This window comes from Orbicella faveolata, unplaced genomic scaffold, assembly GCF_042242905.1.
Source record: "Orbicella faveolata isolate gen_17 unplaced genomic scaffold, um_ofav_v1 contig_1, whole genome shotgun sequence".
Classification (NCBI taxonomy): Eukaryota; Metazoa; Cnidaria; class Anthozoa; order Scleractinia; family Merulinidae; genus Orbicella; species Orbicella faveolata.
Genome location: NW_028301536.1, coordinates 31,439,226 through 31,500,000, shown reverse-complemented (window position 1 = coordinate 31,500,000; position 60,775 = coordinate 31,439,226). Strand labels below are relative to the sequence as shown.

Below are 60,775 nucleotides of genomic sequence, written 5' to 3'. Positions count from 1 at the left end.
ATGATTGAATTCTGTCTGTTCTGGGGGGACATGACCTTATAAACAAATAAGAAAATAACTGATTTACACAGGAGTTGACTCGCGCCCTCTCTAACGGTCCACTGTCTCGTGGACATGCTTTTAAGAAAAAGAAGTCTTGCTATACCATATAATGCGAGAACTTACCTCAGCAAATTGCGAAATGCCAGGCGAGTATTTCCTGGCCAAATTGTTTTTCTGGGTTATTTCTGTGCGCACTGAAGCAAGTGCTGAGGCATCCACTGTGACATGAAAGAAAAACGTGAAAAAAACCCAACCGTTAGTCCAGTCCATACTCAACAATCTTATAATTGCGCAAAAATGGATTACCTGGCACAGAGCTCGCGATCTCAAAGCTTGCACAAGTGAGCACGACTACAAACAGTCCTCCGAAGTTATCCCGATGCATTTTAGCGGCTAAATGAGGATTCGAATTTGGTGTAACGGATTATAAATTTTGAAATTGATACGATCTGTGAAATGCAATATCTTTGCTGACAGCCCAGCCGGAAATGTTCAGAAAACGATCCAATCTCGAGCGAGCCCTTGTATGAACGGTCACGAATTCTTGATCTCTTGGAATTTACAGCTGTGGGAGCAGAGAAAATATGCGCACTTTCTTGTGCTGTTTCTCTTTTTATATGGGATTTAAAAAATCATTGTTCAAGGCGTCAAGTCCATTATTCAATTGTACTTGCAAATTTCTGGTTTCCACGGAAACATATAACACATGTTTTACCGAATCTGTTGTTCAGCGTCACGCTCGGGCAGTTTGAGAAATAACCCTGTCTCCTTCCCTCAGTATATTTGTTTATAAGAAGACGTTTCTCCAGCTCAGTTGGTTGTATAACTTTAAGTAAGTTTACTCCCCAAAAGGTTCAGGAATTTCTTTGTGAGTAGAGCACTTCTATGTTCACATTCTTTAGAGATACCGTCACTAACCAAAGAGTTTTCTTCTAAAAAGGCGCGTTAATTGGTTCGAGTAGATTCATGATGAACTAAACAATAACTGTTCAGACAAAAAAAGCTCTTTTCTGTTTTAATTAGTGGAAAATATAAACTGAGGTCCGAAGTAGTCGAGTATTGAACGACTCAGTCTAATTCTTCAACAGGCCAAAAAGATGTAATTAATTGGCGTCAACCGGCTTAAGGTACATAATCTAGAAATATTCCGAAAACAAAATTGCGAAAGAGTTGTTAAACTATATTTACACTGAACGTTTTTGATCATTGAGATCATCATTGGAGTGTCTCACAGGGTTTTCTTACAACTTAGCTTAGGCCTGAATAAAGATTACGTAATTCCCATAGGGAGCCATGTTTAATACTTGAACAGAATGAAATGATATTAAAAACTTAGACTGGATTGAATTTGTTTGTTAAGTTCGAGATGGAAGCGTGCGATCAATCATTTCAATTCACATTTTTCTCTCTAGGACGTTAGGTAATCTTTATTCAAGACTGATAATGATGTAAATGATCAAAAACGGTAAATGTACATACTTTCAACGGCTTTTTACCTAAAATTCTTTTACATATTTTTACTCAGCAAAATGTCCACATAAGCTAGAAAGTGTCACGTTCATAGCGACCATCAAAACAGCTAATTAAGTTTAATTTTTTTCCTCCAGTGAGAGCTCACTTAACTCACAGTTATACCGTCAGCTATGCGAGCTGACGGTATAACTCTGTGTATAACTTATACCAGTGACGGATCATGCCATCCTGGGACGAACTTGAGAAAAGGACGATAGCTCGTCTAATAATTCGTCAGTGTATAAATACGGCAAGCTCGTAGCTAGGGGAGGGGGGTCCTGGGGTGCCCTTGACCCCCCCCGCCTTTTGTAAGCCTTTTTTAAGCAAACAACCTACAAGAGGTGACATGATAATCTGGTGAGTACCCTCACTTTGACACAGTGTGACCCCCCCCCCCCCCCTTTGAAAAATCCTGGCAAGTTCGTCTTGACATACGAACTACGTGGATAATTCGCCTGCACGGATGATCCGCCGTTTGCTCGTTTACGCAGACTGAATCATCAGACGAACTACCGTTCTTTGTCCAAGTTCGTCCCAGATTGGCATTTAGTGTTTAACTGTGTTTATTTTCTGTTGACTCAATAAATTTAGATGTAGATGTATTTATATTTCACGGATGATTCGTCTGGACAGATTAGTGATCCGTCTCTAGTATACTATGGGTGCGTTCCTTTAGCATGATCTGGCTGATCAGGATCAGTGATCCAAGATCACTTGGATCATGGTTCATCAAAGGAACTGATGAATCCGTGACCAGAGTGGATTCATGGGTTCCTTTGATGCAGCATTATCCGAGTGATCTTGGATCACTGATCCGGCTGAATCACCCCAAAGGAACGCACCCATAGCACTTTTATCGAACCAACGTTTCCCGGGTGACCCGCAATCGGTTATGATAAGTAGCTGCGTGCGATATTTTGATCTTGAAGAATAATAAGACAGTATCAGAGAGGTTAAAACGTATTCTTAGGTTATGTTGCTTTTGGATTTGTAAAGCGGGGAAATTAAGTCACGACAAAACAATTTCATTTTGGCTCCGTCTGCGTCGATGCCGAATTCAAATGGAAAACGCTTCTTTTTTAAAAACTTGATTTTCTGTCGAGAACTCATCTGTAATGAAGAGCAGGGATAGGCAATCGGAAAAAGTGAAATGCAAAAACCAGCGGAAAGTAATTACTAAAGAAAACTTTTTTAAAGGTAGGATTTCAAGTTGCATTGTTAAGTAGGAACCAGAATGATGTCATCGAGTCAGTAATCTCGAACATTGTTAAAAATCTAATCCACCTAACCGCCAAATATGAACGAGCAAGTGCCGCTATGAAATAACCACTAATCACCAACCGTCTATTCTTCTGTAGACAAACCTTGTTTTGGTTTTTTTCAGGGTGTTCCGCGTGGATGATCTAAAGATGCCAATGACGACACGTGACTAGTATCATTGGTATTTTAAAAAAGACGTGAAGAACGTCATTGGTGTAGTGACGTCAACAGACTAATCTATTATTTTCCTTTATATGAAATTTCAAAACTCATAACGGTCGGCGCTGCCCAGTTTATGTTGGTATTTGAGTCAAAAATAACTTTTCCTTTACCTCGGGGATAGCCTGCAGAACAGGTGGATTAGCGGAAGAGAGCGAAACGCGATACACGAGCGCGGAGCGCGAGACGAAAAAAATCCGTCGAAAAAAATTCGTCTCGCGCTTCGCGCTCGTGGTCGCGCTCGTGGTCGCGCTCGTGGTTGCGCTCCGCGCTCGTGTATCGCGTTTCGCTCTCTGCCCCGCTAATGTAAGCTACCTCGGGAATGGTTCAATTTCGCCCCGGGGCTTTCACTAGCGACGGTTTATCTTTCAGGTCCAGTACCCTGCCGGTTCAAATTCCAAATACTCTCTAGGTCTCTCCACCCCGCCACGATCACCCACCTTTCCAACAATTATTCCAAATTTCAGAATTGAATTTTTGACTTCAACTTTATGGCTTCCATCACCCAATAACTTGTTTAATTTTTGAAATAAAAAGTGATTCTTGCAATATATTTAGAAGAGCAAAGTTGCCTTTGAAGCTTAGTCTTTCTGTACTTCTTTTGTACACAATCTTTCAGCCTCCGCCCTGGGCATTTAACTCCGATATACCAGTTCTCTTGAGATTTATTTTCGAAATGCCCGTTTTTCCTATACCTTAGGCCGCCCCGCTTATAAGCCCTCCCCTTTATAGGCCCATCTAACTGTATGTAAACTAAAAAATGCATCCGGATATAATTAAGCCCCCCTCTAGCTTTCCTTTAATAGTTTTGAATTTGTTTTGTTTATTTCGATCAAAATGTGAAACGTTTTTATAATTTTATAATGATATAATTTATAATTCGGTTATAAGCCTACTCGGACATAAGCTCTTCCGTTCATAAACCCATCTAAAAGCTCTGATGAAGTTGTATACGGCCCAGGTACCCAGGCAGTGGCGGATCCAGACTTTGAGCTAAGGGGGGGACGGTTATGTTTTACTTGCCTTGCCGGCTTTTCTTCTTTCCGTCATTTCTTCTGTTTTCACCCAAAATAAGGCGGGAGTGGAGGGGGCCCTATTTATTTTCTGCGTAAATTATATGTCACCATACATGATGTCATACATAAATAATCTTTTTAAAGTTGCTCTATAGCCGCTGACAACAATAAGTGGCGGCTCACACCACAGCGAGCACGCTTCCTGCTTTCTCTCAAAATGTCGGCTGAGTTTTATCTTCGCTACTACGTTGGACACAAAGGGAAATTCGGCCACGAGTTTCTGGAATTTGAGTTCCGACCCGATGGTAAGGAGATGATGCAACAGCTGATTAGACTATGAAAGCTATTATTGAAGATTTTTGCTTCTTTTAGGTAAACTTCGGTATGCAAACAACTCAAACTACAAGAATGATGTGATGATTCGAAAAGAGGTTAGTAAGCTTACTTAATGCTAATTTTTTTATCTTTCCCGTGAAATTTACTTTGTAATGGGGTCTGATTCAACTGTTACCAAGTTACTTTGTCTTTTGTATCACCAAAGAAGTGGCTAATCACAAGTAGCTTCTGTTGATGTTGAATCGAAAGAGCCATAACTTCAGCTTACATGTAGCAGCCATTCGTGAAGCTGAAGATTTATACTTTGACTCACATGCAATTGCGCATGTTTAGATGTCATTAATTTATAAAATTCTATCAGCTTGAAAATCCAAATCATACAAAAATTCGCACTGTATTCGCTCATAATAATTATGGTGCACGACCCATTTGAATGCTTGGTAATCATGTGCCAGTTTATGCAGAAGTTCTTTATTAATTTCAGTATTGAACTAAAAGGCTATCTGCACTAGGCTCTAAAAGAAATTCATGGCAAACGTTTTTCTCCACCAGTTTTGTTTTTATTTTAAGTGTATTTGCTCTTAAAGAATATCAGTAAATTATTTGCTGATCACAAAGAGTCAGTCACAAGAAATTGAACATCTGCTGTTCACACAAAACAACAACTTAACTAGGTTGTTTTTCTACAAACAGAAGGTGTTCAAATATTTTCCCTAAAATTAATGATTTGACAGATTTGTCAGATTTCACACTTTGCAAAAATTCCCCTAGCCAGATAGGACCTAAAGGTCGACTTCCACAGTAATGTAATTTTGTCGGTGAAAATGTACAGGTACATGTATAAATAAATTAAAAAAGCTTGGATGGTTAGCTTGTATTTGTGAAAAAAGTTCAACCTCATTCAACTTTTCTTATGGGTGTGAACTACACATACAAAATTTCCTCAATAATTATATTTACAGCGATCATCATAAACTTGCGCATATAAGCTTGCATCATAGTAGAAATCTCCCTTAAAGTACAAGGATTAACAATAACAACCTGCGGATAGAACTTGACTTAGCCTACGAGCAGTCCCTCTTTTGCTTAGTCCGTCATACGTAATGTGAAAGAAAACCACGAGAAAAAAATGGCCTTGTGAACTCCTAGGAGCGAGAAGCATGCGAAAGTTTCAAGTGGAAGTCCAGTTCAGTCTTTCAAATGAAGGGCAGAAAGGCCAACTGTAAACATATTCTAAGAATTTCACATAATTTCTTTGCGATGCTGTTGACCTCTTGGTAAGTGATGAAGTCACTGACACGCTCACATTCGGGTTCATGGTGAAAGCTTTGCCAAACAAAGCACTTGATAAATGTAACTCTTTCCATAGCCTGTTGGCAGAATCGCAACATCGAACATCATGGCCTGTCAGAAGCAACTCCAAAGCTTTGATTTGTTCCAGTTCCAAAGCTTTCACTAAAGCTTTTTATTTTAGAAAGTGAGATAAACATTCCCGTAAGATGTCACATGTATCTTGAATGTTGACAATGTATTGTCAATGCTCCCCACATAAGCCAATTTTTGCATTGTTAGAGCAATGCATAATTCAAACCCTCTGGCTTAGTTGGTAGTCCCTCCTTTTGGGTGTGTCTCACCCCCAGGATTTCACACAACATTTTTTTTCCTCCTGGTTTATTTACAATCTCGCTCAACGGACTAAGCGAAAGAGGGACTACTCTTAGTCTAAACTTGATTTCCAATATAAATCAAATATACAGCATGTAATACCATGCTTGATTGAGAGTGATACAAGTATTTACCTAATGGTAAAAGACTATGGCTGTTTGATTACTAAACTCAGTTGAACTCAATCATTATTATTACATGTATAAAAATAGTTCAGTTATGGGGAGCTAGGGTGATTAGTTTGGTGTTGGTTCTTCTCCTTGTGCCACTTGAGGATTTTCCCTTCGTATACAAAAACCAGTCTTCCAAATCCTAATGTGGTCTTGTTGTTCTTAATGAGTGTATGAGAGCTTTTCCATTTTGTCAAGGATGAATGATCAAAATTCAATTTACTTTAAAGCAAAAAATAATTATAGCTACATTAGTTGAACTTCGTTGAGTACAAATACAGATATTAGACAATACTTGATGCTTTACGAAGGCCTGGTGGCCTGACTGTGCGGGACTCCAAAAAAAAAGTTATCCAGGATTTACAGTAAGCACTGGTCGTGTTTTGTTGCATTTTTGGGCAAGATGTTTTGCTCTCATTTTGCCTTCATTGCCTCAGGACAATAAATGAGTACACCAGTGAGGTTTTAGTACTGTTTCTCTATATTTTTTGTTTATAGGCGTTTGTTCATAAGAGTGTTATGGATGAGCTTAAAAGAATAATTGAAGACAGTGAGGTTTGTGATGCATTTTTGTTTTTGCCAGAAGCTTTTCCATATTTTCTTTTGAAACTGATATTTAAGACTGTATGTAAGGATATTTACATGTACAGTGTATGTGACTTGTTCCTCTTGGGATAATGTTACTCCCTTCATTAGCTTGGGTCTCTGCACTCTGCACTCATTGGAGCCTGAACTTTTTTGGCTTTGTTAAGTGTTGTTACAGCATGTTCATATCACATATCATTATGGCTAGCGAGTCTTACTACTCAGCATTCTTGTATGTTCCCTAACTTTACCTGCTTCAACATCCCTTCGAAACATCAAACTTGCTTTGTGTTTGATATCATTTCCACATGGTAGTCATGTAGATGTACTTTGTACACATCCAGCATTTCAGATGCAACATCCCTTCATTTTATATACATGTAGGTGGAAAAAAATATTTTCAAAACGCAAAATACCATCTGGTAGTAATAAGGCTCTCCACTTTTGAAGAAATGTAAGCCCAAGACTTACATGTGTGGTCAGAATTTTACAGTTATGTAACTAAATGGCATTGTTTATTTGTAATTATGGCTACTGTTTGCCAGGCTTCATTGCATAATTTTCATTATTTGTACACAGATACTGAAAGAAGATGACACATTTTGGCCTCAGCCAGACAAAGTTGGTAGACAAGTAAGTGGGTTTAGTACTTTCCAAATGCATGCTAGGAATACTTTGTTACTTACTTACTTAGGCCTCTTTGCGCCATGTGGTGCATAAGGCCCCCACAAGGTCCCTCCAATATTCCCTGTCCTGGGTGGTCTTTGCAGCCTCACCAAGGTGAGGCTCACCCTTTCGCTCAGTTCTTTTTCGACTGACTGTTGCCATGTCAGTGTGGGCTGCCCGTGTTTGTGAGTTCCTGTTGTTGTCCAGTACATGGCTTCTTCAGTGATGTTGCTTGCAGGCTTCCTCAAGGCATGGCCTATCCAATTCCACCTTCTTCTAGCTAGGTCTACCATACATACCTTGGAACAAGGTATGTACCAATGATGCATATCTTGGAATAAGGTTCATGTAAAATCCATACAAGGAAGGAAGATGGAGTGGCCTAATGGGCATGGTTAGTTCATTGGATCTTCGATGGAATTTGCTTACTGTGAATAGGTGATTGTTACGTAGGGAAAAAAAAAAAACAACAACAACAACAAAAAAACGAAAGCAGCCCTTGTACATGTATGTGCCCTGGCTTGGACCATTCTTTTGTATAGTTGGGGAAGACACTTGTGCCTCTTGCCACACAGGAATATAATCGAATTCTGTTGAATTCTTAGAGCAACACAACAAATGCTGGCTGGAGGTAGAACTAGTGTCCTATCCAGGGTAGAAACATTTGTAACAGCTTTATGTTACAGAAACTGGAATTATTTCCAGTGGTGCAGACACCTTTTTCTCAGCACAGACCTTTTCCCTTACCTTGCAGGGAATCACGCACGTGGTCTAGTGAGTGTGACATCCTCCTATAAGCATACTCAAACATGGATTTTTTTCCAATTTACAGGAACTTGAAATTGTGATGGGTGATCAGCATATCTCATTCACAACATCTAAGATCGGTTCTCTCATTGATGTCAATCAATGCAAGTATGTGTTGACTTTTGCTTGCATAAAGTAGAGCCAGTAGCTTCTCAGTGTCTTTCATTTTTGTAGAGGTCTTGTTTATTCCAGAGTTGTGAATATTGCAATGTACATGTGTGCCATACGTGTTCAGTGTGGACATTACGTACTTTTTCAGTATAAATGAGAATATTCTTAATGATCTCAGGAGATGCCAAAACAGACAAAGAATTGTTAATATCTGTACTACATGACTATGACTCTGAAATAGAGCCAAAATATTGTAAAAACCTGGTTTTTAATAATGTTAACAATCCTCAGACTCGTCTTGTTTATGTTCAATTCAAAACTGTCGGATGGTGCTGGATTTTGGATTATCTGTCAAACCATCAGATACACATGTTAGGGGTTCATCATGCAGTTGCTTCATGTCCTTTTATTTTAGGATCTTTTGTTGTCCAAATTTGATCATTCTCTTAAACTGTTCCTACTGTTGTTGTGCACATGCCCACACTAATTTGAGCTCCACTTTTCAGATATTCTGTTTTGTGAACACCACACAATTTGTGGCCCGTGACAGTGTCAGTATGAAATAATGAGGATGGAATGTAGTTGGTACAGTTCAGTTACACTGTACATGCACGTTTTCTCACACACTGTACACCTAAAATGGTTTTGTGATTATGTGGATGTTTTGCTGTTATTTTGCAGAGATCCCGATGGCTTGAGAAGTTTTTATTATTTAGTTCAAGACCTCAAGTGTATGGTGTTCTCTCTTATTGGCCTTCACTTCAAGATCAAACCCATCTAAATGCTACTACGCACTGTTCTGTGAACACTGTTGGTTTCAATGTTTATGCACTGACTTCATCTTTATGTCTGAAACTTTCTTCCAACGTTCCTTGCCTTTTATAATTTTCTATTATATTGGTAAATGAAAAAAAATTAAGCACACTGCAAATAGGCCAATCTGAGTTACCTTGTGCCTCTGTTTCAAAACGAGTCTTCAAGCTAAACCTTTCATATGAAAATGAGTTTGATTTGCATGAAAATGAACCTGTAGGCGGAACACATTTTCATATGAATGGTTTCGCTTGAAGACTCGTTTTGACGCAGAGGCACAAGGTAACTCGGAAGTGCGCAATTATTCCTCCCTGTTTTGCTTATAAATGTGTTTCTGGTTTTTAATTCGAAAGCTACAATACTACAGTAGAAAGAAAATCTAAGTTAGTAACAAATCTTCAATTTATATGGTTGGGGTACATGTACCTCTGTTTGCCACTCAGTGTCCCACTCAGTGTGCTGTAGCTTTCAAGCTTTCTGATGTTAACAATATTTGTAAAGAGTTCTTGAGTTAGTACCACAACTTGCTGGTAAATGACATACTCGAATTTAAACATCTTGCTCTTATATCGTCTTTGATTGTGTACACAGATATTCAGCAATCCCTTTACAACAACTCACGCATGTAGATTTTGTCTTGAACTGATCTTAGCTCCAATAAAGTGATAGATCTTTGCAAATGCTTTATTTTGAAAAAGAGGTATACAGCTGTACGGGAATTTGTAATTCACTAAATGAGCAATAATTTTTTTACTCTATGGCTGATCACATATCGTCCGCAATTACCGCAACGCCTTGTTATTTTATTTTTGCAATTCATGTAAGGTTTGTTATTTTTTACAAATGGGCAGGAAACATCGAACGAATGAAAGGGCTTGAATCATCCTGTTTTCTCTTATGTTTGTCGAAAAATCCCTGGACACAAATAATAACAAAACAACCTTATCTCTCTACTCTTTTAATCACAGTGTAACTTGAACAGTGTTTACAAACTTTTCTTTGCAAACATTGAAAAGTGAAAAAAATCAGAGCTCTTAAAACATCACTGGTCTGATTTTCATCTCAGCTCTCTTCACGGAGTAGCTATATCCTTTCCAGGTTCCCCAATTGACACCGTGAAATCCCGAGTGTTTTCCGTGATGATAGTAACCGTTCAGGTTGGAGTTGTTACAGCCATCGTACCACCAGGCTCCCTTACGTAGCACAGCACAGTTACTGCTACTGCTGTCATTATCCTGATCTTTGGTTGTAAAGGGGTGACCACGATGATAAGAAAGAGAATCACCAGCAGTTCCTGAAAACAAAACATGAGAATTCGACCTCACAGACACTAATGGATAAAAGTTTGAGTATTTGTTTTTAAGAATAGATAACAGAACATCGTGAAGGACTCTTCTGAGAGTTCACTCATTGTCTATCAGACAATCGAATCAGAACACTCAACAAATTCGAAATATTTCAATTTACTGCATTTTTTTTTTTTTACTAAAACTGTTAAATTTACCTGAGTAAGTTCCAAGACTCAGCTGGTACTTAGTCTTCTCGCTGGTAACTGCAAACATGTCGTACTCGGCGTAAGCAGTTTTGCCTGTCGTGTCTTCCAGATCTACTCGAAGCCTGTTCTTTGTTTTCGTCAAGCGGTATATCTTGTCCAGTCCCAGCCAAAACTCGCCATTCAGGTTACCGAAGCCATTCTTGTAGTCGGCCCAGCCGCGGTAGAAATCAACGGAGCCATCCAGTCTCTTCTGGAACACTGTCCACCGGCCACCGGCTGTTGTTTGGTCACAGAACACATCAAAGGCACCTGAACCATCAGGGTCGATTGTATAAACACCACTGGTTCTTTGACCGGATTTGTACAGCTCAGCACAGTCTTTCCTAACTGTCGACAAAAAAACATAGGAGATTGATTTATCATTCAGTTAAAAGCGAGCAAACTTGCTTACTGACTTGGTTCATGACTGAAGTCTTAACCCGGGAACTGAAGCATTAAATTTTACAAATGAAAAACCTTTGTGATTGACAGATTTGCTAGTCATTGAGACCTCTGTATTTTTTTAAAGGAAATTAAAACAAAAGAAATCACAGCGAGGTTGACTCCAGATTTTCTTTTATTTCCCTCAGCCTTGGTACCATGTCAGAATTTTAAAATCAAAATCTCTACTTACTTTTAGACTTGGTTTTGTTTTTCTTTAGAACGTCTTTTACTTCAGAGAGTTGTTTGTTCATTTCTAAAAGGAGAGCTTCAATGTTCTTGTTTTGTTCTGTACAAAGAAATACAATCTAGTCAGAACAAATTGCACATTATACTATAGGACTGAATTTCCGATTTCCCATTGCAATCAATACAGAGGCGCAGGCCTGACGCAGTGATGGTCAGTGATGAGAGCGCTCGCTCCCTGCCAATGAAGTTTGGGTTGGAATCCCCGGTGCCCTGTGCTTTGAATTGGTTGTCGTTTCTTGATCTAGTTCCGAGAGTTTTCTCTGGGTTCTCCTGTTTTCCACTTTTCCACTGTTAAATTCCACGAAATCCGCGATCTGGCTAGTGCGGGAACGAATAGCCGCTCCGTGGATATGTCCGACTACTAATTCTCAATTGCATTTACATTCTACAATTACCTACAACAGGATCGGCAGATCTTAGGGCAATTTAAAGGAAATGCTCTCAAATGTTCTACCACACACAAAAAAGGAAAATTAAAACTTTCAATAGGGATAAACAGATCTGTACCTACCATTTAATAACGTGGTGTTTCCTTTGAGGATGCTGATGTCATCTTGCACTTGATTAAGTTGTTTCATCATTTTTTGAAGGATGGCTGCCACCGTCTTGTTTGACTCTGTAGGTAATGAAGTTTATAATCTAAGCAAAGGGTATTTAATATGTGGGAAATCGACCATAACTGAACGTTATTATCCTACCGAAGTCGGTGAAGAAATTGCTCCACACGCTTCCCCACTGAGGAGAATTTCTCAAAACATCATCCGATCTGTACTTACCTTTCTCCGAAGTCTTGTTGCCTTTGAGGATGTCGATGTCATCTTCAACGTGAGTAAGTTGTGTCTTCATTTCTTGAAGAAAAGTTTCAATCTTCTTGTTTGGCCCTGCATAGAAGCTGTTGTAGACGTTGTTACAACGCTTTGTGGCTGTAGAACTGACTGGGGTGCTGTTAGCGTTATTTCCTGGCTTAGCTAAAGATTGACCAGCCACAAACAACACCAAGAACAGCAAACTGTAACGAAAACCAGAGGAAACACAAGTCATTGTGCGAATTCAATGAAAGTCCAACTTAACCGTAGTTAACTGTGTTGCGGACTAGGGAAAAAAGCGCATGTGACTCACCTTTATTACAACAAGAGGTTTGCGTCACTGAATTCATTGTAAGACGTTTTTTCATGTTTTCCACGCTGGAGCTAATGGAAAATCGTTTGTGCAATATTTGACAGTTCCATAAAGATGATGATAGTTTCAACAAGCAAATAGCCTGTGAACAGGTTCCCAAAGTGGGCTAGGGCCGTGGCAAAAAAATGTAAAAGTACGTTTTAAATAACAAGAAAAAAAGCAAAAATAAAAAGCAAAGTAGGAAAAATTCGAGAGGCGAGCGAGCACTCCCGCAGACAAGAAGAGTGGGAATGAGGGCTGATAAACTTTATTACGCAGAGACAAGACGGCAAAGTTGAAGACGTTAAATAGTAGCTGACATTACTGGCTTTCAGCTAAACTTTGAAATGACTAGGTCACTACTTTACATATTAAGTTGGGTAAGCAAACATTTTGGAAATTTAGAGTCCATGTTTACATGCAGTTTTTTTTATCCGAATATTGTTCCTTTTTTTCCTGACGAGTTACAATTGGAATATTCAAGACTGTCTAGCAAAAGTTTTCACTTGAAAGTGATTTTGAATAACGTGAATCACCAAATCGATATTTTTTTTCAGTTTCAGGCGTCCTGCCTACTGTTAATATTCAATTCCGTTCATCACTATCAAGTTCTATAAACAAGAGCATCTAGTATTTACCATGTCAACCCAATTACTGACAGAAAAAAAATTGAAATAATTACTAGAATAAGTTACAAGAACAAGGAGCCGGAGCACTAATTTCAACCGACCTAAAATGATCATAAAGGAAGAAAAAAGTTAGTAAATTAAAGACACTGGGTTTGCTAAAAATTGTCACTTTAGTAAAGCAGATTAATGAAGAGCATTTTGTTGCGACTGATGTGTTTAGTCAATGAGTCGTTTGTAATAATTGCAAAAAATTATTTCTGTACTAAACCCATAAGATTATGTCACCTTGATGGCGTTCTATAATTTACAACCGAAATTTGTGTTTTTTCTGAAAAGATTAGTTCATTTTGCGGGGATAAAGATATAATAAAAAAAGACTAAACGAAAATAAATAAAAGATTTCAAAACGTAAACATCAAAGTGACAGTTTGGTGAGTCCGTCGCCTTTTCGTGTTCGGAATATTTAATCAAAACTACTGAGAATTAGCTAAATAAAATAGGCTTCGATTTAGTGGAAATTACCGTGATTTAAGCTACAGTGTCGAAGGCCAATCGATTCTTTCTGTCGATTCTGGGTATAAATTGAAGGAGAAAACGAGAATTAAAGCTTGAGTTTCATTTTACCTGCTCCTTGAGGAAATGATACAAAGAACACATCTGAAATGCTTTGGTAATCCCCATAAAACATTTCGTTTCCCATCGTCCTCTCTAATGTAAAAGTGAGTCAGCTGATCGGTTGAAAAAAAGTCAAATGAAAGCGGGCAAAGAAGTGTTAACAAATTATCGAATAAATAATTCCAGGCGAACCTTGGTTATTTTTCTCCTTCACTGCCATTTTGTGTAGAGCTATTATTACTCTAAAAGGCGTTCAAAGAAGTCGTCATTAGGGCTGATGTAGATGTCAGAGTCACTTGAAGATGTGCATGACGCGAATTAAAATTAGAATAACCCATAACAGAGGGAATAGGCAATGAATGAATCACATTTTTCTTACTTTTCAGAAAACGCTGGATCAGTAAGGTGCGATGGGAAACAAAACATGGGGATGGCTTTTTCAGCCAATCTCATTGAACATACCTTACATCCAACGATTGGCGGGCAGTATTCCTGCATTCCGGCATTCATTTTAGTGGCTAGTTTTCGTAAATTAACTATTTTTTTTTTTTCATATATATATATATATTTTTTTTTACAGTTCAACTACTTACATTACTTATGGGACAATTACGTACATCACTTACTGGATAATTACTATCAATACAATTACTTACATTACTTACACTACAATAAGTTACATTGTATTAATCAATTAATTAATTAATTAATTAATTAATTAAAAAGACTACTTACTACTTACATACAATACACGTTACTTACAATACTGACAAGTGCAACACTTGTTAAGGTTGACCTACAGTACAATAATATCCGTGCACAGTGTTAGCCTTAGGGTTTTCTTAATTTTTTTTTTTTTATACAGTTGCTTGTTGGTAAATACGTTTAAATATTATTATCACCCACTTAGATTTCTAAAGATTATCATTTGACGCTGCTCCAGTTTTGAGACTGTTGTAACATGCCAGAAAGACAGAGAAATGTTTCATTTCAGGGGGCAAGTTGCGTGTCCTACACGACCATATATAATATCTCGCCACAAGAAAATTAAAATTAAGTTTCTGTTTATTCTTTGATTTGTCTGGCCTTAGGCCTAAGACTATATTTAAAGAAAGGTTGTATGTTCTCAACGCAAGATTTTGGCTTACAAGAAGCTCCTTAAAGTTTTGCCAGAAGGTAGAGACAACTCTACAGGACCAGAAAAGATGAATTAGGCTTTCCTTCTCAGTTTTGCAGAAACTGCAGAGATCGTTATCTTTTATTCCTACTTTTTTAAGAAAATCATTAGTCGCCAGTCGTCTATGCAGCAATTTGAATTGAAATACAATTAGTTTTATAGATTTTGTACACTGAAAAGATAGCTGGTACGCCGCACTCCAGTCTATTGGTTCATGGGCTTCAAAGGCACAATCCGTAGCCCATTTTTCTTGACTCTTGGTTGGACACCTTTGTTTAAGACCAATTATTTTTTTATAGGCCTGTCTGCTTGGTTTACTTGCTTTCATAAATTTCGTATAAAAGCTTTCGTATTGTATATTTATATTATTGTGTAAAGGTATTTTGATTTTTTTTAAAGCGGATAACAGCCCATAAAAAGCAAGATAATTTGTTTCAGTGATACCATACCGATCTTTGAATTCAGAAAAGGATAGGAAGGTGTCTGAATCTTTCATCAAATGCGAAACCCTGTTGATCCCTTTTTGCTGCCATTTTTTGTAGAAGATTGGTCTGTTATCGATTCTTATAAGGGAGTTGTGCCAAAGGCTCTGAGAGCGAAAATGGTCTGTATTATTCTCGTAAGTGATTTCAGTCCAGATATTTAAGATTTCCACAATAAATGGATAGGATAAATTGACATACTTTGGCAGGTCTTTTTTGCTAAGGTTGCCGCTGAACAAGGCTCTGCCACCGTAGTTCCGGAGTTCTAAGTCAAAAAAAAGTTTCCATTTTCCGTGATTGTTTACATCAGTATATTTTTTGACCCAGGTAGTTTTCAATCCTTTATTGAAGGATTCAATATCAATCATTTTTAAGCCGCCTTTTTCATAGTCATTAATCATTACTTCCCTCTTAATTTTGTCGCCTTTGCCGTTCCATAAGAAATCATAGAAGAGCCTATTGATTTCCCTTAAGACACGGTGATTAGTCGTGAGGGGAGACAAAATGTATACAAGTTGGGACGCAATTAAACTTTTTAGAACAGTAATTTTGCCAAAAATGGTAAGTCGACGACACTCCCAACAGCTTAGGCTATTTTTTATTTTTATCAATTTTTCGTTGTAGTTCAGCTCTGCTGTTAGGTCAGGATTAGTCGAGAACCATACTCCAAGAGCTTTGGTCTTTCCTTTAACCCATTTTAGGTCTCTTTCTGGGCATAATTTGTCTTCTTTTTCGGCATTAGCACCGATCCAAAGGGCTTCCGTCTTTTTGTTATTTAATTTAAGGCCAGATATCCGTTGAAAATTATCCAATATATGCAGAGAAGATGTAAGAGATTCCTTGGAACCATCGAGTATTAAAGTGGTGTCATCTGCATACTGACTAATTTTTATTTCATTTCCATTCACAAAGATGCCTTTGACATTTTGGTTTTTCCTAATTGCATCCGCTAGAACCTCAACACAGAATAAAAAGATACGGAGAAAGGGGGCAACCCTGCCTTACTCCTCTTTCGAGCTTAAAAAAGTCGCTGGCCCATCCGTTATTGAGGATGCAGCTTTCTGTGTTATGGTAGCATAGTTTAATCCAGTTGATTAGTGATTGTCCAAAGTTGTAATATTTAAATGTTTTTTGAATGAAAGGCCACTCTACTGTATCAAATGCTTTTTCGAAGTCAAGAAAAAGTAAAAGACCAGGGGCTTTGTTAGCCGTTGCGTAATGAATTATACTGTCAATGAGTCTAATATTCTCCCCGATAAACCTATCTTTAAGAAATCCAGTTTGATCATTATCTACAAGGTTCGGTAGAACTTTTTTTTAGTCTATTTGCAATAGCTTTGGTCGCGATTTTGTAGTCGCAGTTCAAAAGAGTTATTGGTCTCCAGTTCTTAATAAAGTATGGTTCTGCATCTTTTTTGGGGATTAATTTAATGGTTCCGCGTCTCTGGGTTACCGAAAATTGACCTGTTTGATATGCAAAATTAATCGAATTAACAAGTAAATCCGACAAATCGTTCCAGAAAACTTTATAAAATTCGGCAGGTATTCCGTCTGAGCCTGGTGTTTTATTTGTTTCTGTACTTTTTAAGGCTTGTAAACATTCCTCTTTGGTCAGCAGGCCTTCGCATGACATTTGCTCGTCTGGGTTCAGTACCTTAGTATTATTCTCGTCGAAAAACATGTCATTAACATAAGTGTCGTTGATATTCATATGAGAGCTATATAGATTTCTGTAAAAGGATTCACACTGATTTAGAATTTCTTTGTCAGTGTTTACTGTTTCATCATCATTAATTTTTAGCTGACTTATTACTCCCTGTTTGTAGTGCCTTTTTTCCATGTTTAAAAAGTATTTTGTATTTCTTTCTCCCTCATTATACCATCTACATTTCGATCTTAAGATTGCACCTTTGGTGCGGTACTCAATTATATTCTCCAATTCTGCCTTTTTTCTTTCTAATTCCTGAGCCCCAACTTGTTTTGCATTTTCCTCGTCGCTTGTTGTTTCCATATATATTTGCAAGTTGTTAATTGCTTTTTCTAGCTCTCCTTCCCGTTTTAAAATTTTAGCTTTTTTGGCAGCTGCATATTTTAATGATTGTTCTCGGATTTTCATTTTTATCATCTCCCACAATAATGCGTGGTTCACAGTGTCATCATTTTGATATTCTTCTTTAACAGCTTGAATTGTTGATTTTATTTGGTTAACGTATTCAATTTCATTCAAGAAAGAAGTATTAAGTTTCCAAAAGCCTGGTCCTCTTGGATTCGAATGAACAGCTATACTGATATCGATCATTGAGTGGTCTGTTTTGTATCCTGTCAAAATATCGGCGCGCATGACATTACACATTAAGCTTTGACTAACAAGAAAGAAGTCTAGTCGGCATTGAATTTCGGGTTTCCGTCGGCACCAAGTATATCTTAGGGAATCGGGATGTAGCACTCTCCAAGCATCAATTAAATCTAAGTTTTCCATAAATTCCTGAACGATCCTAACTGAATTATTGTGTGTTCTTGCGACGCCACCTTTCTTGTCTTTATCTAAATTAAGCACTAAGTTGAAATCGCCACCAATAATTACTTCTTCACATTGAAAATCTGATAAATGCTCGAAGAAGCCTTCGAAGAAAGCCGCGTCATCGTCGTTGGGAGCGTAAATGGTGGCCAGCGTTATATACTTTTGGTTGGTTTGGATGTCACAAATAATGAATCGTCCATTAGGATCACAGTACACTCGTTTCATTTCGAAATCGAATGTATTATTGAATAGAATTGCAACTCCTGCCTTAGCGCCCGTACAGCAACTAAAAAAGGATTTGTACCCCCATTCTGCCGACCACATAGTGGACGTGCTCTCGCAGCAATGGACTTCTTGTAAAAAATAAATAGAGCTGTTTTTTGCCCTGAGCCAAGAGAACATTTCCCTTCTCTTTAGCATGTCTCCCAAGCCTCTTACATTAAGAGAACATATTTTAAGATCCATGCATCCTCAAAGTGTCTAGAGATAAAAATTATTCCTGGGAGCAGCTGAAGTGTCACAACCATGTTGAAGATAATGCGGGTGCTTGAAATTAACGGTTTTCTATAATGATCCTTGAACAAGCTAATTCTGTATATAAATGGGAGCTTCCAAACATCGGAAGCAAATACTGATCTAAAAGCTAACCACAAGACACGCTCATACAAAGCGACTATAACAAGTATAAAGCTTGGACAACCTAACACATAATTACAAAACAAAAAGCTAAGAACGAATATTGACTGCTTACCTACCCAGTGCATCGAAGTTTTTGTTTGGGCAGTTTCACACCATCGGTAAATAGCGTGTTTGATGTTCCGCTCCTTTTGTGGCGGCTAAGGATGTAATTAATTCGTCTTGTTTTTGCAGCTTATCGAGCTTGTGTTTAGTAGAAATTTAAGTGGCAAGTATTAGGTGAGAAAAGGCATGCAAAAAAAAAAAAAAAATAACCTGTCCAAAATCTACATATGTAAATTTGAAAATTAAGCGAAAGGCTCGTCTTGAGAAATAAATTTTCCATCAATATATAATCTGTCCGGATATTTCTTACTGAAAAACGCTGTGTGACCCTTCTTCCTTGCATCTTTAAGTTTATCTCGCTGTTTTTTCCTTAAGTCATAAAGTTCCTTTGGAATATCATCGAAGACGGAGAAATCTTTTCCCTTCAGATGCTTGCGGGCTTGTGACATAACTTCTTCTCTATCAGTATAGCGCAGAAATCTAGCAATAATTGGTCTAGGACCTTTATCATTTGGCTTACCCAGACGGTGGATCCTTTGGAGCTCTATCCTGTAAATTAACTAACTGTATAATGTTTTGACATCATACACATTCACTAAAAGTACGCGTTTCAGAGGGTACGTTTCCCCTCCGAAACGTGAAACGTTTCGGAGGGGAAGAGGGGAAGCGGGAGATTAAATGCCCAGTAAATGTGAGAGTCCCGTTGAGGCCCCAGCAGGAGTGGCAGGGGTGCACTCTCCCCCATATCCAAAAAATTCAGATTTAATTAAAGTTTAAACCTCTCGTCACTATCAACGAAAACGTCATGTAGTCAAGAGAGACGTCATGTGATCGTTCACAACCTCGGACCCAATCTCTCTCAAATTTTGGTCAGATTATTATAAACTAACTTTTAAGATTCTCTGAATAACTCAATTGAATTCGAAGGAGTTCACAAAATCCCAACCCGAGTACGCGAGGAAAAAATAAATCACCCAAGACCGATAATTGCCAGGGTATCTTTCTTCAAAGTTAAGCAACAAATCAAATCGCACATCAGGCACCTGCCAAGGGGAAAAAGGCTTGGTGTGGCTGATGACTTCCCGAAAGAAGTAGATGAAATAAGAAAGGAGCTTCACCTGGTGCTGAAAATGACGAAGAGGAATCACAAAACGGCTTTCTTCAACGACGAAAAGCTTATTATTGACAAAGCTGTTTACCGAGGACCCGAAACAAAACAAATTTACACTCTACGGTCGAACCATGGACAAAATTTAATTTTGTTAATCATTTAGTACCTCTGTAGAGCAGTAGGACGGCTTACGTGAATCTCAGACAGGAGAGTTCGCCCCAATTGCTGAAAGGTCACGGAAAGTCCTGGAATTTTAAAAACTCAAAAGAGTACGAATCTTGTTTCCAGTGGTGTGGATCACTTTTGCCTGAACATGGACCTTTTTCCTTACTATGCAGGGAATCATGCACTTGAACTAGTGAATGGGACATCCAGCTAAAGCACATTTAAACATATCTTCTTTTTAATTTGCAGGAACTTGAAATTGTGATGGGTTTATGTGTTGACTTTTGCTTGTGCATTTCCGAATTAGTATTGAGAATTTGTGGTACATCAACAGTTTTTCATATTTGATGCTTTCCTTGTCTGACAGTGTACTGACGTTGTAAGGAGTAATTGCATGTCAATTAATTGATAATTATTATTACTTAAAAAATTTCTGTGACCTGTGACAGTGTCAGTATGAAATAATGGGGATAGACTGTAGTTGGTACAGTTCAAGTAACACAGTGTACTTGCACGTTTTCTCGTACATTGTACATGTAATATGGTTTTGTGATAATGTGGATGTTTTGCTGTCATTCCTTGCCTTTTGTAATTTCCTTTTTCATTGATACTGTACATCAAAAACAAATTAAGCACATAGCGCATTATTCCTCTCCGTCTTGCTTATAAATGTGTTGTGGTTTTTACTTCCGAAGTTAGTCCTGCAGTGTAAAGAAAATCTGAGTTTGTAACAAATCTTCAATGTATATGGGTGGGGTGAGTAGGTAGGTGGGTGGGTGGGTAGGCAGTAAACACTTCTGTTTCCAAACTCAGTGTCGCATGTTTATTATTATACAGTACATATCAGTTTGATATGTGCGTCAGCTTTCAAGCTTTCTGATACTTTAATTATTTGTAAAGAACATTGGAGTTAGTACCACAACTTGCTGAGAAATGGTATATTTGATTTTAGCCACCTTGATCTTATACTCTCTTTGATTGTGTACATAAATATTCAACAATCTCTTTACAAACGACTCGCACATGTAGAGTTTGTGTTAAACTTTTCCTAGCTTCAACAAAGTGATAGATCTTTGCAAACAAACCTTGTTAATTAAACGTCTTCAACATGCTTTAATGTGAAAATAGAAGTAAACAGCTATACTAGAGAAACGGTGAAATGTGGCATATTTGGCTTGCACACCTATCGTTCAGTGGGTTCCGTTCAGCTCAAACCTTTTCCGGCTGAAAAGGAATGAATAAAAGAGGGAACTTACAAAAGAATAGCAAAGGTAAGGAGGGGGAAACTAAGACAAAAGGAAAAAAAGAGAGATTAATTTCCCAGATGAACAATTTTTTCCTGTATAGCTGATTACAAATCGCCTGGGATTACCGCACCTCATTTTTTTGCGTCTGCAATTTGTACGTGTGGGCAAGAACGTCAGACAAATCACAGGGTTTGAATCATCCTCAGGTTTTGCGGCTTTTTTTGACACGAAATCCTTGTACATAAATAATGACCAAACAAGCTTATTTCTCTGCTATTTTAATGGCATTGTAACTGATCAGTTTTAACAAACATTTATTTGTAACACAAAAGAGTGAAAATGCAGAGAGTTCTTAAAAGTTCACTGGTCTGATTTTCATCTCAGCTCTCTTGGCGGAGTACTTATGTCCTTTCCAGTGATACCAGTTGACACCATCGCCACTTGATGAGTGTTTTCCGTGATGATACAGACCGTTCAGGTTGGAGTGATGACAGTGGTTGTACCACCAGGCTCCTTTAAACCTCACAGCGCAGTTGCTGCCCCATTTGTCGTTATCGTGATCTTTGGTGCTAAAGGGGGAACCACGATGAACAGAAAGCGAATCACCAGCAGTTCCTGAAAACAAAACATGAGAGTTTGACCTCACTAACACTAGTATATAAAAGCTAAAGTATCTGTTTTTAAGAAGCCGGATAACAGAGCATCCTGGAGAACTCTGTTGAGAGTTGACTTATGAATCAGACAATAAGCTGTCTTTTAGAAAATGTCGGAAAACTAATTAACTCACAGCATGTTTGGACCTTACCAAAATAAGCAAGTATTCGTATTTACTGCCTTTATTTTCACTGAAACTAACATACCTTGGAATACAGCCTTAAATCGAGCAGGAATTAACAGCACACTGAAATAAAACTACTAAAAGATATAAAGGTAAGAAATAATAAAATAAATATATTTACCTGAGTAAGTTCCAAGACTCAGCTGGTACTTAGTCTTCTCGTTCGTAACTGCAAACATGTCGTACTCGGCGTAAGCAGTTTTGCCTGTCGTGTCTTCCAGTTCTACTCGAAGTCTGTTCTTTGTGTCCGTCAAGCGGTGTATCTTGTCCAGTCCCAGCCAAAACTCGCCATTCAGGTTACCGAATCCATTCTTGTAGTCAGCCCAGCCGCGGTAGAAATCAACGCAGCCATCCAGTCTCTTCTGGAACACTGTCCACCCGCCACCGGCTGTTGTGTGATCACAAAACACATCAAAGGCACCTGAACCATCAGGGTCGATTGTATAAACACCACTGGTTCTTTGACCGGATTTGTACAGCTCAGCACAGTCTTTCATAACTGTTGACAAAAAAACGTAGGAGACATATCATTTAAATAAGGGCAAACTTACTTCCTGACTTTGGTTCATGACTGAAGAGTTTTCTTGCAACTTAACCCGGGAACTGAAACATTAAATTTTACGAATGAAAAATTTTTGTGATTTACAGATTTGCTAGTCATTGAGACCTCTGTTTTAAATTCTTAACGGAAACTAGAACAAAAGAAATGACATGCAGGTTGAGGCCCGATTTCGTTTACTCCCCTTAGCCTTGGTACCGTGTCAGAATTTAAAAAAAAAAATCCTTTCTTACTTTTGGACGTGGTCTTATTTTTCTTTAGAACGTCTTTTACTGCAGAGACTTGTTTGTTCAATTCAAGAAGAAGGATTTCAATGTTCTTGTTTTGCTCTGTACAAAAAAAAAAATAAAATAAAATAAAAAATGCAACCTAGTGAGAACAAATTGCACAATACTATAGAACTAAATTTTTGATTTCCCATTGCAGTCAATACAAAGGAGCAGTGATGAGAGCGCTCACTTCCCACCAATGAAGTTCGTTTTCGAATCCCCGGTCCCCTGTGCGTTGAGTTTGTTGTTGGTTCTTGTTGATCTGACTTGTTTCGAGAGTTTTCTCTGGGTTCTCCTGTTTTCCAATTTTACACTGTTAAATTCCAAAAATTGTGCCGGGACGAATAGCCGCTTCGTGGATATGCCACTGCTAATTCTCATTTGCATTTATATTTTACAATTACCTACAACATGCCCGATCCAGAATTTCTGATGGCAATTTACAGAAATGCTCTCAAATGTTCTGCCAAAAAATAGTAAAATTAAAACTCACAGTAAGGATAAACAGATCTGTACCTACCATTTAATAACGTGGTGTTTGCTTTGAGGATGCTGACATCTTTTCGCACTTGATTAAGTTGTTTCTTCATTTGTTGAAGGATAGCTTTAACCGTTTTGTTTGGCTCTGTAGGTGATGAAGTTTAAAATCTAAGTAAAGTGGATTATATGGGAAATCGACCATGATGTTATTTTCCTAATGAAGTCAGGCGAAACATCCTCAGACCTGTACTTACCTTCCTCTGAGGTCTTGTTGCCTTTGAGGATGTTGATGTCATCTTCAAGTTGAGTAAGTTGTGTCTTCATTTCTTGAAGGAAAGTTTCAATCTTCTTGTTTGGCCCTGCGTAGAAGCTGTTGTAGACGTTATTACAGTGCTTTGTGGCTGTAGAACTGACTGGGGTGCTATTAGCGTTATTTCCTGGCTTAGCTAAAGCTTGACTCGCTCCAAACACCACCAAGAACAGCAAACTGTAACGAAAAGCCGAGGAAACACAAGTCATTGTGCGAATTTTATCAAAGCCCAACTTAATCGTAGTTAACTATATTGCGGACTGGTGAAAAGCGGATGTGACTCACCTTTACTACTGACAAGGTACTTGCGTCACCAAGTTCGATGCAAGACATTTTTCATGTTTTTCGAATTGAAAGTAGTGTTGATCATTGTTTTACTCTATGCTCACTGTTCGGTAAAAAGAATATGCAGCCTTGATGTAAAGCGTTACCTGATGGAAAATAGAAAATGTTTAAGAAGTAAAGATCTAGCTGAAATTGAACGTTATATATAACCTCATTCATTACTTAAACTTTTACTCTGCAGTTTTGGGAAACTCGAGGTAATATTTTTTATGAAGACACGTTGTGCTTTAATATACATCAATTATCATTGGCTATTTGTTAAAAGAGCATGTTCAGCTGATTATTTTAATAAACGCGACTTCGTAACGTGATTTCATCACTGACTCACTCGATCTGGAACATTGCCATTTGCCTGACATTATATCTACAATATCTTTGCACAATCATTGTTCAGTCTTGAAATGAACTTCACGCGACTTTGCAGCGCGTTTGTTGTCATCGAACTCAGTAAGGAGTTTAAGAAAACCACAAGGGCAACTGAACGTCGCTAAACACAAGGTTTAATGAGGATAATAGTGGTTGTACACGTGCGTAATAATTCAAGGTACATTTCTTTACCATCCTCTGTAATACCCCGTCCATACTACGCCGGAGGAATTTGAAAACGGTGCTTTATTTCACTGGTTAGGCCTTCCGTCCACGATAATCCGTCGCGAAAACTGAGCTTTACGAAAACGCTCTTCAAACTGGAAGAATTTGACACCGCGCCTTTTCGTTTTAGTGTGGATGGAAAACCTTTTGAAAACGATGACTTTACAATTAGGATGATATTTCCCTACTGGAGTTTTACTCAAACACAAATCCAAAATGACCAGTAATTGTTGGGTTTTCACATTTCTCCGGTGTAGTGTAGACAGAAAACATTAGTGATGCGTTTTCAGAGTGAAACCTAGCCCCGTTTTCAAATTCCTCCGGCTTTGTGTGGACGGGGCTTTAAAACAACAACATGAAAATTCTGCGTTGTGTGGAGAGCGTGAACTTCGACGTATAAGTTTTAAAATTTATATTTTGAATTTCACCCTGTGTTCCATAATCAGTTTGAGATAGTTTTGAAAAAGAGAAACAAACTAAATGACTTTAGAGTGTTATGAGATTCCGGCGTAGGTAAGATGTAAATTCATCTCTTATCGATGTTGTCCTCGGCCGGCGTCGCTGCCGCGGCTACTAAAAACTCCCTACAGCTCTCGATCAGGACGGCGGTTTGGTTGAAATTTTTTACTGAGATTTTCTTAGGTAACTTGGCTGTGAAAGATTGTTTATATTTTTATAACGTTAAAAAATCGAGATTTTGCTTAACGTAATAAGGATATTGCAAGTTTCTATAAGAACATCACCCTGCAAGTAGAGCCGTAATTTCTTACCATACTTTAAGCTTCGTACCGAGAAAAGACTAGCCTCTCCTCTCCGTTCAAAAAAGCCGAGATAAAAGAGGCTCCGCACGCAGGGCGAAAAAAAATGTAATTTTCCCCGCTTCTTGCACGCGGAGATCTGAATCAATGTAAAAAACTGTGTAAGCGACTTCAACGACATATCCGGAAACTGTTTTCTTATTAATCTTTGGACTATCTGCTACTGTTCACATCAAAGAGACCTGAGGAATCAAAAGTTGTTTTCCTGGTTACTCTGATAATTTGCAATTTACAGCGATTCCAGCAAAATGCGAATGTCATCAAACAAAAACGCAAAACAATACCTCAATATTTCTAGATTTGTTACTGTAAAAGTTTCCTTCTTCTCCGCTAGACTGTCTAATGTTTAAAATTGTGTTTATTTTGTCGTCTTCGCCGGAAACAAAAAAATTTGAGAAACAGTTCAAAAAATATGATACCTGATCTAACGCGACACTTAAAAGATTTCCTTCAATCTGAGAACATTAGAATTAACAAATAATTTCAAGCGAGGCATCAAACGCGCGAAATTGTAAATATTGCAGAATTATAAGTTAATCAAGTTTAAGAATGCGTAGCCATTAAGACATGAAATAACGTCTCAGGCAAAATCGAAAGTATTTATACTGCGCAAAAGCCATAAACACGGCTTCATTCCACGAACGACTTGCTGTCATTTTTAAAACGTTCATTTAGTTTTAAGTGAAGCACAGTTAAATTTTAGATCGCACAAAAAGTTGAACTTAAAGAACAAGTCTTAGAACACAGTCACGCTATTCAACTCGTCGCCTTTTCATGTTTGGAATATTAAATCATCTAAACAATGCCAATGAAAAATTGTTTATATCAGCTAGAAATGCAAATACAATCACAAGCGTCGATGTTTTTGCTTTTCATGATCACGGAGTGTCGGAAACAAAATTATAATATTTGCGATAGATACTCTAACTTGGTTTACATAAACATCACTTACGAAAAAGAAGTAACATTTGTGCCCAATATAGAATTATGAACCAGAAAGGTTTTGGAGTTGCAGTATCTGATGATTAAATTTCTCCAAGTATAAATTTTAGACGCAGATCGGAGACGTGGACAATTTGAATCACTGTCACTTCTTACCCGTCATGTCTGGAGTAAAATGGTCCACTGCAGGTTGACATGCACTGAAGATGTCATATTTTGAGCTTTAATATAAAAACCAAGAGTACTTTTGAACCTACAATATTTGGATCTCAAAAATTGAAAAATTCAACAGTGAAAGAAGTGTTAAACCGGTTTCCTTCAGTATAAGGTTTTCAAACTAACGTACTCTGGCTACGTTGATTTAGATATAGAATGTTGTTTGTTCATGCACATGATTGAAACTAAACGTACCTTTCACGAGCTCCGATTCATTCACCATACAGCAGTTACTTGTCAAAAGCGGTTTATACCAGTTTTAGCGGTAAGATATAATTTGTGAACACTGGCGAACACATTTCCAAACCTGTACGGTGACATAGAGGCCCCTCAAATGTACAGAGTGTAAGATTCCATCTCTCTACTGAGATTCTTGCCTTCACGATGATAAGATTTTCGTTCAACGATCCTAATAAACCTTTACGCGAGAAAGCTTCCATACGGGCCGTGTTTATACCGTTGCTAGAGAAAGGAAGCCGGCAGATGTTTAACATTTTCATGCAAATTTCTGTCTTTGTCTTGGCACACACAGACGTGTTTTGACTATTTTTTGCTATTAAGGAGCCGGCATGACGTTTTTACAACAAATCATTTCACCGCTAAATTTACCTAGAGACAGGGAATTAAGACTGATGCCTGACTGATGTTTTTTCGGTCATCATACATAAAAAGTTAAATTTGTTTTCAAGCTCTGATCATCTATTTGTGAAATGTGCTTGGATTTAAAAATATGGAGAGGTATGAAAATAAAAGAACATAATTAACAATTATTTCACGAGCGCGCGTTGGATATAAGATGGTAGATAGCCAACGCGGTGCGTTACGCCGAGTTGGCTATGATCATGTCATATCCAACAGTGAAATAATTGTTTTATTCCACTGTTATTACAATGTTAATAGCCCCCAGATTTTGAAAACTAAGATAAAATAACATAAAACGCCCCAAAACGTACGCTTACTATATTTGTAGAGCATGGTATAAAAGCTTATATACCATGATGGCTAAGCCAATGAAAACTCTTGAACTGCATTATCTAATGAACCTTTAATGAACCAGTTTCTAACAAAGTTTAATATTTGTTAGTGTTACTGACGTTAGACCGCCGATTCTTTGATGTTTGATTTGATCTGTTATTCTTGTTTTTGGCTTAAGTCGTACACGTCATCCAAGAGTTAGGGATTACCCAGTCTCTTGTTTCGTAACCAGACCGAGATGTGAAAATCCTGGGTACGAATAGCTAGTGATATCGTGCTAGAGATTGTTCTCTCGCTATAACAAACCGAGTAATTTCAGTTTTTTGAGCACAAAAACCTTGTACCAGAATACTTTTTGGCATTTTACAGTCCTTTTTTTTCATTTTCTTAAAGCTAAAGACATAAATAGTTGTCTGAAATAACGCCGAAAACAATTTCCTGTAGGAACTCGACAAAATAAACTTCAAAGTTCAGAAAAATTGTACAAACACAGTTTCATCATCATTTTCATTTTACCAGTGCTTTCAAGTGTTTCATATGAACATATTTAAAACAGTCACACAAACGTTTGCGACACGATGTAAATAATCTCGGTACAAAGTTTTTGACCACCTGTTACTCGAACTTCTGGTGGATTCCTTCTTAATACTATTAAAGATGATTTCCAGTCCGTACTGCGCAGTCTCAGCACTCTAATGTTTGCAAACATGACTATAAAAATTACAACGGCTCACTGGAATGCGAATCGATGTTATTCGTTGCGAACCACATACCTTATCTTTGAGGTCCTTCAAGTTTTTTTTCCAACAGCTTCTACCGCTTCGCATCCATAATGGCGGTTGTTTTGAAACTTTGAATTCACTCCATGTAAGTAGTTGCCAAATGTTTACATTCTGGGTTATCTTACATGAAATAAAACAAAAAACGCAAACAAACTTTCGAGAACGCGCAATACGGACTGGAAATCATCTTTAACATACAGTGTAATAAGTTAGGTCTGATAATTTGCGCGTTCTCTTGACCTTTAATGGTCAAATGACATCACCAAATATAGCATGACTAATAAAATGAACAGTTTTAAAGCAGATCACATCTAGTTTTGACAGAACAAACTTTACTTGCTGTTGCTAAATCTTTCACAGCATGGAACTTTAACAGGTGTAGTTGCCTAATGGTTAGGGCGTGAGTGGTCTGGGCTCCAGTGTCGGCCAGCTTAATTACAGCCGGTACTTCTCTTCAGCCGGGTGTAGAAATGAGTAGTCGTAGTAGTCTTTTCTTAAACACGCTGATACACTTAAGCAAAGGCTGCTTTTGAAGTGACTGTGTCTAAAACTAACCTACAGATACCAGAAGAGGGAAAATAATGTACGTAATATACATCATCAATATTGAAAATAACTGAAAAGAAACAAAATCAGTAAAGAAAACAGAAGCTGCCACAACTCGATAGTACTTGATTTAGCCACCTTAGTATTCGACAATTACCTTACAACGACTCGCACTTATAGATTTTTGTTGAACTTTTATTTACTCCAATAAAGTGGTTGGCCTTAACTTGCAAGCGTTTTAGTTTTTTGCTAACTCTCAGAAACGAATAAAGAGGGAAAATAAAAGAGAATAGCAAAGGGAAGAATTGAGGAAAACCTAGCCACGGAGGGAAAGAGAAATATTAATTTACCACAAGAGCAATAGATTTTTACCTCAATGCTGAGCTGATTACAAATCGTCTGTAGTAACCGCACGATTTTTGTTTTGCAATTTATTTGCGTTTGGAAATTTGTATGTATGAGAAGCAAAAATCCGAAGAGTCAAAGCCTAAGAGTTTTTATTTTCCAGTTTTCCCACTTGTTTGTCAGGAAAAACCTGTGCATAAATAATGACCAAACAATCTTATTTCGCTGTCATTTTAATCACAGGGTAACTTGAACAGTTGTTACAAACTCTTATTTGCAAACAAACGAAAAAAGAAGCAGAGAGTTCTTAAAACTTCAGTGGTCTGATTTTCATCTCAGCTCTCTTGGCGGAGTAGTAATGTCCTTTCCAGTGATACCAGATGACACCATCACCGAATGATGAGTGTTTTCCGTGATGATACAGACCGTTCAGGTTGGAAGCATGACAGACATTGTACCACCAGGCTCCTTTAAACCACACAGCACAGTTTCTGCTGTGGCTGTCATTATCCTGATCTTTGGTGGTAAAGGGATAACCACGATGATAAGAAAGAGAATCACCAGCAGTTCCTGAAAACAAAAAATGAGAATTTGACATCATTTCACTAACATCATGAAACTTGAGCCGAGTATTTGTTTGCAAAAAGAGATGACAGAACATTCTGAATAAAAACCCAGTGCCGAGATTTCACTCGTTGTGTATCAGACAATAGGCCTTCGTCCTTTACATCGCATAAATTCAAATTTCCTCATTACAACTTACAGTATGTTTACAAATTAAGTAAATATTCAAATTTACTGCCGTTATTTTGACTGAAACTAAAATATCTTCGAGTGTACATCAACAGTACACTGACAATAAAACTGGAAAAAATATAAACATAAAAAAGAAATTTACCTGAGTATGATCCAAGACTCAGTTTGTACTTAGTCTTCTCGTTCGCAACTGCAAACATGTCGTACTCGGCGTAAGCAGTTTTGCCTGTCGTGTCTTCCAGATCTACTCGAAGTCTGTTCTTTGTGTTCGTCAAGCGGTGTATCTTGTCCAGTCCCAGCCAAAACTCACCATTCAGGTTACCGAAGCCATTCTTGTAGTCGGCCCAGCCGCGGTAGAAATTAACGGAGCCATCCAATCTCTTCTGGAACACTGTCCACCCCCACCGGCTGTTGTTTGGTCACAGAACACATCAGAGGCACCTGAACCATCAGGGTCGATTGTATAAACACCGCTGATTTTTTCACCAGATTTGTACAGCTCAGCACAGTTCTTGCCTATTCAGGAAAAAGAAAATGATCAAATTTATTATTATCAAAACATGATTGAAGTAAGTGGTTATAACAGCGAGCCGATACAGTGGAAAAAGTTGCTGCGGTGTTGCGCGGAGGGTGGGGTGGGAGGAGGAGCAAGATCGAGTTATGTGTAACAACTCATCTTTATGTGTGACACGATTGTATCGATAAGAGAAGATGAAATTTTTAACAGAAATGAATGGATCTTTTCTCACCTTTCACAACAGCAGTTTTGATGATGTTGATGTCATCTTGCAATTGAGTGAATTGTTTTTTCATTTCTTGAAGAAGAGTTTCAGTCTTGTTGTTTTGTGCTGTGAATATTGAATAAAGAAATTAGTGTGGTTTGCGTGGCAAACTGTCATCATTTCCAGCTTGAATGATAGCAAATAAATACAACAAAATGTAGATAGAGGCTTATGCTGACCTGTTGTAAAAGTACCTCTAGAACGTTTGAAATCAACCCCAGGCTGACAATAATTTTATCACAATAATATTTGTACTTACTTTTCACAGGCGTCTTATTTCCTTTGAGGATGTTGATGTCATTTTGCATTTGATTGAGTTGATTCTTTATTTCTTGAAGGACACTTTCAATCTTCCTGTCTGGCTCTGCAGTTATAACAACATCATTAAAATTTAATCAAAGAGAACGGCATTTGAATGGGAGACTGCTGTGGTTTTAGAATTTTTTTGTTCTGTATATTGTAACCTCAGATAGCAAATCCTTTAGAAAGGTCGCTTTGACAATAGACCTACTAGTCTCCAAATGAATCTAATCATGCACTCCGAACGAAGAAACAGTAAGATTTCCAATTGAGACACACCGAAGCAGATCTACATATATACGTATAGTACTTTTCACCAAAGTGCTGTTCTCTTTGATGATGCTGATGTCATCTTTAACGTGAGTAAGTTGTTTCTTCACTTCTCTAAGGATAGTTTCCATCTCTTTAGTTGTTTCTGTGAATATAATAAAATTGAAAAACTCATCATATATGATTGTATATAAAACTATCGTCATATACATCTTGAGTGGTAGAGAATAAAGACAACAAAGTCATAGTATCCTTTGGAAAAGCACTTCACGGGCGTTTTGAAAGAATCCCAGTCTGAAAAATGCACTAGGAAGAAAAAAAAAGATTAAATTAAAGGTAAGGGAGAAATAAGAAATTTTAACAAAACCTTTTAACGAAGTTTTGTTCCCTTGTAGGATGTTGATGCCATCTTCAACGTGATTTAGTTGTTTCTTCATTTCTTGAAGGATAGTCTGCGTGGTCTTGTGCTGCTCTGAAGATAATAAAATTGAAATGTTGAATAGATTGCATAGGAAACTATCGCGATTTTAATATTATTTCATTCTACAATACAACTGCCTAAAAAGCAACTCCAGTTAAGTTCTGAATCTTTTTAGAAAGTCAATTATCCAACAATTCTCTAAATTAGTCTCTTCAATCCAGAAACAAGAAAAGAAATCATAAACATGCAAAAAAAAAAGATTCCTTCTAACCTTTCTCCATGGCCATCGTCTTGTTCCCTTTGAGGATTTTGATTTCAACTTTAACGCGAGCGAGTTGTTTCTTCATTTCTTGAAGCAAAGTTTCAACGGTCTTGTTTGGCTCTGAAGATAATAAAATCTAAAATCTAAACAACGATAATTGCATAAGAAACTATAGCAGTTTTAATATTATTTCATTTTCCTACAGAACTGCCCAAGAAGCAACTCTATATAGTTAATTATTAAAGCTTTGAGGAAGTCAGTTAGCGGAACTGAATACAACAAATCTCTAAATCAGACACTTCGCGCAACCCAAAAACTGAGAACAAAATTCTCAACACAATTCTCACACATTTCGTCTAACCTTTTTCAATCGTCTTGTTTCCTTTGAGGACGTTGATGTCACCTTCAACGTGAGTGAGCTGTATCTTCATTTCTTGAAGCAAAGCTTCAATCTTCTTGTTTGGCCCTGCAGTATGATAAAAGTTGTTGTAGACTTTGTTACATTGCTTTGTGGCTGTAGAAATGACTGGAGTGCTGTTAGCGCTATTTCCTGGTTTAGCTAAAGCTTGGCTCGCCACAAACAACACCAAGAACAGCAAAGTGGAACGAAAACCCGAGGAAACACAAGTCATTGTGCGAATTTGATGAAAGTCCAATTTAACCGTAGTTAATTGTGTCACGGACTGGTGATGAAAACGCGTGTGATTTATGTTTAGTTTGAGTCACTGAATTCAGCGGAAGACGTTTTTTCATGTTTTCTGGAACAATTAATGCCAAATCGTTTGTGCACTATCTGACAGTTTCATAAAGATGATGATAACTTTATCAGGTTGAAGGTTTATCAAGGTTCAGGTTCCCAAGGGAGACTTAGGAATGTAAAAGTATGTCAGGGAACTGCTGCAACAAAAAGCTCAAAAATACATGGAAAAGCAAAGAGGGAAAAAAATCGAAAAGCCAAGCTAACGCTCTTGTTGACAAGAGGAGAGGGCGCGATGTGGATCGATAAAAACAAGACGAGAAAGTTGACGACGTGAAATAGTAGCTGTTTGGTAAACTTCGAAATGACTAGGTTACTATTTTACATATTTTTGTTGGGTAAGCAAACGTGTTGAAAATCTAGAGTCTATGTTTGTATGCCGTTTTTCATCAGAATATGATTACCTTTTTCTTGCGACGGAGTTATACGACTGGCCGCTAAAGGTTTTACGAAAACGATTATGAACAACGGGAATTGCCAAATTAAATCGATATTCTATTTCGTTTCAGGAATTATACCGCAAATATTCAATTCCCATTCGTCACTATCAAGTTCTATAAACAAGAGCATCTAGTATTTACCATCTCAACCCAATTACTGACAGAAAGAAACTGAAATATGACAGTATTATCACTCTAAAATGCGTTCAAAGAAATCGTCATTGGGGCTGATTGAAATGTCAGAGTCACTTGAAGATGGATATGAAGGGGAATAAAATTGGAATAACCCATAGCAGTGGGAGTAGGCAATGAATGAATAAAATTTTTAATTTCTTACTCTTCAGAAAAAGCTGGGTTGGGCAGGCGATGGGAAGCGAACATTTTATAGGGATGTCTTTTTCAGCCAATCTCATTGAACATACCGGCCTTGCATCCAACGATTGGCGGGCAGCATTCCTGCATTCCAGCATTCACTTTGGTAGCTAGCTTCTGTAAATTAACTAGCTGTATATTGTTTTGATATCATACACATTTACTAAAAGTACAATTGATCACGTTTCAGAGGGGAAAGGGGGGGGGGGGTGGCGGCGGTGCACTCTCCCCCACATCCAAAAAAAAATTGATATTAATTAAATTTAAAAGCTCTTGTCACTGTCCACCAAAACGTTATGTAGTCAAGTAAAATGTCATGTGATCATTTGTAAGGTCGGACCCAGTCCCTTTCGAACTTTGACGGGAGTTGCATGGTGTTTGTTGTCAATAAAGGTTCCGATTCCACGGTTATCGCTTAATGGCAGAGTCAGTTGAGGCTCCAGCAGTGGTGGCAGGGATGCACTCTCCCCATAACCAAAACAGTTCTGATTTTAATTAAATTTGAAAGCTCTTGTCACTATTCACCAAAACGTTATGTAGTCAAGTAAGATATCATGTGATCATTAATAACCTCGGACCCAGTCCCTTTCCAACTTTGGTCAGATTATTGACTAGCTTTTAAGATTCTCTGAATTAGGGAATTTAAGAAACCACGACGTCCACGCCGAGGACAACGTCGATTGAAGAAGGAACTTGTATTTACCTACGAAAATCGAGATGCCCTGAAGGCATTTAGTTTTTTTTTCACTGTCAAAACTTTCTCGAAATTGAGCGTTAAATTTGTAATGTAAATTAGAAAATTAGCCTGCGTCGTTCACGTTCTCCAGACAATGCAGAATTTGGTCATTTCACGTTGTTTTTTTGCAGAGGACGGCAAAGAAATGTTCCAAGAATTATAACGCACGTGCATAGTCATTGTTCTACTCATTAAGGTAATTTCCTTGAAATTGTTCTACTATCAAACTTTTCTTGAAACGTCGTGGTTTTCTTAAACTCCCTATTAATAACGAAGTTGGCAGGAGAGGCCGATAACAAAACTTATATCAGTTGTCAATTATAATTAGCCTTTTAACCGAGGGATGATTTGTTAGTCAATAATAACTGTCGCTAGTCCTCCAGGTTGTTGTGCACTACATAGGAAGTAAACCTCCCGCAAAGCTGGGATGTCAGAACTGTTGCTGCCGCAGTGAGTGAGCCTGAAGCGAACGAACGAGGCAGCTCTCTGATCGGGAAAAGGTCACATTGTAGGGGCCTTGAACACGTTTTTGCGAAACGCGAGGAATTGTGGTAGCGGTAAGATCGAAGGCGCAAGGAATTGTGGTTATGCGCGAATGGCAGAATTAAGATGCGCAGTCTATTCTTGCGCTTTCTATCTTGCATCGTTGCAGTGTTCGAAGATGAGAGACAGTTTTCTGCTGTGTATATTGCTATTTTTGACGCTTCTTTTATCGTTCCTGTTTTCCTTTATAAACGTTTCTTTGTATAAACTTAGTCTTTTCGGTATTAGGCAGCTCTCTACTAAGATGCTCTGTTTTCCATGTGCTTTCTTCGATCGATGGAAGTAAGAATGAAAGCTATCGGGAATACCAGGATAATCAGTCCTGAATATCCAGCAAATCACTCTTGTGGAACTCATCTAATACTAACAGAAGTCACTTGGAAAATTACAGGGACGAATAAGTTAGTGTAGGTCAAAGGCGCTCGCCGTGATAGAGAACCAAGTCAGTTCAAAATTTTATCGTTAGCTTAACGTAAGTGTTAAAGCTCTCAAAACGAGAAGTGTAGAAGCCGGGTGAATCCAGTTGTAACCAGTCGTGAAAAAGGTTCAACGTTACGCTGTGCTATTGGTGATGTCTAACTGTGTCAATTGCCACAACAGCAAGGAAAATTTTGGCTGGTTAAAAACAAGGCTTAAAAAATGGATTTTGTTTATTTTAAAAAAAATCCAGTCGTTAGATTTTTCTCATTAATTGCCCACTACGAATTGACATTAAATCCCTTCTGTCAAGTCTGTTGTAATAAAATTTTGACAATTGGCCGTTTTTATGCTAGAGACGTTAATGTCGTCTCGGACGTTAAAGCTGTCTCGAGACGACTTTAACGTCTAGTATAAAAACGGAAAATAAGGAAGACGCTTTTAACGTCTGTCTACGTTAACGTATTAACTTCTTTTAAGAGCGTCTAAACGACGCTCTTATCAGTCGCCTTTAACGTTTGAGACGTTCAACCTGTGAAGTATAAAAACGTGACGCCCTTAACTGCCTGCCATGTATCAGCTAGGAGATTTGTTCGTATATTGGCGCGCTAAAGGTTGCCTTTTTCCAGTGTCCCGAGCATAGAACCCAGTCTTTTTTTATGAAAAAAAGATCTACATTTTTTGTTAGCCATGTACTTAAATGCGTCTCGTTTTTATACTAGACGCCTTTAACGTCCTAGACGGTCCCGGGTAGACGGTAAACGTGTCTAGACAACCTAAACGTCTCTAGCATAAAAACGGCCAATGCTATTTTAAAATTCTGTAGAGAAGCTTCTGGAAATTCCGGGAGTACTTGTATAAGAACGTGAGTATTGTCCGTAAGAGAGCAACGAAAAATGTAAATAGTGCTGCTGAGTGCTGTAATCCGAGAAGTTAAATAAACCAGTTAAAAGGCTAGACTTGCATCGTAATAAGTTATAGAGCTTGGTGAAATTTGTTTTATTGCAAAATAACTGATTCATTCAAAGAACGTGGAAATAAATGAGGTTTCAAAGTCCGATCTCTTAGTGTGAACATAAATGTTTACATGTTTTTAATGCTCGAGTATTCAATACTGGGAGAATTTTGCCAATCACTACAAAAAAAGCAGAATTCAGCGAAAGCGAAAGTTGACAGTATACTTGTTAAACGGGCAAAAGAGTTGTACTTAGGTATTCAACAATCATCTTACAACGAATCGCACATGTAGATTTTGTCTTGAGCATTTCCTTAGCTCCAATAAAGTGATAGGTTACTTCGTTAATTAAGAGTCTTCAAACTGCTTTAATGTGGAAAAAGAGGTATACAGCTATGTAAGAGCCGAGAAGCATGTCAAATGTGGAAGATTTAGTTTTCACTTATCGTTCAGCGGAATCCTTACATCGGGATGAGTAAAGTTCAAACCTCTCTCGGCTAAAAAAGGAATAAATAAAGAGGGAAATTAAAGAGACTAGCAAAGGGAAGGAAGATAAAAAGTAGGGCACGAGGGGAAAAAAAGAGATGTTAATTTACCAAATGAACAACAATTGTTTCCTCTATAGCTGATTACAAATCGTCTGCAATTACCGCGTCGCAATTTTTTTTTTTTATATTTGCGATTTTTTAATTTGTATATATGGGCAGGAAATGTCAGACGAGTCACAGGGTTTGAATCATCTTGTTTTGCCGCCTTTTTTAACACAAAATCCCTGTACATAAATAATGACCAAACAATCTTATTTCTCTGCTATTTTAATCATAGTGTAGCTTGAACAGTTGTTACAAACTTTTATTTGTAAAGAAACGAGAAAAACAGGCAGAGAGTTCTTAAAACTTCAGTGGTCTGATTTTCATCTCGGCTCTCTTGGCGGAGTAGTTATGTCCTTTCCAGTGAAGCCAGTTGACGCCATCAGCATTTGATGAGTGTTTTCCGTGATGATACAGACCGTTGAGGTTGGAGTGATGACAGACATTGTACCACCAGGCTCCTTTATACCTCACAGCACAGTTACTGCTCCAGCTGTCATTATCCTGATCTTTGGTGGAAAAGGATTGACCACGTTGCCAAGAAAGAGAATCACCAGCAGTTCCTGAAAACAAAACATGAGACTTTCAACTCATTAACACTAATATATAAACGTTCAAATATTTTTTTTTAAAGAAGTGATGACAGAACATCCTGAAGAACTCTACTGAGAGTTCACTTATGAATCAGACAATAGGCTGCCTCATGTTTACCTCACAGAGCTATTTTGACCTTACCAAAATGAGCAAGCATTCAAAGATAAGATAAGATAACTAAGATAGCTTCTATCAAATCAAGCAGGAATTAACAGCACACTGAAATAAAACTACTAAAACATATAAACGTAAGAAAAAATAAAATAAATAAATTTACCTGAGTATGATCCAAGACTTAGTTTGTACTTAGTCTTCTCGCTCGTAACTGCAAACATGTCGTACTCGGCGTAAGCAGTTTTGCCTGTCGTGTCTTCCAGATCTACTCGAAGTCTGTTCTTTGTGTTCGTCAAGCGGTGTACCTTGTCCAGTCCCAGCCAAAACTCGCCCTTCAGGTTACCGAAGCCATTCTTGTAGTCGACCCAGCCGCGGTAGAAATTAACGGAGCCATCCAGTCTCTTCTGGAACAGTGTCCACCCCCCACCGGCTGTTGTTTGGCCACAGAACACATCAAAGGCACCTGAACCATCAGGGTCGATTGTATAAACACCGCTGATTGTTTGACCGGATTTGTACAGCTCAGCACAGTTCTTGCCTATTGAGGAAAAAAACGATCAAATTTTGTTATTATCAAAACATGATTGAAGTGAGTGGTTATAACAGCCAGCCGATACAGTGGAAAAAGTTTCTGCGGTGTTGCGCGGGGGGTGGGATGGTAGGAGGAGGAAGATCGAGCTATTTGTGGAAAAACTCATCTTTATGTGGGACACGATTGTATCGGTAAGGGAAGATGAAATTTTCAGCGGAAATGAATGGATCTTTACTCACCTTTTACAACAGCGGTTTTGATGATGTTGATGTCATCTTGCAATTGAGTGAATTGCTTCTTCATCTGTTGAAGTATATTTTCAGTTTTGTTGTTCGGCGCTGTGAATATTGAATAAAGAAATTAGTTTGGTTTGCATGGCTAACTGTTGACAAAAAACGTAGGAGAGTTATCGTTTAAATACGAGCAAACTTACTTCCTGACTTGGTTCATGACTGAAGTGTTTTCTTGCAACTTAACCCGGAAAATGAAACATTAAATTTTACAAATGAAAAACCTTGCGATTTACAGACTTGCTAGTCATTGAGACCTCTGTATTAAATTTTTAACGGAAATAAAACAAAAGAAATCACATGGAGGCTGAGGCCCGATTTTCTAGTTTTACTCCCCTAAACCTTGGTACCATGTCAGAATTTTAAAATTAAAATCTTTACTTACTTTTAGACTTGGTCTTATTTTTCTTAAGAACGTCTTTTACTTCAGCGAGTTGTTTGTTCGTTTCCAGAAGAAGAGTTTCAATGTTCTTGTTTTGTTCTGTGCAAAAAAATACAATCTAGTCAGAACAAATTGCACAATACTATTGAACTAAATTTCTGATTTCCCATTGCAGTCAATACAGAGGAGCACAGCTGGCGCAGTTGTGAGAGCGCTCACTTCCCACCAATGAAGTTCGTGTTCGAATCCCCGGTCCCCCGTGCCTTGAATTTGTTGTTAGTTGTTGATCTTGCTCCGAGAGTTTTCTCTGGGTTCTCCTGTTCTCCACCTTTCCACTGTTAAATTCCAGAAATTCCACAATCTGGGTATTGCCGCGACGAATAGCCGTTCCGTGGATATGGCACTGCTAATTCTCAATTGCATTTATATTTTACAATTACTTGACTTACAACAGGACCGGCAGATCTTGAATTTCTAAAGGCAATTTAAAGGAAATGCTTTGAAATGTTGTACCACAAAAATAGTAACATTTAAACTCACAATAGGGATAAACAGATCTGTACGTACCATTTAATAACGTGGAGTTTGCTTTGAGGATGTTGATGTCATCTTGCACTTGATTAAGGTGTTTCTTCATTTGTTGAAGGTTAGCTTCACACGTTTTGTTTGGCTCTGTAGGTAATGAAGTTCATTCATAATCTAAGCAAAGTGGATTATATGGAAAAACGACCATGATATTATTCTGTTATTGAATTCAGTTATAAAATTCAAGCGCTCCGCATGCTTACCCACTGAGGAGACCTTCTTCGGCGAAACATCGTCAGACCTGTACTTACCTTTCTCCGAAGTCTTGTTGCCTTTGAGGATGTTGATGTCATCTTCAACGCGAGAAAGTTGTGTCTTCATTTCTTGAAGGAAAGTTTCAATCTTCTTGTTTGGCCCTGCATAGAAGCTGTTGTAGACGTTATTACAATGCTTTGCAGCTGAAGAACTGACTGGGGTGCTATTAGCGTTATTGCCTGGCTTAGCTAAAGCTTGGCTCGCCCCAAACAACACCAAGAACAGCAAACTGTAACGAAAACCCGAGGAAACACAAGTCATTGTGCGAATTTGAACAAAGTCCAACTTAACCGTAGTTAACTATATTGCGGACTGGTGAAAAAGCGGATGTGACTCATCTTTAGTACTGACAAGGTACTTGCGTCACCAAGTTCGATGCGAGACATTTTTCATGTTTTTCGAATTGAAAGTAGTGTTGATCATTGTTTTGCTCTATGCTCACTGCTCGGTGAAAAGAATATGCAGCCTTAAGGTAGAGCGTTTCCAAATGGCAAAAAAAAAAAAAACTTTTTAAGGAGTAATAATCTAGCCGAAACTGATGAAACGTTATTTATAATCTCCATCATCACTTAACTTTTACTTTGCAGTATTGTGAACCTCAAGGTAATATTTTTACGAAAGCAATTTGTGTCTTAATATACACAATTATCACTGGGTATTTATTAAAAGAGTACGTTCAGTTGATTTTTTCAATAAACGCGACTTTGTAACCTGATTTCATCTTTGGCACTCATTCTGGAACATTGGTCGTCTTGATCACGACAGCGGTTTGGATGAATTTTTTTTACTGAGATGTTCTTAGTTAATTTCCCTGTAAAAGGCTGCTTACTATTTTGAATTTCGATCTCGTTAAAGATTTAAGATTTTGTTTAGTTAAGGATATGGTAAGTTTCTATAATAACATCACCTTACAATCAGGGCCGCCATCTCTTCAGTACTGTATTTAAAGCTTCGTACTGACTAAGACTAACCTCTTTTCCCTTCTCCTCTCCGCTGAAAAAAAGGAGCCTCTGCTCGAAGGGGCAAAGCAAATGTAATCCTCCCCGCTTCCTGCACGCACAGATCTGTATCAATGTAAAAATCTGTGTAAGCGACTTCAACGACATATTCGGAAACTAACGGTTTTCTCATATTAATCTATGGATTAACGGCTGCTACTGTTTACATCAAAGAGACCTGAGGAATCAAAAGTCCTTTTCCCCGGTTCCTCCGATAATTTGCAATTTCATCAAAGAAAAACGCAAAACAATACCTCAATATTTCCAGATTTGCTGCTGTAAAAGCTTCCTTCTTCTCCGCTATACTGTCTAATGTTTAAAATTGTTTTTATTTGTCGTCTTCGCCGGAAACAAAAAATTCTAGAAACAGTTCAAAAAGATATGATACTGAATTAACGCGAGACTCAAAAGATTTCCTTCAATCTGAGAACATTAGAATTAACAAATAATTTCAAGCTAGGAAAATTGCAAATATTGCAGAGTTATAAGTTAATCAAGTTTAAGTATGCGTAGCCGTTAAGACATGAAATAACGCCTCAGGCAAAATGAGAGTATTGTAATACTGCGCAAAAGGCATAAAAACGGCTTCACTCCACAAACGAATTGCTGTTATTTTTAAAACGTTCATTTAGTTTTAAGTGAAGCACAGTTATATTTTAGATAGCACAAAAAGTTTAACTTAAAGAACAAGTCTTAGAACACAGTCACGCTATCCGACTTGTCGCCTTTTCGTGTTTGCAACATTAAATCATCTAAACAAGGCCAGTGAAAAATTGTTTATGTTTTAGAAATGCAAATTCAATCACGCACGCCGATGTTTTTGCTTTTTATGATCACGGAGTTGTCGGAAACAAAATTATAATTTTTGCGATAGATACTCTAACTGGGTTTACATAAACATCACTTACGAAAGAAAAAGAAGTAACATTTGTGCTCAATATAGAATTATGAGCCAAAAAGGTTTTGGAGTTGCAGTATCTGATGATTAAATTTCTGCAAGTATAAATTTTAGACTTAGCTTGTATTGTTCAGAACGCAGGTCGGAGACGTGGATAATTTGAATCACTGTCACTTCTTACCCGTCATGTCTGGAGTAAAATGGTCCACTGCAGGTTGACATGCACTGACGATGTCATATTTTGAGCTTTAATATAAAAACCAAGAGTACTTTTGAACCTACAATATTTGGATCTCAAAAATTGAAAAATTCAACAGTGAAAGAAGTGTTAAACCGGTTTCCTTCAGTAAAAGGTTTTCAAACTAACGTATACTGGCTACGTTGATTTAGATATAGAATGTTGTTTGTTCATGCACATGATTGAAACTAACCGTACCTTTAGTCACGCGTTCCGATTCATTCACCATACAGCAGTTACTTGTCAAAAGCGGTTTATGCCAGTTTTAGTGGTAAGATATAATTTGTGAACACTGGCGAACACTTTTCCAAACCTGTACGGTGACATAGAGGCCCCTCAAATGTACAGTGTCAGATTCCATCTCTCTACTGAGATTCTTGCCTTCATAATGATAAGATTTTCGTTCAACGACTCTAATAAACCTTCACGCGAGAAAACTTCCATACGGGCGGCGTTTATACCGTTGCTAGAAAAAGGAGACCGGCAGATGTTTAACATTTTCATGCAAATTTCTGTCTTTGTCTTGGCACACACAAACGTGTTTTGAATATTTTTTGCTTTATTTTTTGTTCTCTTGACCTTTAATGGTCAAATGACATCACCAAATATAGCATGACTAATAAAATGAACAGTTTTAGAGCAGATCACATCTGGTTTTGTCAAAACAAACTTTACTTGCTGTTGCTAAATCTTTCACAGCATGGAACTTTAACAGGTGTAGTTGCCTAATGGTTAGGGCGTGAGTGGTCTGGGCTCCAGTGTCGGCCAGCTTAATTACAGCCGGTACTTCTCTTCATCCGGGAGTAGAAATGAGTAGTCGTAATAATTTTTTCTTAAACACGCTGATACACTTAAGCAAAGGCTGCTTTTGAAGTGACTGTGTCTAAAACTAACCTACAGATACCAGAAAAGGTAAAATAATGTACGAAATATACATCAACAATATTAAAAACACTGAAAAGAAACAAAATCAGTAAAGAAAACAATAGCTGCTTAAGGCAATCTTAAAGGATCAGAGAGAGAGAAAGTGCTTAAATTCATCGGGTTGTTCATTCCACTACTTTGCTTTCACCCCCCCCCCCCTCCGCCACGCCCTGTCACCCTCCCTTGCCAACAAATTGTTGTGGCGACCTGCCAAAGTGCATCGGGGGATAGGAGAAAGGAGTTTGGGTCTAGCGTATGATGGGCTGGTATCTCATCCAGGGAGAGAAGCATTTTATATATCTTCATGCTACATAAACTGGGATGAACTGACAAGGGTGGTGTTAGTCACTTTGTCTGTGCAGACTTAAGCCTGCGTAGCATGTCGTTAAAAGGCGGAGAGGGAGGCAAAGCGCGGATGGAGGGAGTGGGGCTTGGATAAAGGAAGAACGCCTGCAATAAGATCCCCTTTCTGTTTATTTCTGCGTTCGCTGGCGAACACAAAATTCCCATTGGCTAATACTCACTGAGTAACTTATTATTTGTTAGTTGCATAATCTCGTCAAAAACAACCAATAATGGTCGCGGACGAAGATGTATTAGCGGGAACTTTGAAAGATTCAACTCTCGCTAGGGTGAGCAAATTTACATTATAAACGAGCAAGAGTTGGTCGTGACGACAGGTCTTTTAGCTGGAAGGGCTGTTTCTGACAGTTGTGCCTGCAAGGATACTGGAAAAATCTAATTTGTCAAATGTTGGTTCTTGCCAATATTCGGATATTTGTGGAAAAGACTATTCCTAAGCTACAGTTCTACAGTATAAGGAAAATCTAAGTAAGTGACAAAATCTTCGATGTGTATGGGTGGGTGGGTGTGTAGTTGACATCTCTATTTAACCCTCAATGCCCATCTCTATTGTTATACAGTGCATATGTGCAGTAGCTTTCAACCTTTTTGAATCTTTTAATGATTGGTAAAGAACATTTGTGTTAGTGCCACAACTCGATAGTACTTGATTTAGCCACCTTAGTATTCGACAATTACCTTACAACGACTCGCACTTGTAGATTTTTGTTGAACTTTTATTTGCTCCAATAAAGTGGTAGGCCTTAACTTGCAAACGTTTTAGTTTTTTGCTAACTTTCAGAAACGAATAAAGAGGGAAAATAAAAGAGAATAGCAAAGGGAAGAAAAGAGGAAAACCTGGCCACGGAGGAAAAGAGAAATATTAATTTCCCACAAGAGCAATAGATTTTGACCTCAATACTGAGCTGATCAATTTATTTGCGTTTGGAAATTTGTATGTAGGAGAAGGAAACATCCGAAGAGTCAAAGCCTAAGAGTTTTTATTTTCCAGTTCTCCCTCTTGTTTGTCAGTAAAATTCCTGTACATAAATAATGACCAAACAATCTTATTTCTCTGCTATTTTAATCATAGTGTAGGTTGAACAGTTGTTACAAACTTTTATTTGCAAAGAAACGCGAAAAATAGGCAGAGAGTTCTTAAAACTTCAGTGGTCTGATTTTCATCTCAGCTCTCTTGGCGGAGTAGTAATGTCCTTTCCATTGATACCAGTTGACACCATCAGCGTATGATGAGTGCGCGCCATGATGATAGACACCGTTCAGGTTGGAATGATGACAGCCAGTGTACCACCAATCTCATTTATACTGCACAGCACAGTTACTGCAGTAGCTGTCATTATCCTGATCTCTAGTGGTAAAGGGGTAACCACGATGAACAGAAAGAGAATCACCAGCAGTTCCTGAAAACAAAACATTAGACTCTCACCTCACTAACACTAATATATAAACGTTTAAATATTTTTTTAAGAAGTGTGACAGAACATCCTGAAGAACTCTTCCAAGAGTTCACTTATGACTATAGGCTGCCTTCTTTAACACTTTAAGAAACTGTCGGAACACGAGCCACATGTTTAACTCACAGCGCTATTTTGACCTTACCAAAATAAGCAAGCATTCCAATTTAATGCCTTTGTTTCCACTGAAACTAAGATAGCTTCTATCAAATCAAGCAGGAATTAACAACACACTGAAATAAAACTACTAAAACATATAAACGTAAGACATGATAAAATAAGTAAATTTACCTGAGTAAGTTCCAAGGCTCAGTTTGTACTTAGTCCTCTCGCTCGCAACAGCAAACATGTCGTACTCGGCGTAAGCAGTTTTGCCTGTCGTGTCTTCCAGATCTACTCGAAGTCTGTTCTTTGTGTTCGTCAAGCGGTGTATCTTGTCCAGTCCCAGCCAAAACTCGCCCTTCAGGTTACCGAAGCCATTCTTGTAGTCGGCCCAGCCGCGGTAGAAATTAACGGAGCCATCCAGTCTCTTCTAGAACGCTGTCCATCTCCCACCGGCTGTTGTTTGGTCACAGAAGGCACCTGAACCATCAGGGTCGATTGTATAAACACCGCTGATTGTTTGACCGGATTTGTACAACTCAGCACAGTCTTTCCTAACTGTTGACCAAAAAACGTAGGAGATTTATCATTTAAAAACAAACAAACTTCGATTGTATAAACACCGCTAGTTCTTTGACCGGATTTGTACAGCTAAGCACAGTTCTTGCCTATTAAGGAAAAAATGATTAAATTTATTATCATGAAAACATGAATGAAGTGAGTGGTTATAACAGCGAGCCAATACAGTGGGTAAAGCTGCTGAGGTGTTGCGCGGGGGGGGGGGGGGGGAGGGAAGGGGGTGGGGTGGTAGGAGGAGGAAGATGGAGCTATGTGCGGAAAAGCTCATCTGTACGTGGGATACGATTGTATCGATAAGAGAAGATGAAATTTGCAACAGAAATGAATGGATCTTTACTCACCTTTTAACACAGCAGTTTTGATGATATTCATGTCATCTTGCAATTGAGTGAATTGTTTCTTCATTTGTTGAAGGAGAGTTTCAGTCTTGTTGTTTCAGTCTTTATCTTCCAAGTCATGTGATCTTGATCCTCTTCCTGGCTATGTCACAAGAAATGCTTTGAGCACACTGCTTCCATTTATCACCAAGATTATAAATACTTCGTTGCAATCTGGCCAAATACCCTCTCAATTAAAAGTTGCTAAGCTACGTCCTCTTCTTAAGAAGCCTTCTCTGGATCACACGCAGTTTTCAAATTATCGCCGTGTTTCGAATCTTACTTTTCTCAGCAAAGCAATTGAGAAGTTGGTTGCTAACCAACTGATCTCCTATGTTAACAACAACAACCTGAATGAGCCATTACAGTCTGCCTACAAACAGTATCATAGCACAGAAACGGCTCTCATTCGCGTGCATAATGACATCCTCACAGCAATTGATAAACGTAGAACGGTAATTTTATTACTTTTGGACCTCTCTGCTGCTTTCGATACTGTTGACCATGATATTCTCCTCTTCCGTCTACAACAGCGCTTTGGAGTTACTGGCAAGCCGTTACTATGGTTTAAATCTTATCTGTCCAATCGCATGCAGTATGTCTCTGTTGATGGTGCAGCTTCCTCAGATCATGCTCTTCAATGTGGTGTTCCACAAGGATCAGTGTTGGGACCCATTTTGTACGTTCTTTACACTTCACCCCTTTCAGACATTGTAAAAAAATTCAACTTGAGTTATCATTTTTATGCTGACGATTCACAACTTTATCTGTCCTTTCAGCCAACTATACCCAGTGATAAGGATTTAGCGGTGTCCAACATCGAGCGCTGTGTACGTGAGATTGATCACTGGATGTTGATTAATCGTCTTAAACTTAACAAGGATAAGACTGAACTTCTAGTGATCTCCGCAAAACATCTACCGAGACCAACCCTTCAAGAAATCTCTGTCGTCGATGAAACCATCTGCTCGTCACAGAAAGCAAGAAACATCGGTGTCATTTTTGACCATCATTTTCGTTTTAATGAACATATTGCAAGTATTTGCAAATCATCTTTTTATCATCTCCGTAATATCAGCAATATAAGGAAGTACCTGTCATCGACCACCACTGAAATACTTGTTCATGCGTTTGTTTCTTCAAAATTGGATAACTGTAATTCTCTACTCTATGGCTTACCAAACTGTCTTTTAAAAAAGTTACAGCACGTCCAGAATGCCGCTGCTCGTCTCATCACCCTCTCTAGAAAACACGAACACATCACACCTATTTTGTTTAATCTCCACTGGCTTCCTGTTAACTATCGTATCATCTTTAAAATTCTACTCATCACGTACAAGGCCCTAAACGATCTGGCACCTTCATACGTTCGTGATCTTCTCACTCCTTACACTCCGTCTCGTCAGCTACGTTCATCTTCTAAAGAACTTCTATCCATTCCGCACTTCAATTTGAAAACATATGGCGCAAGATCTTTCTCTGTAGCAGCTCCTACACTTTGGAACACTCTTCCGTCTGACATCAAGAACAGCTCCTCAGTGTCCCTTTTTAAACATAAACTAAAAACGTTCCTTTTTAAGAAAGCATTTTTATAACTTTTTAGCGACATTTTTTTATTTTTACTTTATTTGTCTTAAGTGTTTTTAATATTTCTAACTGTAAAGCGCTTTTGAACTTTTAGGATATTGGCGCTATATAAATATTTTATTATTATTATTATTATTATTGTTGTTCGGCGCTGTGAATATTGAATAAAGAAATTAGTGTGGTTTGCATGGCAAACTATCATCATTTCCAACTTGAATGATAGCAAATAAATACAACAAAATTTAGATACAACCCTATGCTGACCTGTTGTAAAAATACCTCGAGAACGTTTGAAATCAATCCCAGGCTGGCAATGATTTTATCACAATAATATGTCTAATATCTGTACTTACTTTTCACAGGCGTCTTCTTTCCTTTGAGGATGTTGATGTCATTTTGCATTTGATTGAGTTGTTTCTTTAGTTCTTCAAGGACACCTTCAATCTTCCTATTTGGCTCTGTCGTTTATTAATCAAAGAGAACTAGATTTGAATGGAAGACTATTGCAGTTTTAGAATTTTCTTGTTCTGTATATTGGAACCTCACTTGGTAAATCCTTTAGAAAGGTAGTTTTGACAATTAAACCTACTACTCGCTAAATCAATCACATGCACTCCGATAGAGGAAACAGTACCAAAACAGATCTATATATACGTACTTTTCACACAAGTGCTGTTCTCTTTGATGATGTTGATGACATCTTTAACGTGAGTAAGTTGTTTCTTCACCTCTTTAAGGATAGTTTCCATCTCTTTAGTTATTTCTGTGAATATAATAAGATTGAAAAAACTCATCAGATATGATTGAATCTAAAACTATTGTCATATACATCTTGAGTGATGGAAAATAAAGACAACAAAGTCAGGGAAGAATTTCCATCATGGCATCCTTTGCAAAAGCTCGCCACGGGCCTTCTGAAAGTATTCCAGTCTAAAAAATGCACCCGGGGAGAAAAACAGATCACAGGTAGGGTAGAAATAAAAATTCAGAGAACAACAAACCTATCAACGATGTTTTTGTCAGTACCGTAGTAGACCTGCCAACTCTGCCGGTTTTCTCGAGAGTCTCCAAGTTTGTCATCAAATCTCCTGGTCTCCCGGTTAGAGCACCAAATCTCCCCAGAACTACTTACTGTGGCTCGTTTTCATTTTTTTTCATTAATTTTGTTATTTGTGAGACTTCAAAAAGGAAAATAAAACAAGAAGGGAATTTGTTGCTCTTATTTGAGCTGCTCTCGGTCGGAAGAAGTAAAACAGAACAATCAAATTGATATATATTTAAGGAGTATCCTAACTGGTCAGAAATCAACCAATCAAATTGCACAATACATGGTACAAAATCGGCAAGATTTCTAGCCGTCTCCAGGTTTTTGTACTCTGGGGGTTGGCAGGTATGCGTACGTAGTACCTGTTTTTATTTCCTCTCAAAACAAACGCCGAAAGCTCACAGTTCACAACGGGCTCAAGCTCAAAAGGCACACATCGACCGCACGACCTCGGTCAATGAACAAAGTCACAACAACTTGAATAAAACTCTTCGCTTCCATCAAAGGCATACGTGTATGAATGTATACGTGAGTGAGGTTTTCTGAAAATTACAAAAAGGTATTAAGTTCCAAATGCTCCTTTGAATAGCAAAGGCGAAATGTTAACTTACCGAACTGTTTGCTTCGAGCTAAACGAACGGCACAATAACAACTTTTGACAAACTCCTGCGATTCAAAACACTCGCTTACTTGAACGCATGGCGACTAAAGTCCAATGGTCACATCACATGACCGACAAAATATCTCCCAAGTGGAGTCGGGAGTGACAGTTTTGTTCCCTTTTAGGATGTTGATGCCATGTTCAACGTAATTTAGTTGTTTCTTCATTTCATGAAGGATAGTCTCCATGGTCTTGTGTTGCTCTGAAGATAATAAAATTTATAATCTTAAGCGAGTGCATAGGAAACTATTTCTATTTTACACTGAATAGAACTGCCTAGAAAGCAACTCCAGTTTATTTCTGAATCTTTTTAGAAAGCCAATTATCCAACAATTCTCTAAATTAGTCTCTTCAATCCAAACACAAGAAAAGAAATCATAAACACGCAAAAAGAGATTCCTTCTAACCTTTCTCCATCCTCTTGTTCCTTTTGAGGGTTTTGATCTCAACTTCAAGGTGAGCTCTTTGTTCCTTCATTTCTTGAAGCAGAGTTTCAACCGTCTTGTTTGGCTCTGAAGATAATAAAATCTAAAATCTAAACAAAACTGATTGCATTGGAAATTGTAGCAGTTTTAATATTATTTCATTTTCCTACACAACTGCCCAAGAAGCAACTCCATACAGTTAATCGTTACTGAATCTTTGAGCAAGTCAGTTAGCAGAACTGAATACAACAAGTCTCTAAATCAGACACTGCGCGCAACCCAAAAACTGAGAACAAAATTCTCAAAACAATTCTCACACATTTCGTCTAACCTTTTTCAATCGTCATGTTTCCTTTGAGGATGTTGATGTCACCTTCAACGTGAGTGAGCTGTATCTTCATTTCTTGAAGCAAAGCTTCAATCTTTTTGTTTGGCTCTGCAGTATGATAAAAGTTGTTGTAGACTTTGTTACATCGCTTTGAGGCTTTTGAACTGACTAGGGTGCTGTTAGCGCTATTTCCTGGTTTAGCTAAAGCTTGGCTCGCCACAAACAACATCAAGAACATCAAAGTGGAACGAAAACCCGAGGAAACACAGGTCATTGTGCGAATTTGATGAAAGTCCAATTTAACCGTAGTTAATTGTGTCACGGACTGGTGATGAAAACGCATGTGATTTATCTTTAGTTCAATAAAAAGTTTGCGTCACTGAATTCAGCGGAAGACGTTTTTTCATGTTTTCTGGAACAATCAATGCCAAATCTTTTGTGCACTATCTGACAGTTTCATAAAGATGATGATAACTTTATCAGGTTGAAGGTTTATCAAGGTTCAGGTTCCCAAGGGAGACTTAGGAATGTAAAAGTATGTCAGGGAACTGCTGCAACAAAAAACGCAAAAATGCATGGAAAAGCAAGGAGGGAAACAATCGAAAAGCCGAGCAAACGCTCTTGCTGACAAAAGGAGAGGGCGCGATATGGATCGATAGAAACAAGACGAGAAAGTTGAAGATGTGAAATAGTAGCTGTTTGGTAAACTTCGAAATGACTAGGTTACTATTTTACATATTTTTGTTGGGTCAGCAAACATGTTGAAAATCTAGAATCTATGTTTGTCTGCCGTTTATCATCAGAATATGATTACCTTTTTCCTGCGACGGAGTTATACGACTGACCGCTAAAAGTTTTACGAAAGTGATTATGAACAACGTGAATTGCCAAATTAAATCAATATTTTATTTCGTTTCAGGAATTATACCGCAAATATTCAATTCCCGTTCGTTACTATCAAGTTCTATAAGCAAGAGCATCTAGTATTTACCATCTCAACCCAATTACTGAAATATGACAGTATTATCACTCTAAAATGCGTTCAAAGAAATCGTCATTAGGGCTGATTGAAATGTCAGTCACTTGAAGATGGATATGAAGCGGAATAAAATTGGAATAACCCATAGCAGTGGGAGTAGGCAATGAATGAATAAAATTTTTAATTTCTTACTCTTCAGAAAAAGCTGGGTTGGGCAGGCGATGGGGAACGAACATTTTATAGGGATGGCTTTTTCAGCCAATCTCATTGAACATACCTTGCATCCAACGATTGGCGGGCAACATTCCTGCATTCCAGCATTCACTTTGGTAGCTAGCTTCTGTAAATTAACTAGTTGTATATTGTTTTGATATCATACACATTTACTAAAAGTACAATTGATTACGTTTCAGAGGGGAAGGGGGGGGGGTGGGTGGGGGGAATCGGGTGGGAAATTACTCAGTGAAATGCGCTAAATGCCAGAGTCAGTTAAGTCTCTAACACGGGTGGCGGCGGTGCACTCTCTCCCACATCCAAAAAAAATTGATTTTAATTAAACTTGAAAGCTCTTGTCACTGTCCACCAAAACGTTATGTAGTCAAGTCAGATGTCATGTGATCATTTATAAGGTCGGACCCAGTCCCTTTCGAACTTTGACGGGAGTTGGTGTTTGTTGTCAATTAAGGTTCCGATTCCACGGTTATCGCTAAATGGCAGGGTCAGTTGAGGCTCCAGCAGTGGTGGCAGGGATGCACTTTCCCCATAACCAAAACAATTCTGATTTTAACCTCGGACCCAGTCCCTTTCGAACTTTGGTCAGATTATTAACTAGCTTTTAAGATTCTCTGAATTAGGGAATTTAAGAAACCACGACGTCGACGCCGAGGACATCGTCGATTGAAGAATGAACTTGTAGTTTACCTACGAAAATCGAGATGCCCTGTAGGCATTTAGTTTGTTGCTCACTGTCAAAACTATCTCGAAATTGAATATGGAACACAATGTTAAATTTGGAATGTAAATTAGAAAATTAACCTTCGTCGTTCACGTTCTCCAGACAATGCAGAATTTGGTCATTTTACGTTGTATTTTTGCAGAGGACGGCAAAGAAATGTTCCAAGAATTATAACGCACGTGCATAGTCATTGTTCTACTCATTAAGGTAATTTCCTTGAAATTGTTCTACTATCAAACTTTTCTTGAAACGTCGTGGTTTTCTTAAACTCCTTATTAACCAAGTTGGCAGGAGAGGTCGATAAGAAAACTTATATCAGTTGTCAATTATAATTAGCCTTTTAACCGAGGGATGATTTGTTAGTCAATAATAACTGTCGCTAGTCCTCCAGATCGTTGTGCACTACATAGGAAGTAAACTTCCGCAAAGCTGCGTTGTCAGAGTTGTTGCTGCCGCAGTGAGTGAGCCTGAAGCGAACGAACGAGGCAGCTCTCTGATCGGGAAAAGGTCACATTGTAGGGGCCTTTTTGCGAAACGCGAGGAATTGTGGTAGCGTAGGAATTGTGGTTATGCGCGAATGGCAGAATTAAGATGCGCAGTCTGTTCTTGTGCTTTCTCTCTTGCATCGTTACAGTGTTCGAAGATGAGAGAGAGTTTTCTGTTGTGTATATTGCTATTTTTCACGCTTCTTTTATCGTTCCTGTTTTCCCTTATAAAGGTTTCTTTGTAAACTTAGTCTTTTCGGTATTAGGCAGCTCTCTACTAAGATGCACTGTTTTCCACGTGCTTTCTTCGATCGATGAAAATAAGAATGAAAGCTATCGGGAATAACAGGATAATCAGTCCAGAATATCCAGCAAATCACTCCTGTGGAGTCTCATCTAATACTAACAGAAGTCCCTTGGAAAATTACAGAGACGAATAAGTTAGTGTAGGTCAAAGGCGCTCGCCGTGATAGAGAACCAAGTCAGTTCAACATTTTATCGTTAGCTTAACGTAAGTGTTAAAGCTCTCAAAATGAGAAGTGTAAAAACCGAGTGAAACCAGTTGTAACCACTCGTGAAAAAGTTTCAACGTTACACTGTGCTATTGGTGATGTCTAACTGTGCCAATTGCCACAACAGCAAGGAAAATTTTTATTTTTAACCAGGCATCTGTTTTATAGTTTAAAGCAGAGTTCCCTCTCATCAAGTGTTATTTGAGATCTGTTAAAGTCAATATCATTTAAAAAATCACAGATTTTAGCGGTACCGTTTATATTTTTTATCTGCGCAACTGCAGTCAACACTTTGAAAATCACACGAGGGAAGAATATACTTCATTCAAATCGTTCGCAAAAATTACGGCTTGTTGTTGTTATTTAGAATCTCGAACTGGAAATTATTCAGCCGTGACCTTAAGGTGGCCGAACATAGTTTTCAATGGCCTATGCCTAATTCACCATTACTTTTAAATTATTTATGCTTTGGCGCCCGTTTTTTGCAAGAGTCAGGGTTAACCGCAGAGGGGTTTATTCTCGCATTTTGGCTAAGGTGTGTGCTGTTGCCATGGCTACGGGGCTGGTTAAAAACAAGGCTTAAAAAATGGTTTTTGTTTATTTAAAGAAATCCAGTCGTTAGATTTTTTTCATCATTTGCCCACTACGAATTGACATTAAATCCCTTCTGTCAACACTGTTCTAATAAACTTTTGACAATTGGCCGTTTTTATGCTAGGGACATTAATGTCGTCTCGGACGTTAAAGCTATCTCGAGACGACTTTAATGTCTAGTATAAAAACGGAAAGTAAGGAAGACGCTTTTAACGTCTGTCTACTTTAACGTCTTAGCTTGTTTTAAGAGCGTCTAAACGACGCTCTTATCAGTCGTCTTTAACGTTTGAGACGTTAAACCTGTCAAGTATAAAAACGTGACGCCCTTAACTGCCTGCCATGTATCAGCTAGTAGATTTGTTCGTATATTGGTGCGCTAAAAGTTGCTTTTTTCCAGTGTTCCGAGTATAGAACCCAGTCTTTTTTTATAAAAAAAAATGTATATTTTTTGTTAGCCATGTACTTAAATGCGTCTCGTTCTTGAGTTATTTTTTTGTAAAAAAATACCTCTTAGTCGGCGCGTCGGGTATGTTGTGGGCGGGTCAATGGATGAGTGAGTGTGTGAGTGAGTGAGAGATGTATGTATGTCACACCAATCAGATTGGATCTACTATAAACAGCCAATCAAATTTCTTGTTGTAAAGGTAAATGGTATGTGAGAAGATTTGATCCCGATAGAGTTCAGAACGGCCATATTTATTCTTCTGTAAAAGAGGAGGAAGTATTCATATATTGGGTTTACTTCGACATTTCCTGTGGGTTAGGCTGAGGATTTTAGTTATGAATGAGATGAGCCTTGAGGTTTGAAACAGTTCGTGAGTTAGTAGTATGCAAATGCAACGAGATATTTTCATTTTTAGTTACAAAGGTAACTTGACACTTTTGTTTTTCACAAGGTGTTAATTCAATTAGAGGTCACGAATCGTCGCTTCTAGTTCTTAGGATATGTTTTAGAGGAGACGAGATTATTTAGATTTGAAACAGTTCTAACGTTTACAATAGTAAGTGCAGGTAACGATTGTTTTGTTCTTGTTGCATGAAAATGTAACGAGACATTTTTACTTTTTAGTTACAAAGGGTAATTTGACACTCTTGTTTTTCACAAGGGAGTAAATTCAATTAGAGCTGACGAATGATCACCACTCTTTCCCACAAGATGTTTGCTATCTTTATGCTGTGTTTAGACTTGAACGGTTTACCGAGGTACCAGAGTTTACTTACCTAGGTAAACATTTTCCGTGTGTAAACGCCAACTGATACTTTGGTAAATGCCGCAAAAGACAAAAGAAATTTAACCAAGGTAAAAGTTGTAATTACCCTGTGATCAGGCATGGTTACAGTTGGTAACCAAGGTCAAGATGACAGATATATCCGCTTGTGGCGGCGTAATATATCACTTCCCGCGGTGAGCAGATTGTGCAATTGCCGACAAAGCAAAGCGTTTCTTTTCCAGTTTTGACTAGGTTACCATGGCAGATAACGTGGAAAGATTGGATCGATCTTCTTACGGCGAACAATCCGTCACGTAAAAGAAAGCATTGTATTTTTCATTCTCAGTATTATTTACAACTTTCTCTGGACAAAGTTCGGTCCTTTGTTGTGTAATTATTGTCGATATATTTTCCCACCAGGGAGGATGCTGCATATACAACGTATCCACGTTTCTACGCATATAACCATGCATACTCTGGGTATGATAAAGCAGCTGAATTTTCGCCGCAATATTATGGAATGAGGTCCTCGCCTCTGAAAATGATGGCACCTCAATTTGCTCCTGTTCCGCTGCGGTGGGATCCCCGTCCAAGTTCGAATTTCATGACGTTGATAATGTAGCGCGCGCGACTGTTGAAAGATCAACCTGAGTTATTTGACCCGGTATAAACACTGGACGAATGTACCAAGGTTAAGCAACTTGACCTTAGTAACTGTTTACCTTGGTAAAAGCTCAAATGTAAACACAGCATTAATTACAAATGGTAACTTAACACTTTTGTCTTTTATATGGGAGTAAATACAATTAGAGCTGACAAGTTATCGGCTATTGTTTTCAGGGTATTAAACAAAAAAGAAGCTTTCATTTCTGGAAGGTTTTTACGTCTCTTCAGTAGCAGTTAAATAGTTTTATGTGATGACATTCATTTCAGTCTGATATTTTTAAAGGTAAAAATTATGAAAACTGCCCAAATGTTCTTTGAAGACTGCGTGGCACCAAGTTAAAGTGCAATTTAATTAAATCAGACTTTCAACGTGTCAGAGAGGTTTTTTTTCTCTTTCTTTCTATTTTCGGTGAAGTAGTGTTGTGTTGTGTTGTGTAAAAAGGGTAAAGTTACGACTCGTATAAAATGCAAAAAGTTCTCTTATTTAACTTGAGTATTTTTAAGCAAAAATTCCTCTTGGGGGTTGGAAGGGCTATGTGATCGGTGAGTGAGGAAGTTATGCATGTGCGCGTGTCACACCAATCAGATTGTGGGTTGTATCAAAGAACGAATCAAATTGCCTAGAAAATAAGATGGTATCTACATTAATCTGGAGACGTGTCAGATTACTGTAGTTTGTTTAGTCAAACATTTTATGGCTTACTATTTAGCTATCTCACCATGACCGATGTAACATCACATGCACATCATATATTCCTAGTTTCTTTCTTGCTGTCCATCGCAACCAAAAACACTTGTCAAATTAACCAAATCATTACTGTACTCTAAACAGCTCCATAAATGCTCCTATCTCCGACACTTCACACAAAAAAATAACTCTTGCACGCCTTGCGTGCCTATGTTTATACTAGACGGTAAACGTGTTTAGACAACTTAAACGTCTCTGAAAGTGAAGTATGATCATCGCAGTAAATTTTCCAATTTAAGCAACTGGAAAGAAGAAGCCTGAAAAAAAATCAGGGCTTCAACGGGATTCGAACCCGTGACCTCCGCGATACCGGTGCGATGCTCTACCAACTGAGCTATGAAGCCACACATTGGGAGCGAGGTCAATTAATTGAGTTCATATCTTCCCGTGAGTGAAATGATGTGAAGTATATATGAAATAATTCATATTTGAACTGCGGTAGTAGATGAAAGTGAAGTATGATCATCGCAGTAAATTTTCCAATTTAAGCAACTGGAAAGAAGAAGCCTGAAAAAAATCAGGGCTTCAACGGGATTCGAACCCGTGACCGATGATCATACTTCACTTTCATCTACTACCGCAGTTCAAATATGAATTATTTCATATATACTTCACATCATTTCACTCACGGGAAGATATGAACTCAATTAATTGACCTCGCTCCCAATGTGTGGCTTCATAGCTCAGTTGGTAGAGCATCGCACCGGTATCGCGGAGGTCACGGGTTCGAATCCCGTTGAAGCCCTGATTTTTTTCAGGCTTCTTCTTTCCAGTTGCTTAAATTGGAAAATTTACTGCGATGATCATACTTCACTTTCATCTACCACCGCAGTTCAAATATGAATTATTTCATATATACTTCACATTAAACGTCTCTAGCATAAAAACGGCCAGTGCTATTTAATTCTTTAGAGAAGTTTCTGGAAATTCCGGGCGTACTTGTATTTGTTCAGTATACAAGCAGCTCGTCCGCAAAGAAGTCTTCCCCGTCGTCGCTTGAAATATTGCAAATTGCTCTCAAAGCTCTAAGCAGTGAGTTCACAGTTGTCGAACGTGCTCGATCGAAGTTTATTTCGGTGTCTTCCGAATCGAAACCTAACTCTGACTCCAGTGACGAAAACGAAATGATTCTGAAACAAAACTTGGACGTTTTAGTCTCAAAATATATTGGAACGATTAGTTTTGTTTTCCATTTTCTCGAGCAAATACAGAGAGCTGACTGGGGTGCCATTGTGTTTGGTTCCTGGGTAGACGTCATCAGCAACCGCCGCCCCAGACTCCCTGAAACGCGGTCGTGTAACATTTCAGGTGCGACTTTGAAAGGGCATAGAAAATCGAGGATTCAACCAAATTTAAAATTTTTTTCGCCCAAATGCTTCAAATAACAAGTGGATTCGTTTTAGCGGAAAAATATTTTTGGGGTTAGGTGCGCTTTAACTTCCTAGACGGTAAACGTGTCTAGACAACTTAAACGTCTCTAGCGCCAGTGCTATTTAAGAGTCATTTTTGAGTTATTTTTTTGTAAAAAAAATACCTCTTAGTCGGCGCGTCGGGTATGTTATGGACGGGTCAATGGGTGAGTGAGTGAGTGAGTGAGTGAGTGAGTGAGAGATGTATGTATGTCACACCAATCAGATTGGATCTACTATGAACAGCCAATCCAATTTCTTGTTGTAAAGGTAAATGGTACGTGAGAAACACAAGGTATGTATAAACACAAGGACTTTGGTAATTGAAAAATAAAGAGTGACGTGTATGTTGCCGGTTTGTGATTTTTAGTCCGGTTTGGAGGGGAGTGTGACAGTTACATACGTACATTGGGTTGTTTTAGAGTGCATAATTTTCAGTGTAATGGTGGCTAGTTATGAACGAGATGAGTCATGAGTTTTGAAGCAGTTCATGAGTAGTAGGCAAATGGCACGAGATATTTTTATTTTTAATTACAAAGGGTAACTTGATACTTTTGTTTTTCACAAGGAGTTAATTCAATTAGAGGTCACGAATCGTCGGTTCTAGTTCTTAGGACATGTTTTAGAGGAGACGAGACTATTTAGATTTGAAGCAGTTCTAACGTTTACAATAGTAAGTGCAGGTAACGATTGCTTTGTTCTTATTGCATGCAAATATAACGAGATATTTTTATTTTTTAGTTACAATGGGTAATTTGACACTCTTGTTTTTCACAAGGTAGTAAATTCAATTAGAGCTGACGAATCGTCACCACTTGTTCCCACGAGATGTTTGCTATTTTTAGTTACAAATGGTAACTCGACACTTTTGTTTTTCATATGGGAGTAAATTCAATTAGAGCTTACAAGTTATCGGCTATTGTTCCCAGGATATTAAACAAAAAAGCTTTCATTTTTAGAGTGTTTTTACGTCTCTGCAGTAGCAGTTTAATATTTTTATTTGATGGGCATTTTATGACATTCTTTTCAGTCCGATATTTTTAAAGGTAAAAAGTATGAAAACTGTTCAAATGTTCTTTGAAGACTGTGTGGCACCAAGTTAAAGTGCAATTTAATTAAATCAGACTTTCAACGTGTCCGAGAGGTTTTTTCTCTTTCTTTCAATTTTCGGTGAAGTAGTGTTGTTGCGTTGTGTTGTGTAAAAAGGGTAAACTTACGACTCGTATAAAATGCGAAAAGTTCTCTTAACTTGAGTATTTTTGAGCAAAATTCCTCTTGGGGACTGGAAGGGCTCCCGAGGGGGTACTCCCAGAAAAATTGGTTGGGGGTGTGCGGCCCGCTTCCCAAAACCCTTACCCTATTTATGACCAAAATCTGCGATATTCCTTACCCTATTTATGACCTGACCAAAAATTCGAAACCCTATTTCCGACCTGACCCTCAAATCAAAACCCTGTTTCAGACCTGCGTTATAATTAGCTCCCTAGTTCAAACCAATGTTAAATTACCGTAAACATATAAATTTGTGAAGGGCTTTTGTTGATTTTCTTTTCGATAATGATGAAAAAGTGGCTTCTTCTTAAAGCATACCCATATCAAGGCTAGAGTGCAAAAACCGTACCCTATTTATGACCAAAATGACCAAAATCAGCTAAAATCGATACCCTATTTATGACCAAAACGGCTGAAAAACCATACCCTTCGGGGTCGCACAGACCTATATAGCCCATATAAGGGAGTCCCCCCCCCCGGGGGGAAGGGCTACGTGATCGGTGAGTGAGGAAGTTATGCATGTGCGCGTGTCAGACCAATCACAGTGTGGGTTGTATCAAAGAACGAATAAAATTGCCTGTTAGAAAATAAGATGCTCTCTTCATTAATCTGGAGACGTGTCAGATTACTGTAGTTTGTTCAGTCAAACATTTTATGGCTTACTATTTAGTTATCTTATCATTACCGATGTAACATCGTATGTACATCAGAAACTCCCAGTTTCTTTCTTGCTGTACATCGCAACCAAAAAACTTGTCAGATCAACCAAATCATTACTGTAAACAGTTCCATGAATGCTCCTATCTCCGAGACTTATAGTTCACAAAAAAATAACTCTTGCACGCCTTGCGTGCCTATGTTCTGAGAGTGTCGAGAATCGGAAGACAGTCACGAAAAATCGATTTTTCTTTTATTTCGCCAAAACATACCTTTGGGTTAACTTATTCAAGGAAAAATAGTTTAAAGTTCCAGCAATTTATTTTACGGCCAAAATTTAAGAAAGTTCGAAATTGGCATGTAATGGCGGTTTTCGCGGCTTAAAATGTTCAGAATTTCAGGCTTCTTTACGAAAACAGCGGGGGCGTAAAAACAATCCTATGAAAACAAAACTTGCACAAATATTATTTCATTCTTATACTTTAAAATCGTGTGATAAGTTTCTTGAAGTTTTGTTTGTAGCTTTGTAACGAAGGGTATTTGTACAGCCGCCATTTGTGTCTCTTGGCAGGGAACAAATTAAGGCCAACTTTGACTAGTATAAATGGCCTCTGGTATATATCATTTGGTCAAAATATCTACATTTTAGCAAACTTTGGTTATTGTTTTTTTCACCCGAAAAGTTATAGCTCTGGGAATTAAAATGTTCTCCGTCAGTAAAATAAAATGTTACGGCATGTAAGCGAGTTCAAATTTATGCAAATCACAAGGTTATTCTTTGGAAGTCGGCAAGTTTCTTTCACAGGTCACAAGTCACAGGTCACAGGTCACAGGTCACAGGTCGCAATCAAAACACTCAGTAAAACTCGCGATGTAATAATTACCCGAGATTCCCAAGAGGTTTATCGATGTTTCCATGCAACAAACCCTAACTAAAAATGTTTTAATAATTATAATTTTAATGAAAAAAATTTGTAGGGGTGATATATGTACGAAATGGGTTGAAATGTAGCTTTCAGACATGTAGTGTTACATATATTTTATCGTAATAAGATAATTCATTATGATAGCAAATTGAACTGTTTTACTGCTATCTTTTTTGAAATCTTTACAACGTGTATGTACTAAACAGAAGGGACTTTAAGCAAAGACAACGCGGACGGCGACGGGAACGCCATGAGATCAGGGAAAAGCCAAAAGGTCCACTGCGCATGACTGGCGGGAAACAAGTTGACGTTCTGCGTTCGGGCCCGACGTGAGTGAAGCTCATTTCGCGTTGTCTGAAAACGTGAGTTTTCGCTTTCGTTTCCTCTGCTGTGTCAACGCTAAATAACCCGTGTTACTAATTTCGAGGAACTTTAATGCTTGTCTTCTCTTGTTATGTGACATATTTCATTTTAAAGAAACGTCGAGAAATCTGAATTGAACTCAAGCCGGTCGGCGAACATGTGAGTACCGTGAAATATATTTTTGAAAGCTTATGTAAATAAAGACAACTTACACGAATTTCAATCGAAATTTTTCCTTTCAAGAAGTACTCAAATGTCAAATGGCTCATTATGGTGAAATTCTAACACATTTAAAAGGGTAGACACCATTAAAACTTGCGTAGCTGTTTCCATTTTCAGTCGTAAGATCAGTGGTTTACCTAGATCTTTATCAGTCGG

General features: G+C 38.1%; 8 protein-coding genes and 1 pseudogene across 10 annotated transcripts in view; 1 reads left to right on the top strand and 8 right to left on the bottom strand.

Moving 5' to 3' along the window:
• LOC110047107 (uncharacterized) overlaps nt 1-662 on the bottom strand; it is a 6,740-nt gene extending 6,078 nt beyond the window's left edge. Inside the window, exons 1-2 of the mRNA XM_020752840.2 lie at nt 349-662; nt 166-260 (exon numbers count right to left, since the gene is read on the bottom strand). Coding sequence (XP_020608499.2) covers nt 166-260; nt 349-427 — 174 coding nt within the window. The 5' untranslated portion in view covers nt 428-662. The remainder of the gene's footprint in view (nt 1-165; nt 261-348) is intronic.
• A 3,549-nt stretch (nt 663-4,211) lies between these two features.
• LOC110047097 (protein mago nashi homolog) lies at nt 4,212-9,882 on the top strand. Its single transcript, XM_020752829.2, has 6 exons — nt 4,212-4,354; nt 4,422-4,480; nt 6,719-6,775; nt 7,385-7,438; nt 8,304-8,386; nt 9,071-9,882. Exons 1-6 carry the CDS (start codon nt 4,267-4,269, stop codon nt 9,168-9,170), a joined length of 441 nt encoding a protein of 146 aa, XP_020608488.1. The 5' UTR covers nt 4,212-4,266; the 3' UTR covers nt 9,171-9,882.
• A 262-nt stretch (nt 9,883-10,144) lies between these two features.
• Nucleotides 10,145-12,800, bottom strand: LOC110047215 (microfibril-associated glycoprotein 4-like). The gene is made up of 5 exons (XM_089276590.1): nt 12,203-12,800; nt 11,938-12,042; nt 11,371-11,466; nt 10,707-11,084; nt 10,145-10,496 (listed from the first exon to the last, which is right to left on the bottom strand). Exons 1-5 carry the CDS (start codon nt 12,465-12,467, stop codon nt 10,237-10,239), a joined length of 1,104 nt encoding a protein of 367 aa, XP_089132716.1. The 5' UTR covers nt 12,468-12,800; the 3' UTR covers nt 10,145-10,236.
• Nucleotides 12,801-14,693: 1,893 nt separating this feature from the next.
• On the bottom strand, nt 14,694-16,043 carry LOC149118762 (uncharacterized). Its single transcript, XM_089276582.1, has one exon. The coding sequence runs from the start codon at nt 15,886-15,888 to the stop codon at nt 14,743-14,745; it is 1,146 nt and encodes a 381-aa protein (XP_089132708.1). The 5' UTR covers nt 15,889-16,043; the 3' UTR covers nt 14,694-14,742.
• Nucleotides 16,044-21,534: 5,491 nt separating this feature from the next.
• LOC149118761 (techylectin-5B-like) lies at nt 21,535-23,982 on the bottom strand. Its single transcript, XM_089278259.1, has 5 exons — nt 23,673-23,982; nt 23,459-23,563; nt 22,903-22,998; nt 22,232-22,600; nt 21,535-21,887 (listed from the first exon to the last, which is right to left on the bottom strand). The coding sequence occupies exons 1-5, from the start codon at nt 23,935-23,937 to the stop codon at nt 21,625-21,627; spliced, it is 1,098 nt and encodes a 365-aa protein (XP_089134385.1). The 5' UTR covers nt 23,938-23,982; the 3' UTR covers nt 21,535-21,624.
• Nucleotides 23,983-29,387: 5,405 nt separating this feature from the next.
• Nucleotides 29,388-30,561, bottom strand: LOC149118760 (techylectin-5B-like). Its single transcript, XM_089278195.1, has 2 exons — nt 30,187-30,561; nt 29,388-29,858 (listed from the first exon to the last, which is right to left on the bottom strand). The coding sequence occupies exons 1-2, from the start codon at nt 30,242-30,244 to the stop codon at nt 29,596-29,598; spliced, it is 321 nt and encodes a 106-aa protein (XP_089134321.1). The 5' UTR covers nt 30,245-30,561; the 3' UTR covers nt 29,388-29,595.
• LOC149118759 (uncharacterized) lies at nt 30,358-32,775 on the bottom strand. Its single transcript, XM_089290292.1, has 6 exons — nt 32,441-32,775; nt 31,764-31,868; nt 31,437-31,541; nt 31,086-31,190; nt 30,794-30,892; nt 30,358-30,560 (listed from the first exon to the last, which is right to left on the bottom strand). Exons 1-6 carry the CDS (start codon nt 32,709-32,711, stop codon nt 30,358-30,360), a joined length of 888 nt encoding a protein of 295 aa, XP_089146418.1. The 5' UTR covers nt 32,712-32,775.
• Nucleotides 32,776-37,098: 4,323 nt separating this feature from the next.
• Nucleotides 37,099-40,705, bottom strand: LOC149118758 (ryncolin-4-like). Of its 2 annotated transcripts, XM_089276581.1 has the most exons (7): nt 40,613-40,705; nt 39,638-39,870; nt 39,369-39,473; nt 38,805-38,900; nt 38,369-38,467; nt 37,761-38,135; nt 37,099-37,452 (listed from the first exon to the last, which is right to left on the bottom strand). In XM_089276581.1, the coding sequence occupies exons 2-7, from the start codon at nt 39,705-39,707 to the stop codon at nt 37,190-37,192; spliced, it is 1,008 nt and encodes a 335-aa protein (XP_089132707.1). In that variant the 5' UTR covers nt 39,708-39,870; nt 40,613-40,705; the 3' UTR covers nt 37,099-37,189. The 2 variants fall into 2 exon arrangements, with proteins under 2 accessions (XP_089132707.1, XP_089132706.1); XM_089276580.1 differs by lacking the exon at nt 40,613-40,705 and having other exon boundaries at nt 39,638-40,190.
• Nucleotides 40,706-44,110: 3,405 nt separating this feature from the next.
• On the bottom strand, nt 44,111-50,027 carry LOC149118757 (microfibril-associated glycoprotein 4-like; annotated as a pseudogene). Its single transcript, XR_016203422.1, has 3 exons — nt 49,624-50,027; nt 44,808-45,176; nt 44,111-44,462 (listed from the first exon to the last, which is right to left on the bottom strand). The product of XR_016203422.1 is annotated as a microfibril-associated glycoprotein 4-like (transcript).
• Nucleotides 50,028-60,775: the final 10,748 nt, after the last annotated feature.

Coding starts and splice junctions, on each gene's coding strand:
- LOC149118761 (XM_089278259.1), bottom strand. CDS start 23,937: ATGACTTGTGTTTCCTCGGCTTTTCGTTACAGTTTGCTGTTCTTGGTG. Junction 23,564..23,672: donor CAACAAGACCTCAGAGGAAG/GTAAGTACAGGT, acceptor CATCACCTACAG/AGCCAAACAAAACGGTTAAA. Junction 21,888..22,231: donor GAGTCTTGGAACTTACTCAG/GTAAATATATTT, acceptor TTTTGTTTTCAG/GAACTGCTGGTGATTCGCTT.
- LOC149118762 (XM_089276582.1), bottom strand. CDS start 15,888: ATGATTAATGACTATGAAAAAGGCGGCTTAAAAATGATTGATATTGAA.
- LOC149118759 (XM_089290292.1), bottom strand. CDS start 32,711: ATGACTTGTGTTTCCTCGGGTTTTCGTTCCACTTTGCTGTTCTTGGTG. Junction 31,542..31,763: donor GAACAAAACTTCGTTAAAAG/GTTTTGTTAAAA, acceptor TTATATTCACAG/AAACAACTAAAGAGATGGAA. Junction 30,893..31,085: donor AAATAAGACGCCTGTGAAAA/GTAAGTACAAAT, acceptor CAATATTCACAG/CACAAAACAACAAGACTGAA.
- LOC110047097 (XM_020752829.2), top strand. CDS start 4,267: ATGTCGGCTGAGTTTTATCTTCGCTACTACGTTGGACACAAAGGGAAA. Junction 4,355..4,421: donor ATTTGAGTTCCGACCCGATG/GTAAGGAGATGA, acceptor TGCTTCTTTTAG/GTAAACTTCGGTATGCAAAC. Junction 7,439..8,303: donor CAGACAAAGTTGGTAGACAA/GTAAGTGGGTTT, acceptor TCCAATTTACAG/GAACTTGAAATTGTGATGGG.
- LOC149118758 (XM_089276580.1), bottom strand. CDS start 39,902: ATGACTTGTGTTTCCTCGGGTTTTCGTTACAGTTTGCTGTTCTTGGTG. Junction 38,901..39,368: donor AAACTCCACGTTATTAAATG/GTACGTACAGAT, acceptor TTTTTTGCACAG/AACAAAACAAGAACATTGAA. Junction 37,453..37,760: donor AAGTCTTGGATCATACTCAG/GTAAATTTATTT, acceptor TTTTGTTTTCAG/GAACTGCTGGTGATTCTCTT.
- LOC110047215 (XM_089276590.1), bottom strand. CDS start 12,467: ATGACTTGTGTTTCCTCTGGTTTTCGTTACAGTTTGCTGTTCTTGGTG. Junction 11,085..11,370: donor AAACAAAACCAAGTCTAAAA/GTAAGTAGAGAT, acceptor TTTTGTCGACAG/TTAGGAAAGACTGTGCTGAG. Junction 10,497..10,706: donor GAGTCTTGGAACTTACTCAG/GTAAATTTAACA, acceptor TTTTGTTTTCAG/GAACTGCTGGTGATTCTCTT.
- LOC149118760 (XM_089278195.1), bottom strand. CDS start 30,244: ATGTTTGCAGTTGCGAACGAGAAGACTAAGTACAAACTGAGTCTTGGA. Junction 29,859..30,186: donor GAGTCTTGGATCATACTCAG/GTAAATTTCTTT, acceptor TTTTGTTTTCAG/GAACTGCTGGTGATTCTCTT.